This window comes from Canis lupus, chromosome 32 (assembly GCF_003254725.2).
Source record: "Canis lupus dingo isolate Sandy chromosome 32, ASM325472v2, whole genome shotgun sequence".
Lineage (NCBI taxonomy): Eukaryota > Metazoa > Chordata > Mammalia > Carnivora > Canidae > Canis > Canis lupus.
Window position 1 is genome coordinate 12,799,947 of NC_064274.1, and position 72,089 is coordinate 12,872,035.

Genomic DNA, 72,089 nt, shown 5'->3' on the forward strand with positions numbered 1-72,089 from the left:
ATGTAATATATTTTAATTCTGACTAATTACAAAAATATAGCATATCTAAGATTCTCATAAAAGTCTTGACTTTGGAGATTACATATGTATGGGGCAATTAATTTATAAAGTTATGAAAAAATATTGAAAGCTAGTATCTCCATGGTCAAGCTAGGAGATAAACATGTTGGCCATTGTAATAGATCCTGTATGATCCCATCACTGCAAAATTATTTACCAATTACAGTTCTTGTTGTAAGTTATAAGGTTCTTGAGATTATGCCCATGTTTCATTTGATGGCTCAGAGTAACACATATTAGCCAAGAGTTTCATAATGTCATGTTTAACAGCTCAGGCCCTGGAGCCAGACTGTTTTAGTTCAAATCCCAGCTCATGCTATTAGCTGTATGACCTTGGGGTATTTATTCAAACTCTTCCTGTTTCAGTTTTCTCATCTCTGAAGATAGGTGTAACAATGGTACCTACCTCGCGGTTTGTGGTGAATAAAAACCAAACCAAACCAAACCATAGAAAGCACTTAGAATAGTGTATGTTCTCAAATATTATCCATTATTAGTATTAGTTTTACTTTTATTACCCACAAGACAGTACTTGGAGCAACTAAGTCTTTATCATAAGTATGTTTGTTGATTTCTATCATGTGTCAGCACCTGCTGTTTGCACCATGGAGAAAGAAGAGGGTGAGATGGAGGAAGGAAGGCTGAGAACTGTGGACACGAACATTGTTAAGTCAGGGACAATAAAATGATTCAACGGCACACAGTGATCATTCACCAAGTGTGTTTTACTATGTCTCTATGTTAATTCTCCCAATTATTGACTGATGCCTCACCTAAGTATTGATTTCGTTATATGAGTGATGCCATTTTGCAGCCTTGTCACTGAGTCAGGAGCCTGGGAACATCATGGTCATGCTCACTGCTGTAGTCACGTTGCCTGGACGAGCACCCCAACTGCTTTTACTAAGCGCTTATGAAGACATGTTCAGGTGTTCAGTGATGTATTTTTGAAGAGTCTGTACCATTTTCTCCAAAATCTCCCTCTTTCTCAGCCTGCTTGGAAGCATAAAGACAGAATCATTGTTATTCTCACTCATCATTTACCTCCCCCACTGCTCCACCTTAACAAGTAGGAGTTTGAGGCCTCAGGGAAGAAAAAAGATCTATGTAACTTAGGGAGGAAACTGTCAAGGCACAGAACACAAAATAATCAAAACTATAAATCACCAGTGGATATGCTTAGGACCATAAAGCCTATAACCAAATTACTCAGTCAGCAGGAGCAGCAGGTTTTTATGGGTAACTCATGAACTGCTGTCTTGCCTATGTTGGTTTCTGGGACCTGGGAAGCTTCATATTTCCCTACGCTCTTATCCGCTCACGCTCTGCTCTCCAGACACCTGCAGTTCTTGTTACTTCTGAAAAATGTCAACCCCATTTCTTCTACTTGATATTTCTTCCCTTGTTTAGTGTGGTTCGAGATTAGCCCTTGAGAGGCTGATTTTGTTGTTGAGATTCTAACTCCTCTTTGAAAGCTCTTAGCATTCCATTGGTAAGTTGAGTTCCCCTTACCCTGTGTTTTCTCTACATTGATTGTGAGGATATCACAGCATTTATTTTTTGACACTGTAATTTTCTATTCACATTTGTCTTCCCCGCAAAACTATGTCTTGATAGTGGGGGCTGTGTTTGCTCATCTCTGTATCCTGAGTGCTAGCCCAACGCCTGCAGGCATGACATAGGTGCTTGATAAATGTTTATTTATTTTTTATTTTTTTTTCTGGCTCCAAAGAAGATCTTTTACTGAGACTTATTTAAAATCCAAATAGTCCTTAATCCAAATAAACTTCAACTCAGCTGAATTGCTGATGGCTGATCTAGGCAAAGGCTTCATGGAGACAAAAATAGGCCCCACCTACAAAGACCCTAAAATGAGTTCCTAACAAGAGTGTGAATGTCCTCAGGGTCTCTGTCCCATCTTCTTCAGAGTTCGATTGAACTCCTCAAATTTGTGAATCTGCCGGATGAAGAAATCCCCATAGCGCCTGGCGACCTTGGTGTCTGCAATGTGGATCATGTCCTTATCAATGTAGAAGTCAACTTCGGATGCCGACTGAAATTCACCGTCAAGGGCAGAGACGCCACTGGTCCACACTAGGTTCTTCATCTTATGCTTGAAGACAAGGAGCTGGATCCTGAACTCCTGCTCTGTGAGGTCCAGGAAGCCGGCCAGCTTGGCCACAGGCATGGTAGTGTACAGCTTGAGGAAGCTACGGATGGTGGAGAGCTGGGCCTGCTGCTGCACTTCATCAGAAAACACCTTCAGCTGCTGCAGGAAGGGCTCCTTGTGGTAGTTGGGGTGCACATTATCATAGTTGGGCACCACAGGTGACAGGAATTTGGGGCACGAGTAACTGAAAAGTTCCTCATAGACCTGTGGGTCACCCTTCTGCATGTGTAGCATCTTATCCCCGTATTTTTCCTGCAGCTGCAGGTGAATGCTCTCATCGATTCGCATGGGGTACATGGTGAGGGCGATGGCCAGCAGCGCGTGCATCTGCTCATTTTGCTTGTTAATCATCTCATACTTGTATGTAGTCCTTTGGAACATGCTCTTGGTCCTTTGGATGTAGAGGAGGATATTGGCAAATACCCGGATGGCAGCCTGGTAGCGACGCATCATCAAACATGCAAAACCGACATAGTAGTATGTGGTGACCTGGCACTCAGGCACACGAGAATACATACTCTTCTTATTCAGTTCAATATTCTCCAGCACCTTGATGGCCTGGTAGTAATCCCCTAAAAGGGAGTGCAGACGCAGAAGCCCCACCAGGCTGAAATACCCAAGCATCTTGTAAAGGGAGTGCCGTCCATACTCACCAGCCACACTCTCCGGGTCACCACCATTTGTGTACACCTCCAATTGCCGGTTAATGTTGGATTTGTCGACCAGGGAGTGGAGGACATTGAGGACACTGTGAACATTCCAGATTTTGGGATTGGAGCGAAGGAAGTCAATCTCTTCCTCTGACTTCTTGGCAGTCTTACAGCGGTACTGGCTGAATGACTGAAACTGATAGATGAACTCATCAATGATATCCCAAAGCCACTGGTTAGGTAGTTCAAGGGGAGCAGGACCATCAGCATTAAGAATGTAGTTGAAGAGATTGCAGTAGTTGTAGTAGGATTCAAACCTCTGCTCCAAGGAGGGGCCCCCACTGACTTTGGCATATATGTGCCTGTAGTATAATTCTTTGTACAAAATCAGGAAGACGGCATCGTTGCCAACCTGTGGAGCTATGGCTTCAGCCTCAGGCCAAGGTGTATTCTTGAAGAACCTTTCAGTCAACTTGGTCCAGCTGTTCTCATAGATGTCCTGGATCTCATATACTTTCTGATCAATGACATCGCTGGATACACGACTAGCCTGCAGCTCATACACCTTCTGGTCAATCAAATCCGAGACGGTTTTGTGAAAATACTGGATGAAGTTTTTGATCACTTCGAGGATCACCTGATAGGTCTGCTGTTCATACTGACGTTCGTAAGCCAGATCCTGCTTTGGGTCTCCTGTGTGCATATCATAGTCGCCTGGGTAAGCATAGGGATCATAAGCAGCCTCGGACTCGTAATCATCAGCGGGGTAAGACATGGCTTCTGGGCTCATGAGCACCTCCGGAGAGCTTGATAAATGTTTAAAGAGTGAATCTATAGCTGTAGAAAGTTTTCCTTATAAGTTACTCATAATAAGTAATTATTACTTAATAATTAAGGGACTGGCAATTAATTTCTTAGTCAACCAGACCCCAAATTTGAAATCATCTTTGTATTTTCATTTCTCCTTTATCCTTTACATCTAATACATCAGTACTTAAGATATTTCTCAATTTCCTTTCCAGTACCGGGTTTTTGGTCAGATGCCAACTGTCACATGTTTGCAATATTAAAATAATTATTCAATTGATATTGTTAACTCTGGTCTTTGCCCATCCAGTCATATGCATTTCTAAGACTTTAATTTTTCTAAAATACCTACTATTCTATTGGCTAAAGGTCTCTAATATCAAATCTAATTCATTTTTAATAGGGAGATCTATGTGGTAAGTAAGTTTAAAATCTAATGTAAATCACCTTCCCACCTCATCTCTCACTTCATGGAAAATCATAGTTACCAGTTTCTTGGGTGTCTTTCTAGAAAATCTCTCTTTATGTATCTGTGTGCTTGTGTGTGAAGATGTGTGTAGAAAGCCTCTACTTTTTCCTTGAAAGTGGTAGAATAGACTATATACACCATTCTGCATCTTGCTTTTTTTAACCTAATAATATGTCTAGGAGATTGTTCCTTGTCAATAATTTGAACAATCCGAACAATTCTTTTTTATGATGAATATTTTATTGTGTTTATATATACATAAAATTTACTATTTTAACTAATTTTAAGTGTGTAATTCAATGACCCTAAGTACATTTGCAATGTTGTGGAACCGTAAGCACCATCCACACCCACAACTTTTTCATTATTCCAAATGTAAACTTTGTACCTATTAAACAATAATTCCTCATTTCCTCCTTCCCTCAGTTCCTCTTAACTTCTTGTCTAGTTTCTTTCTCTATGAATTTGTCTATTCTAGTAACTCATACAAGTGGAATCATGCAATATTTGCCTGTCTTGTCTGGCTTATTTCACTTAGCATGTTTTCAAGTTCATCTGTGTTATAACATATATCAGAAATTTATTCTTTTTTATGACATATGTACCACATTTTATTTATATATTCATTTGTTCATGAACACTTAGGCTGTTTCTACCTTTGGGCAATTATAAATAATGCTGCTATGAACCTTGGTGTACATCTGTATGAGTCCCTGCTTTCAATTCTTTTAGGTATACATTTGGGAGTAAAATTGCTGAATTATATGGTAATTCTATGTTTAACTTGCTGAGGAACAGTGAAACTAGTTTCCACAGCGGCTGCAACATTTTACATTCTCACCATAATACACGAAGGTTCTAATTTCTCCACATCCTCACCAACGGTGGCTTGCTTTCTTTTCTTCCTTTCTTCCCTCCTTCCTTTTTTCTCTTTTCTTTTCCTTTCCTTTCTTCGTACTTCCTTCCGTTCTTTTCTTCTTCCTTCCTTTTTTCATAATAGCTATCTAAATAGGTGTGAAGTGGTATCCATTTGTGATTTGGGCTTGCATTTCCTTAATAACTGATGACATTGAACATCTTTTTATATACTAATTGATAACGGCATGTATTTCATTCTGTCAAAATTATGAAATATTTTGTATATAAAATTCTATGCATGATAAGTATGATTCAGAGTAGAACAAACATCCAAAAAACCAATACCCAGCCTAAGAAATAGAGGATTCACCATTCTTTTTTGGGGGGTGGTGGATACAGTATACTTTATTGATGGTACATGACAAGGTAGGGCTCCCCAAGCCCCTCCCCCTCCTCGGGGTCTGGGATGTAAATTGGAGGTCAGGAGATTCTCAGTGTGTTGGGGGATTAAGTTGGGGCAGGGACTCCCCAGAAGTTGAGGGCCTCTCTCTTCCTCTTGTTCTTGCTGGGGCTGGTGGTCCAGGAGGCTCTTACTCCTTGGAGGCTATGTGGACCATAAGGTACACCACCCAGTTGCAGTAGCCAAATTCATTGTCGTACCAGGAAATGAGCTTGACGAAGTGGTCATTGAGGGCAATACCAGCCCTGGCGTCGAAGGTGAAAGAGTGGGTGTTACTGTTGAAGTCACAGGAGACAACCTGGTCCTCGGTGTAGCCCAGGATGCCCTTGAGGGGGCCCTCTGATGCCTGCTTCACCACCTTTTTGATGTCATATTTAGCAGCTTTCTCCAGGCGGCAGGTCAGATCCACAACTGACATGTTGGGGGTGGGAACACGGAGGCCATGCCAGTGAGCTTCCTGTTCAGCTCAGGGATGACCTTGCCCACAGCCTTGGTGGTGCCAGTGGAAGCAGGGATGATGTTCTGGGCAGCTCCTTGGCCATCTCGCCACAGCTTCCCAGAGGGGCTGTCCACGGTCTTCTGGGTGGCAGTGATGGCATGGATGGTGGTCATGAGGCCCTCCATGATGCCGAAGTGATCATGGATATGACTTTGGCCAGAGGAGCCAAGCAGTTGGTGGTGCAGGAGGCATTGCTGACAATTTTGTGGGAGTTGTCATACTTCTCGTGGTTCACGCCCATCACAAACATGGAGGCATCAGCAGAAGGAGCAGAGATGATGACCCTCTTGGCCCTGCCCTTCAAGTGAGCCCCAGCCTTCTCCATGGTGGTGAAGACCCCAGTGGACTCCACAACATACTCAGTACCAGCATCACCCCATTTGATGTTGGCGGGATCTCGCTCCTGGAAGATGGAGATGGACTTCCCATTGATGACAAGTTTCCTGTTCTAAGCCTTGACCGTGCTGTGGAATTCGCCGTGGGTAGAATCATGCTGGAACATGTACACCATGTAGTTGAGGACAATGAAGGGGTCATTGATGGCGACAATATCCACTTTACCAGAGTTAAAAGCAGCCCTGGTGACCAGGCGCCCAATACGGCCAAATCCATTCACTCCGACCTTCACCATCGTGTCTCGGGGACTTGGCTGGCCAAGTCCAGAAGATGCTGCTGTCTGTCGAATGGGGAGGAGCAGAGAGCCGAGCATTCACCATTCTGATCAAGGTCCTTATACTTCCTTAATCACAGCCCCTGTGAACCCTCAGATCCAGGAATTTTTTTTAAAGATTTTATTTATTTATTTATTTATTTATTTATTTATTTATGAGAGAGAGAGAGAGAGAGAAGAGAGGCAGAGACACAGGCAGAGGGAGAAGCAGGCTCCACGCAGGAAGCCTGACATGGGACTTGATCCCGGGTCTCCAGGATCAGATCCTGGGCTGAAGGTGGTGCTAAACTGCTGAGCCACCCAGGCTGCCCAGATCCAGGAATTTCTTAACTGGAATTTATACTTGTTAGTTTAATTTTTTCTAGTTCCAGGAATTTCTTAACTGGAATTTATATTTGTTAGTTTAATTTTTTCTAGTTCTACTGCATATATATGTCTCCTTAAACAATATAATGCTTTATTTTGTTTATGAACTTGGTCATACTGCGTGTGTTTTTCTGATATTTCTTTATTCATCCAACATAATGTTTCCAATATTCATACATGTGGATGGCTATAATTATGAGTTATTCATTTCACTACTATATAGTATCCCACTGTATACCTATACCACAATTGATTCTCTCATCAATTGATATTTAGAGTCTTCCTAGTTTTCTTGATTTTACAAATACTGCTACTATAAACATTTCTATACAAGTTTTCTGGTACATATGAATAAAAGTATATGTAGGAGGGGAATTGTTGCATCGTGAGACTTGTTTATTTTCAAGTTTATCAGCTAATGCCAAATTACTTTCAAAGTACTTTTACAAGGTTATACTTCTACCACTCTCACATGATCTGTATTATATATAAAATACAGATTGTAAGAATCCCCCCTCCATGTTTTCTATTATATATATTATTATTTGAAAAAATTTAAGCCTTTTATTGTGGCTGTTGTTGTTCTCATACCTGCTTGGTTTTTATAAATGTTCCAAAAGTAAGTTTGAAATACTGTGGGAATCTATAGTTTTTGTGTACAGGGTTCTATATCTGTCCATATATATCAAGCATGAGGGATAATAAAACATATACCAATGTAGCAATGGATTGGTTGATTTTTCAGTTTTTATTAGTTTATTAGGTGCATAATGATTTTATTGTATTTTATTTATTTTTTGCCTGATGCTAAAACTTCTGTTACAGTGACTTTGGCATTGCTTTCAATCTTAAAGTCTCTTTTCTCTTATATCTTTGTCAGTTTTTTTTTTTAAGATTTTATTTATTTATTCATGAGAGACACACACAGAGAGAGAGAGAGAAGCAGAGACACAGTCAGAGGGAGAGGCACGTTCCATGCAGGGAGCCCGATGTGGGACCTTATCCCAGGTCTTCAGGATCATGCCCTGGGCCGAAGGCAAGTGCTAAAACGCTGAGGCAACAAGGGATCCCCTCTTTGTCAGTTTTTTAACAGTAATTGTAATGGTTAATTTTATGTGTCAACTAGACTGGGATAAAGGATGTTCAGATAGCTGGTAAAATATTATTTCTGACTATGTGTGTGAGTGTGTTTCTGGAAGAGATTAGCATTTGATTCGGTAGCCCGAATAACAAGTTCCACCCTCGCCAATGTGAATGGGTATTATTCAGTCATTCGGAAGCCAGAATGGAACAAAAAGGCAAAGGAAGGATGAAATCTTACTCTCTCTTCTTGAGCTGGGAAGTCCATCTACTGCTTCTCAGAGCTGATTGTCAGGCCTTTGCACTCAGACTGAATTCTGCTACAGGTTTTTCCTGGTTCTCCAACTTGCAGACAGCAGATTGTAGGATTTCTTGACTTCCTTAACTACGAGTCATTCCATAATAAATCTTGTATATCTATGTACCTCTCTATATATCTTATTGGTTCTCTTTCTATGGAGAACCCTGATACAGTAATATAGGTATATCAGTTTTTTTGGGTTGCAACTTTAATTTCAAACTCCCTGTGTTCTTATGTTACAATTTTTTTTAATAAATAACACATAGCTGGATATATTTGCTTTTTGCTTATTTATTTAATTTATATTCAATGAAAAGTCATTGTACTTATATTTTTATGATTATTGACATATGGATTTATATATTGTCTGATTGCATTGTTAATGTTGCAAAATCAATTTTAGTCTAATAGCTATTTCCCTGTAGCTATCGCTAATGTCACTTTTTTCTTTGAATGGCTTTACTACTTTTTTAAAGATTTATTTACTTATTCATGAGAGACACAGAGAGAGAAAGAGGCAGAGACATAGGCAGAGGGAGAAGCAGGCTCCCCACAGGGAGCCCGATTCAGGACTCGATCCCAGATCCCAGGATCACGCCCTGGGCCGAAGGCAGACAACCGCTGAGACACCCAGGCATCCCAAATGGCTTTAATATTTTATCTTTATTTTTGATATTCTGTGTGGTTGTAGCACAGTGTATCTAGATGTAGATTTTTATTTTTTTTATCCTGCTTGGGATTTTATATTTCCTCTATACAATGATTTTTTTAATGACATTTTTTTCAGCATTATTTCTTCCATATTGCTCCTTTTACATTGTTTCCAATATCTTCTTTTGAAATTCCATTTAAAGGTTGATTGGGCCTTCTACCATGATTATCTGTGTCTCAGTGTATCTCACTATTTTCCATCTCTTTGTTTCTCTGTGACTTTATTTCTTGATTTATTAGTTCTGAGCCTTTTGAGCTTTCTGCAGCATAGGTAGAATTATTTCTAAGCTTTCAACCAATAATGCCAAAATTCATAAGTTAAGCTGGAGAGTAGATTCAATATCTACTTTTCTTTCTTCTAATGGTTTTAATTTTTTTAAAAATTGCTTCTCACATAATAAACATACTTATTTTGTATTCAATATCAAAACAAAACAATATCCTATGACTTTGTGGTTTCAGGTTTGTTGTCTGTTTTTTTTTATAAATTTATTTTTTATTGGTGTTCAATTTGCCAACATATAGAATAATAACCAGTGCTCATCCCATCAAGTGCCCCTATCAGTGCCTGTCACCCAGTGACCCCCACCCCCCGCCCATCTCCCCTTCCACCACCCCTACTTCATTTCCCAGAGTTAGGAGTCTCTCATGTTCTGTCTTCCTTTCTGATATTTCCCACTCATTTTTTTCTCCTTTCCCCTTTATTCCCTTTCACTATTTTTTATATTCCCCAAATGAATGAGACCATATAATGTTTGTCCTTCTCCGATTGACTTATTTCACTCAGCTTATTTTCTGCTGACTCTTATACTTGGTGGCTTATTTCCTTTGTGTTCTGTGATTTTCTTTTTTAAAATGTGATCTCTTATTTGTTGCAACTCCATCTGTGTGGGTTCTCTAAGACTGGCATTGAAGGGGAATTCTAGAAGGCAGTAGTTTCTCTTTCTACCAATGGCCTAAGGGCTCTACTAACAAGGGTCTTCCTATAACAAGTTGTGTCCTAACCTGTTAAAATTAATGGGATTATTGAAAATTAACTTTAAATGAAATTCAGATTATTATTGTTTTGTCTACATGGTAACAATTCTCTTTAAGCTAAATTATTGCAAATTTTTTAGCATAATATGATTTAAATGTCACAGAGCTAGTTTTAGATGAGGTATAGTAGCTTCTGAAAATTTTTAAAGAATGCTTTTGTAAGTGCTGCACAAGTACTATTTTATTCTATTTTTTTTTTAATTTTTTATTTATTTATGATAGTTACAGAGAGAGAGAGAGAGAGGCAGAGACACAGGCAGAGGAAGAAGCAGGCTCCATGCCGGGAGCCTGACGCGGGACTCGACCCCGGGTCTCCAGGATCGTGCCCTGGGCCAAAGGCAGGCGCCAAACCGCTGCGCCACCCAGGATCCCTATATTTTATTCTATTTTTTTAAGAAAAAAATATAACTTTTTCCCTGATGAAATTTTAGAATGAAACAAAGGAATTTCTAGACACCTTGAAGGCTACTCCTTAATAACTCCTGCTGTATATCTGTGTACCCAGTAATTTTTGATATTCCAACTAAAAGTAAGTTTTGATATCTTTTCAAAACAGGCAGCCAATCCTTTATATAATTAGGCTAATTTTATTATTTTGATGGTTTAAAGAGAACTCCAGTCTATTGTGTAAAAAGACTCCAGGTTATTAAAATAAAGACTTTAAGGGAAATTAGGTGATCTTCATGCTAGCATAAAGAAAACGAGAGAAGAGACATGTGATGGCATCTTAGAAAGAAAACGGATTATAGTATCTAGTTTCCCTCATATTATGGCTGTGAGGAGTTAAGGGTAGATAAACTAGTAAACTGTTTACTACTGACCCATAACATAGATGGCAGATTTGTTTGTGGATTTCAAAATTCAGGATGGTGGCCACAATTAAGCCTCAGGGGGAAAACCAGAAAGCTTTGAACGAGAAAGTGATCAATGGCTGCCAGTAAGAGACATGACCTGAGAAGAGATCCAGCTTCTTTAGTCATCATGAAGTGAGAGATCTCAAAAAACCAGGGTATCTGTAACTATGTTAGTCAGAGCCCTTTTACACTCAGCTCTCTTATCATTTTACTGTTTCCTGCTCCCTCTGTACAGGCCTGCTATAGTTGTAGGTACATTTGATCCTATATTTTGAGATCTGGTAAACCACCTCATCCCTTTGTTTCTCCAATCTAGGAAAGGAAATGGCTTTCTGATGTTAATTACTAATTTCTTCTAAAGTCTAGATTCCAATTGTTAACATGCAAAGTCATCTTTACGCTGATCTTTTTCTCTGGGAATAATGCCAATATATTCTAGAATATAATTTTCTTGTATCAAAGCTTTTAAATTCTCTGTTCCTCCACATTTACTCTGTTCTTAGTGAAAGATACAGATATTGGTTTCATTCTTTTATAGGGTAGAGAATTCAGAACAAGGAGATATCTGAGTCTTAAAAGGAGAATACTATCCAGGGATATCAAAGAAGCCAGTAGGAGTGAGTAGCCAGAGATTAACTAGATTTAGTGAGATGGAACTAGGAATCTGATGCTATGAAAATGATTTCAGTTATTAATTTGGGAATCAGATGTGAGAGAATATCTTGAATGATTACCTAGAAGAGATATTTTATTGTGGCCTATTTTCATTGGTAGCCTAGAGCATGCTGGTGAGAACTCAGCTGAAATGTCCCTCTACTCTTCTGTTGTGAATCTATTCTGGTTCCCACACATGATGGATAAGGCAATTCTCAGATATAAGACCTCATTCCTGATAAGAAACACTGAAGGTCATTGGAAAATGAGGCACTAGCCCCAGGTAGTTTAAACTGGTTTAAGAACAACAGAATTTAACCAAGATCCCATGAACCAGTGGAGCTAAGCCTTCTATGTATGGCTCACCTGCCTGACTTTGGTTGAAGAATAGTCAAAGCAGCACCTGGAGAAGAAAGGTCTGAGAAAGGCAGCAATTAAGACTCAAAGAATTGCCTAATATAGTGCCAAATAATTTTGACATAATTGGAAAACTTAGCTTTCATGAATTTATATACAACCAGTTTAGAGTAACACAAATAAACAAAATAAAAGTGTCAAATGCGAACAACTGTTCCAGTCCAAGATGTTTCTTTGTTCAATTGTTGAATATTACAGCAATTCTTAACACTGCTGGGTATGTAAAAAGACTAAGCCTCAGAGAGCTGGGCTAATTTTTCCCTAAGAAAAAACCCTCTGGTTTGTTCATAATTAATTGTAATCTTTGACTCTATAGAGGAAAGCTTATCTCACTTTTGAATTATACTCTTCTCCTCCCCAGATGAGTAGGCTGATCAATGATCTCTAAGCATTATGGGAAAAGCGCCTAAGTTATGTGAGCCCACTTTTTCAATTGTCATCTAAATGCCTGTAATTGATAATTGCATGTTTATCTTTATACCATTTCTCAATAATTACTGTAGTTGAGTAAGATCCCTTCTATTTGTTATATTGTACACATATATTATTTCTTACTTTTATTGGGCATAATCTTTGCGTCCTTCTTGGTGACCACAAAACTGAAACTAATCTCTCTTGATCATCTTATATTTCTATTTATGTTTTCTTTTGCTAAGTATAGATGCATCACCAAATAACACCCATTTTCATCAAATTACATTTTTCTGAGGAATCAGGAATTCTAAAAGCAAGTGTTCGAGTAAGATAAATTTTCATAAGTTATTCCAGTGCTTAAGGACTCTTGAGTACTGATAATTTTATGCTCAATTCATTCATCCACTTACCCTGTCCCCCCCAAAATTTAAGTGACCATGTAACTTTATGAATGACTTAGTGCTTTATGCCCTGTTGGGAGGTTTACCACCATCTGGCAAAAATTTAGCATTTTAGGGGACACTGAATTTTGGCCTGATGGAATTAGGGATCCCTTACTCATTGTGGAGTTGTTAACATTCCATGTGGCTAACATTCAAAGGGCCAATCGATATTTATAAGAGGTGTACAGATGTGTATACAGATGTGTTAACAAGACAGACATAACTCCTATTACAGAGAAGGGGCACCAATTCAAGGCACAGAGGTTTTTATTTTCACCATTTATAGTGATAAGAAGTGAATTATTATATCACATATGGATAACCTTAGAGCATAAATGTTTTAAATGTCCTAAATCTTATAATTAGTGTAGATAATGAGATACACAAAACCCCTTAAACATGGATACATAAATGAATTAAGTATGCTAATCTAGAGTAAAAGGCCATCCAGCTTGGCAGAGGTTTGAGTTTATGCAGCAAGGCAGCTGCAGAATTAGAAACCTCTGGCAAATCTATTTCTAGGTATACTCATTCATAAATAACTGGAAAGGATTTGATGAATCATTTTAATTATTGTCCTTCATGCTTATTGTAACATCTTTTTAAGTATGCGGTTTTAACTGAACCGTCTGTGGTAGACATATCTTTATTTTGAAGAAAGGGATTAAATGATTATTTTAAATACACTTTTTTATTTTAGAATTGTTTTAGATTTACAAAAAAATTTCAAAGGTAGTACAGATTTCCCACATACTTCATACTCAGTTTCCTGTATTATTAACATCTTACATTAGTCTGAGTCATTTGTCATAATTAAAAAGCCACTATTGATTCATTATTATTAACTAAAGTCCATACTTTATTTAGATTTCTTTAATTTTTATTTAATGACTTTTTGTCTATTCTAGAATCCCATCCAGGATACCACATGTCTCCTTAGGCTCCTTTTGGCTAGGATAGTTTATGACTAGCCCTGTTTTTGACCTTGACAGTTGTCAGGATTACTGATCTGGTATTTTGCGGAACATTCTTCAGATGGAATTTGTTTTACTATTAAACTGGGGTTGAGGCTTTTTGTGAGGAAGACAGCAGAGATCAAATGCAATTCTCATCATATTTTATCAAGGATAACTTATATCCACATGACTTGTCATGATTGATGTTAACTTTATTCAAATGTGGCTGAGGTAATGTTTATTAGTCTTCTCCACTGTAAAATTATTCTTCCACTCTTTTCATACTGCAGCCTTTGGAAAGAAGTATTCAGCACACATGTAAAGAGTGAATAATTATACTCCCCTTCTTGAGAGTGAAGCATCTGGTAAAGTACCTATATAAATTATTTCTAATTACTCTGCCTGGATGATTTGTCTGTTCTCCCCCATTTATGTATCTAGTCATTTATTTATACCTATATGAATTTATGGATATTTACTTTATATTTTGGGTAATAATCCAATACAATTTTACTTCTCTGTTGCTCAAGGGCTCATTTTATGTATTTTCTGCTCTAGTCTAACAAGGAAAGCATTTCTCAAAAAAAAACACTCCATTTCTCCAAGGAACTCTCATTTTCACTTTTTGAGAAGAATACCAGAAACCAACATCTGAATACCAGGTTAGTGCATTGCTAGTGGGACGCCATTTCTTTTATGTCCTCTCAGCTGACAGAGCAGAATACGTGTGCATATACTAACCTGTGTCTATACAGTTAAGAGAAATTCAACTGAGTAAGTGTGAGAATCTAATTGGTTTTATTCAGTGATTTATGAATTGGACAGAATTCTATCTAGTAAATAGATGGAGCTCAGAGGAGTTGTACAAAGTGGAAGGCGTTTATAGACAGGAGGGTGAGACAAGGAAGTTAAAGGGCAGATTATTTGAAACAAGGTTATCTTCCTTTCAGGGAAAACAGGGTTTTATGGCATAGATTCCCTCACTAGTGTTGACCAGGAAATTCCAGACTGATTGGGTTAAAATTTCACTCTTGAAAGAGGCTAAACCTGAAGTTAGGTTATGTATTAAGTATTGGTAGGGCTTAGCAAAAGTGACTCCATTTTAGACCTGCTGTTTCTTTTTAACCAGATGCATTCATGAATATTGCTATATTTAAGAATTTGTATCTATATTAAGCTAAATATGAATTTATACTGATGTTGAGAACTCTAATTCATTGCCATGTGAATCAATATAGACTCCCATTGCTTGGCTGTGACCTCCTACTCCAACCATGAGAAACCTGGCTCCCTCCATTGCCAATCATTTACTTAATCATTCAGTTCCATTATACATATGGTTTCAGAATTATTAACATATACCCCTGTGGGAAAAATGTTACCTCAAGTACAGTGCTTATGTACAATTCCTTTGTCTTTAGCCTTATGACTAGTTTTTTTAAAAAAGATTTTATTTATTTATTCATGAGAGACACAGAGAGAGAGAAGCAGAGACACAGGCAGAGGGAGAAGCAGGCTCCATGCAGGGAGCCCGGTGTGGGACTCGATCCCGGGACTCCAGGATGATGCCCTGAGCTGAAGGCAGATGCTAAACCACTGAGCCACCCAGGGATCCCCTTATGACTAGTTTTGTAAGCAAATTGTTGAACTTATGGCATAGTTTCTCTTTAATGCTTGTAGTGAAGTATGAGAAGAGAGAGAGAAATTGAAGGAACTCTTAAATACAAAGTAACCCGTGAAGATTTGGAAAATTCTCAGTCTATGCATATTACAAAAAATGAGAAAATATGTTCTGGAGAGAACACCAAGGGTGTGGCTGGACAATAACTTCTTAAAGAGATTGTGCATAATTTTAATCAACAGTCTGCAGAAGCCAGAACTAGAAAAGAGATTACACCAGTAGAGACACTGCTAGTTTGAATTGAAAGGGACAGAGATCATCTGAAATAAAGGAAGGCTTTTGGATTTTAGGGGTTCCACAGGATGGGGCAATAGAGTTTTCCATCTGTGAGTGTACTACACATCCTGCAGGAAAAGGGAAGAATGACTGTAAAGGCAATTCAGAGATCAGGAGGACGACCACTCACACCACACGCCCATGTGTAAGGCTGTTTCTTCCTTCGTTTCACAGAGTGGGCCTCTTTCCTTGGTGTCAAGAGATGAGATGAGGTGGGGTCACTGCCTCAGAAACGTGGAGTGAGACTGCTGCTCCCCTGGGCCTCAGAGAACAAACCAGCGAGCCAGAGATGATTATTCTCAAGCTTTAAGGTCTGGAATTTGGCTTGCTATGTTTTGGGCTTTCTTGAGACACATCCTCCACTCCCTTTTCCTTTCCTATTTCTCTTATTTACAAAGGGAGTGTCTATCCTATGCTTGTCCCAGCATTATATTTTGGAAGTGCATAATTTGTCTGGGTTTATGAGGTAACCGCTAGAGAGGAATTGCGTCTCAGGATAAAGCACACCTTAAGTCTTACATGTACATGACTCAGAGGATATTCAGATGATATTTTAGACATGGGATTGATGCTGGGATGTATTAAGACTTTTTGGAGCTATTAGTTCAGGGTGAATGTATTCTGCATGTGAGAAGTACCTGAATTTGGCAGGGGGTGCTTTAAGGGAAAAATGTTATGGCATGGATTGTAGCCCCCTAAAATATATATGTTAAGGGTTTGTGGGTTTTTTTTTTTTTTTTTTAAGATTTTACCCATTTATTCATGAGAGACACAGAGAGGCAGAAACACAGGCAGAGGGAGAAGCAGGCTCCATGCAGGGAGCCCAACGCGGGACTCAATCCCGGGACTCCAGGATCAGGCCCTGGGCAGAAGGCAGATGCTCAACCGCTGAGCCATCCAGGCTGCCCCTAAGGTTTTAATCTCCTATCTGACTCTATTTGGAAATAGGGCCTTTAGGGAGGTAATTAATGTTGAATGGGGTCAATAAGGGTAGGGCCCTACCTTGTAGAACTGATGTCTTTATAAGAGGAGAAAGAGACATGGAAGAGTTCTTTTTCTGTCTGCACATATACACAGAAGAAGGGCCATGTTACATATATCTGGAAAGTGGCTATTTTCAAGTCAGAGAGACAACTCTTATCAGAAACTAAATTCTGTGGGGTTTTTTGTTTTATTTTGTTTTGTCTTTTGATTTCTACCTTTCTGTTGAACTTCGTTTATATATTGTTTTTCTGGTTTTAATGAATTGTTTGTATTCTCTGGAAGCTCATTAAACTTCTTTAAAATAATAATTTTGAATTATTTGTCAGGCAATTCATAGATCTCCATTTTAGGGGGTCTGTTAGTAGAAGCTTCTTTTCTTCCTTCTGTGTTATCTTTCTTCCTGATTTTCTGTGTTCCTGAGGGCCTTGTATTGGTGTCTGCTCACTAGAAGAAGCAGTTACCTCCTTGTAGACTTTACATACTGGCTTTAGTAGGGAAGGACTTATATCAGTGGGTAGGTATGAGGGTGCCAACCAGGATGGGGTGGGCAGTCACACCCATCCAGGGGGCACACAGGTTCTGTGGGTGTTGGATTTAGGAGAATGTAAGGGCCCCAGTTCTGAGGTGGGGGGGCATGATAGCACCTGGTCCAGAAGCACAAGTAGGCTCTGGGACAGTTAGATGTGTGGGGGTTCCAGGTCTAAGGGTATGTGGTGGTCCTAGTCCTTGGGGTGCAAAACAGTGTCAACAGGAGTGGTACATGGTGGTGGCAGTTGGGAGGGCATACAATATCTCCAACCAGGGGGAGATGTGGCAATTTGAGCTCCTGGTGGCTCCAAAAACTGGGGTTCTTACTGATGAAGACTATGGGGTTCCTCAGCAGTAAATACTGTGAGTTTCTGGCAGTGGGAGGACTGCTGGTGTCTTCTTGCTCTCCTTTTCCCCATGGGGGAATCTGACAGCTGAAAGGATTCATCTTACCACTGAGCTGTGCCTGAGGAATGGGGTAATGTGGGTAAAATGAAGCTATTTTTTCTACCTTCTTCTACACAGTTATCCTTGTTCTTTTGCTTCACCAGGTTGCCGCAGCTTCTAAACTGGACTCTCGAACTGTTTCAGAGTTATTTTCACTCTGGAAGCAGTTAAGTGATAGTTTTTGATGAGAAACGAGGCCTGGGACCTCCTAGTCTGCTCTCTTGCTGATGTTACTCTGCTTGTCTTTATCTATAGCAGGTAATCCTATGAGCAAGACACATTGCTAACTTCCTTCACCATAAAATTATTTCCTTGGTCAGAAGTTCTATTATGTGAGAAGCTTCAATGATAAATAAAAATTCCACAGATTGTAATCTTGGCAAAGACATCTTGAGCAAGGAAAGTAAATTTATATGCAGAATATATATCTATTCCTCTGTCAAAAATGGCTGCTCCCTCTGGGATTGAAAGATCCCCATCTCAGCCTTCTGGTCACCTTGGGAAAGGTTCTATATCAGGGGTTCATTTTTAATCTTTGCTGTTGCAGTATGGCCTCTCTTTGATCCATGGTTACTTTGTACATGTGCCCATTGAGCAAGGACCAGGGTGGTTGTCCTATGAAAGAATTTGAGACTCATTAAATTCATGGAAGTGGTGAGTGATTGGAGGGGCTGCTGAGAAGAATTGGCCTCCCTTGTGAAGCAATTGACAAAGAGAAAATCATTTAAAGTTTATAGGCCCTTGGTGGAACATTTGGAAAATACCAGAAAGCATATGGAAGGAAAACATTAAGGATGGTTCTATAAAGGCAAAGCATTCATCTATACATTGTTAGATAGATTTTTTTTAATCTTAAAAAGAATCCCTGGATTTTGAAAATAATTATTTCCCAAAGCTACTATTTTACCTACATTTTAAATCAATGGCCTTGACTGCTAAAAAGATGGTTCACATAATTATATCTATGAATGCAGGCGTGAGCATCTGCTGAGCATGGCTTGGAAATTGACAATTAGCAGTAAATCAAAGGATTCAGACAGCCTAATGTTAACATCATCATTAAAATGAACAAGAAGATTACATTGATCAAATATGAAAAGAGTACTTAAAACATTGAATCTATGGGCTTTCCTGCAAATTATTACCTCAGAAGGCTATGTGATCATCTCTCCTTTTCAACTAATTGCCTGCACTCAAATGATTTTATTGCTGCATTATAATTCAAGATTCAGTTTTAAAGTGCTAAAAGAGCAGCTTGTTTAAAAGGAACTATGCTTTTCCTCTATCCATTTTTGTTCATTTTGATCTTAGACTTTAAGAGTTTGGAATATCTTAGAACCGTTAGGATACTCCCCAGAAAGAACTTGGACAACACATAGTGTGAAACATTGGTGTGCTTCAAATGGCCTTTTACACAGGTTTTTTAAAAACCCAGTGTCCCCTTCTTCCATCATCATTGTTGTTTAACATTGTTCTTTTAGTTCTGGCCAAGGCAATAAAGCTATAAAAAAGAAATAGAACATAATTAATAGAAGGAAGAGATAAAAGAAATTATCCCTCTTTCGCTATGATATTCTGATTTTACAAATGAGGAAATAGAGTACAGAAGGATCAATGGCATTACAAGGTTTAATAGCTCATGAGTGAAAAAGCTGGGTTAATAGAAATAAGGTTTAGAAAAAAATGGCAGAGATAGACTTTCTGTAGCATGGTTTATAATCTGTAGAGATGATGTACAGAAGAAATAATTTTAAGACCTCTCTTCAGACATTGGTCATTTATTTTACATTCAATACATTTTCCTTTGAGTGCCTACTTTACACAGGGAGACCCTGAGCTCTGGGGAGGGAGAGATGGCCTAGGCAGATGCTATGTATCCCTGCTCTTAAACTGCCTTCATTCAGGCAGGGTTGCAGATGTTTCAGATGTTTAACCAAAATTAATTACTATTGTAATAAATACTTCCAGACGGTAAGGTACAGTGCTAACAGCACACAAAAGAGAGGGATCCATCTGATTTTCTCTGGTGAATCAGAGTAAAAAACAAAGCACAATCCCTTAAGTATTTAGGTAATCTGGTTTTCTTTTTTAATTTTTTTTAACTTTTCCTTTTTAAATGTAGGTAATGATACAGTGCTACATCTAGAAAAAATGGTGATAATGAAAAAATTATGCAATAAGTTTTTGAGCTATCACTGGGTAAAATGTGGGATATAAGTAAAGGGTAATTAAAAGTAGATTCCAGATTTATGAGGTTTAGGCAAACAGAGGTTTGTTTTTCTCATTAGGAGCTCTCTCAGGAATGATCTCTCAAAGCACATGCCTTAAGTAACATGCAGGCTGCAGGCCCCACATCACATGCTGAATCCTGGCATCATTTTTTTTAATATATATATTTTTAAGATTTTATTTATTTATTCATGAGAGACACACACACAGAGAGGTAGAGACACGGGGAGAAGCAGTTTCCACACAGGAAGCCTGATGTGGGACTCGATTCTGGGACCCCAGGATCATGCCCTGGGCCGAAGTCAGGTGCTAAACCGCTGAGCTACCCAGGGATCCCCCTTTTTTTAAATATATTTTTTTAAGATTTTATTTATTTGAATCCTGGCATTATTATGTGAGTCATTGACCACACATTGCTCTTAGCATTTCTTAGACAGCACATGGCACAAAACCCCATTCTGTTTCTATGGGCAGTGCTCTTTGTGCAAGAGGCAGACATGTCTGAGAAATCAGAGAGGATGTACAGCAGTTTGTTCAGATTCTAGCTGCTTGATCACTGTCATTGGGCATCAAGACATGCTGGCAACGTTTTAATAAATCCAGAATAATTCTACCTGTGATGGCACCAAAGCATCTCTTCCTTTGCTGAGCAGAAAAAGAAATGCCACTAATATGGATATCAAGATTTAGGTTTCTGCCAGAAATAGTTAGGACAGTGCAAAATTAATAATGAATGCTATGATGCTATAACGCAGCTATGCAACTAGGTATTAGAGGCATGTTATTTAAAAAATTCTTTTCAATAACAGCTTTCACAACACATACAAACACACACACACAAACTTCATGTAAATGAGAAACAAAGGGCACTTTCATAAAATTGAATATTTTGCATTGATTTGTTTAAATATCTGGGTAATTAAATTTTATGGAGTTAGCTGATTGGTTTATGGAAGTCACTAGATGGCAGTACCAACTAGTTAGTGATATTACAGTTCAGATTCAGGTGCTTCTTAAAACACCAAAACCTGAAAGGAAGATAGGAAACTAGGTTTATTCAGTGGTAACTCTGGGTGAGTGTTTATCTTGGCATGGGGAAACAGGCCTCTAAAGGCAATACTCAGGGGCACCTGGTATATCAGTTGGTTAAGTGTCCAACTCTTGATCTCAGCTCAGTCCTGATCTCAGTTCAGGTCTTGATCTCAGAGTCCTGAGTTTAAGCCCCATGTTGGGCTCCATGCTCAGCATGAAGCCTACTTAAGAAAAAAAAAATAAAAATAAAAAATAAAGGCAATACTGAAACTATGACAAGATCTCATAGTCATAGAAGTGCTAGAAATTTTCAACTTTTCTACAAAGTAGGTCTCGGCAGGTAGAATAATACTTTTTATTTGTGTGGTGTATTATAGTTTATAAGGAACTTTCAGGGACATTTTTCTGATTTAATTCTCACATCAGCCTTGGCATTTAGGTAAGATTGTTATCCTCATTTTACCAGAAAGCTAGAGTCTCTTCAGGCCAGTAGTTCTAAAACACTGAGAACTGAATTGTTCTCATTCAAGTGTGTTGCCTCTGTACCTTTATGCCAAAAGTCTCACTGTTCTATCTTTTCCTCCTCTATTGCATTTATTATGTGGTTTGAATTTCATTGTAGAAGGAACTGCTCAAATATGTTTGTGACCTAAAAAATAATTTGTTATTAGCTTTCCAAAATGTAGCCCTCTTTTAATTGAGGTATTTCTATCAAAATAAACTGGCTGCATCTGTTTTTTTTCTGAGCCAGCCCCACTAAACTCAACATAGAGCTAGTGAGTGCCCTACTGTGAACCAGGCAGCATTTTAGGTGCTAGTGGTGATAACGTGAATGGGGGGGGGGTGTCTTTAAGAAGCTCACGATCTTGCCAAGAAAAGAAGCAGGAAAAACCTGACGGTAATACAATGTGATAAGTGTGATATTAACAGTTTGAGCAAAATGTAAGGAGCACAGAGCCCTGAACAATTAATTTGGCTTGGGGTGGAAGCTTCACTGAACCGGCAACAGAAAAGAGAAGGGGAAAAAAATCAGTGTCCCGATTTTAAGCTTTGTATTCTGTTTTCAAGAAATGTGGGAGAAGGCAACATTCAGAAAACAAATACTCGAAGATTTTTAAAAGAGATATCTGAAGTCATAGAGCAAGAATCACCCAATTTGGAAGTTGCCACAAGGTAATTAAACACACATGGGGCACCATAGTAACTATAAATGGATATTTGCGACTTGAAATCCTTAGGGACCTCTCAAAGTGCTGCCTACAGCATATTCATTAGATTGAACCAAACAGTAATTGCTTTTGATGCACTGAGTTCCAGACCTACCAGCCTAGATTAGTTGTATGCTGGTGAATATTTAATAATGGGTCCCCCTATAAACAAAATTCTCGATTTATAGCATTTGTTGATTTTTGTGGTATAAGTACACTGGTCATGGACAATTTTAAATTACCCATATAATGTCAGGGTTGAGAAGTATTGCACACAGTTGTGATATTAACATGTCTGGTCTGAGCAGATAGGAGGTCCAGAACTCAATGCCTAGACTCATACTCGGGGCATGTCAGAAAGTGCTCAATTAGTGATTCTAATTCTGGCATGGTCACTAAAAAGCTGTGAACTCTGGTATTCACTTAAACTCTGACATTTAATTGGCTCAACATTTATTGATGATATGTCAGATACTTTACTGACATGTTTTGGAGACTGTACAGTTCTGAAAGGTAGGCATGATTATGCCCATTTTTCAGAGGAAAAACTGAAGCTCGCAGGCATTAAGTGATTTTCTTCCTGAAGCAATAATGCATACAAGCAATATGAACCACTGTGGAACCTGACATACTATTATGTTGTTATTCATTCTTCCTTAAAATGTAAATACTTAGGGAGATAGCCTTCAGTCTTCCTGGAAACCTGGGGCTTAATATAGGAACCTATTCTAGGCTATCTCAGATCATTTAACTAGACAGATGGCTACAGATTTAATTCTCATGGCCTTTGAGAACTATCAAGAGGCTAGATTTCTTTACGGGAACACTGAGAAATTCAGGAAAGTTTTATCTCACTGTAGAGCTGCTATCTCACTGTAGAGCTGCTATCTCACTGTAGAGCTGCTAGTGAACTATCAAGAGGCTAGATTTCTTTACGGGAACACTGAGAAATTCAGGAAAGTTTTATCTCACTGTAGAGCTGCTAGTGAATACTGGCTTTCAATGACTCTCTTAAAGGTTGTTATTGCACTTCATTGATGATAACCATACTTGAAAATCTTACCCAGGGTACCTAGGAACATGTTAATAATAATTTGTTTCCTGGTCATGTTAAAATTACTATTATTTTATTGCATACATTTAGAACCAGGTCTTTTCTAGAGCAATAATCACAATAATCCTGGAATGTGATCTCTCTAAATGTTGATTACCATCCTGTCATCCACGTTGTGCCACCAATGGGGAACACGGGTAAAAGGACTGTGGATTGAGCAAGAGCTACCTCATTCACACAAGAAATGTTTATCCTTTTTCTGGTATAACTTAAAGCCAATTGGGGAGAGCAAGTGTCACCATAATGATTATAGGCAAGAAAGGATATCAATCGGAAGGTTGATTGGCATTGTAAAGAAAGCCTTTTTGAAAGCCTTCATAGGAGATGGATGCAGCTGAAGAATACCCTGAAGGATACTTGAAGGATAGCCTGACCTAAGGCATGAAGTCTATAGAGAAGATGGGATAACCGCCCTGGATGCCAGGATGAGGGGGCCCTCACGATAAAGGAAATCTGCTATTAACACTGTCTTTGGGTGTTGTAAACCAGAGAAGGAAGCTGCAGTCAACAACAGTTGAAATATAGAAGAGGAGAGCTAATCTATGGGCCTACACATATGGCTCAAGCTCAAAGAGCTGGCCTTTGGTAGCAGTGAGCCCTAATTGTCCAATGTGTGCTATGAGTGAGGCTCACTCAGTATAGGTAATTTAGCCCCATTGTGGTAGCTCATTCTTGTGTGACACCATGAAGAAATCCCATGCTGATGACTAGTAAGAGTTATCCTATCACTAGGTTACCCTTCCAAAATTAAGCCAGGGGTTCCCTGGATGACTATTGTAGTCAACCTCATACTTTGTGATGTTGGTGGTAGAGTTGGACAACACCCTGAAGGAGAGAAATGGACCCACAAGGATCCTGGTCTAAAGTAGGACATCAGGGTACTACTGTCTCTGGTTCATCCTAGGCACTGGAGACTTTTTCAGGTTGAGGAAGTTCCCTTTTATTCCTTGTGGTTTTCATCATGAGAGGGTATTGAATTTTGTCAAATGCTTTAGCCATGTCGATTGAGAGGCCTATGAGGTTTCTGTCCTTTATTCTATTGATACGTTATATTATATTAATTGATTTTTGAATGTTAAGCCAACCTTGGGTACATTCCACTGTTTCATAGTATGTAATACTTTTCATGTGTTGTTGTGCTTAGTTTGCTAACATTTTCTGAAGGATTTTTACTTCTATATTCATAAGAGCTGCAGATTTCTCCCACTTTCTGAAAGTAGAGTATTTCTATGAAATCCTTCATAAGCTGAAATGGCATAAAGCAGACAAGCAATTACCATTAATTTATATGGAAAGTAAAAAGGGTAAAAAAATTTATATGGAAAAATGTTTGAGCATTCTTAGACCTGAAAAATAACCTTTCACAGGCTTTTCTGATACCTTGGGACACATCTTGTTAACTGATGCATAAAAAAAAAAAATTAAGATAAAGCACAGATAGATGCTCACAGATACAGATCAGAACTATAGCAGCTTTATGCTAAGATGCCGAGTGTAGTCCTGAGGTGGGAGCTTGGTGATGGCACTCTTACTTCTCTGGGTGCATGCTGCCTTTATAAGGAATCGTTCCCTGCAAAACAAAAGCCGAATGCTATTTTTGCTTTTCACTGTATTTTCATAAAAGCAAAAATCCTCTTTGGATTCCTTTCTGTTAGCAAAAACAGGCACTAATTTAGGTCTTTTGCAAAAGCAAAGTGACATAATGAGCATTTTCCGAAAACTGGGGATACCTGTATTGGTCTAGAATTTCTTGTGATGGTATTGGCATCAGGGTAATATTAGTATCATGGAATGAGTTGGGAAGTGTTCCCTTTTTTATTGTTTGGAACAGTTTGAAAATAATTTTTCTTTAAATATTTGGTAAAATTTATCAGTCAAGTCATCTGGATTTGAGTTTCTTTTTGTGGAAACATTCATTATTAATTCAATCTTTTTATTCATTATAGATCTTATCAGATTTTTACAATTTATTTTTAAGTCATTTTTGATAGTTCATGCCTTTCTAAGATTTTAGAGTGAGGCTACTAGAAACAATTTCTCAGTTTTGTTTACAGGGGAATGACTTTATTTTGCCTTCATTTCTGAATGATAGTTTTGCTAGATGTAAGATGCTTGGATGATAGTTTTTTTTTTTTTTCCTTTCAGCCTTTTCAATGTATTATCCCACTGCTTTCTGGCATCCATTGTGTCTGATGTAAAGCCAGCTCTTAGCTTATGGGGGCTCCCTCATATAGGATGAGTCTTTTTCTTTACTACTTTCAGGACTTTTTCTTTCTCTCTGCTTCTAAACGTTATCACTATGATATGTCTGGATATAAATTTATTGCATTTAGGTCATTGGACTTCTTGGATGTGTAGATTAATGTTTTTCATTAAACTTGTGAATTTTTCAGCCATTATTTCTTCAAATACTGTCTGTTTCTGTCACTCTCTCCTCTGATACTCTTATTGCACTAATGTTTGTGCTCTTGAAATTATACTCTAATTCTCTGAAAATCTGTTAATTTTTCTTCATTCTTTTTTCCTCTGTTCTTGAGATGGTTCTTCAAGTTTGCTGATTCTTTACTGTTAGCTCAAACCTACTATCCAGTTCTGCTAATACATTTTTCATTTTAGTTATATACTTGTCATTATATCTTCTTTTACTTAAGTATTGTTTCCTTTAGTTCTTTGAGCATATTCATGAGAGCTACTTGAAGGCTTTGGTTGCTAAATGGAACATTTGGACACTCTCAAAGGTAGATTCTGTTGCCTTCCTTTTTCCCTACCCCTAGGTCACACTGTCCTGTTCCTTTGCATGTTTAAAATTTTTTTGTTGTTGAAAATTGAACTTTTTAGGTAATATAACAATTCTGGAAACAGATCCCTTTCTTCTGAGGTCTTTTGTTGTTTGCTTGCTTAATATTTTAGTGATTGGCTGAATCATTTTAGTGAAGTCTGTTTCCCCTTCAGTGATCAGCCTGTGATGTCACTCCTCAAAGAATGCAGTCCTGGGTGTGCTCACAGTCATCCTGGGATGACAGTGATTTTAGCAGGGCTCTTTTTATGCTGTCTCTTTTCTGGATATCTTTGTTAAGCTGTTTGTCTCTGTTGGTATCACATCTAGCTGTTAGCTTCCACCAATTTCATACTACCTGCTCTACTGTTTTTAACAATGTGCCTGGCATAAATTACTTAACACTCTGATTGATTGATTGATTGATTGATTGATTTTAGACCACTCTGATCCATTTAAATCCAGTCTCCTTTACAGGGTAGTCTTTGAGGCCAGCCTATGAGGTTTATTCCAACCCCGAGGTGGCGGGGGGCTCTCCTTAGCTGTTTCTATCCTAGTTATATCTGGAAAATTTCCATTGATCTACAGTTTAGCTTGTGGCTCTCACAAAGTTACCAGGCTCCTCATGATTGCTCATCATCAAACTCCCCATTATTTTTGATGATATACTTAGATTTGAATTTCCTCATATTCTATTCCAAATAAACTTAATTACCATGGGGAAAACATCAGAACTGATTGTTTTTATGTTCAGCCTTGCCCCTCAGCAAAATCCCTACACTACTGTTCTGGAACTGGAAGCAGGATAGTGGCCACTTGTCTTAGAGTGGTTTGCCTGCTTTATGAGCAGGATAAAGTAGGAATCTTCTTGTAGTGAAACCTCTGTCCTACATGCTTGCTGGAGCAAGGGCAATGGAGGTCTCAGTATTCTCAGCTTGCTGCATCTATGGTAAAACCTCTGACCTACAAGTGAGAGATGAGTAGCAAAAAGGGACCCTTGACTTCTCATCTGCACTAGCCTGGATTTAGCCTTTGTAACACAGAGCTAGAGGGGATAAGAAATACTGGCAGCCTGACCCTTTCTGGGAGACACTGTAGCCCTTGACTAAGTGGGGGAGAGGAATCTCAATTTCTTGGTCACAGTCATGAAAGTGGAACTTCCATTTTGAAGTGGAAGTCATGGCTCAAGTGCACACAGTTTGGTTGTTTTTACAGAGATATAATACTTTTTTTAATTGAATGTTTCTTCATTTTCTATATGCCCTTAGAATAATTTAGAAACTTTAAAAAGTATTAAAATTTTTTATAGTTGTTTTTGCAATGAAGAGTGTTCATAGAACTCCCCATATTATCATTTTCACATGATACTTAACCAGCAATAGAAGTAAATTTTTTTGAACAGTTAGTATTGCCAGAGAGCAGTTTAGGGATTTTACATGCTTTAACTCATAGAATTTTCACCTCAAATTTATGGTAGCTATCATGGCTACCATCTTATAGATAAAGAAACTGAAGGACACAGAGTTTGAGTAATTTAATACAAGCTGTTAAGAGCAGGATTTGAATCCAGGCAGTCTAGTCCCTCAGTCCACACTCTAAAGCATGCTATTTATCATCATTGCTCAAATGATACAGAATATCAAATTTGCTGACAGCTATGCATAATAACAGCAAAACCCCGTCATGTTATAATAAAATATTCGCTCTCAAAGAATAAAAGTCTTTCAAATTACCTTTACTATTACTGACCTACTCAGAAATTAGAATTTTAAAATATGTACAAAGAATCTTGCTTCCTTCGTTTCCTCTTTTTCTAAGTCTACCCAAATTTAAGTGTGTGGTTTGGTTCCTTGTTTAGCATCTACACTAGAGCACCTTCCACCTGAATTGGCAAAGGGTAAGTCACTTTTAATGGTAGATAAATCTAACTCTAAATCTTTCATTTATTTTAAATTTAAAATTCTACGGGGTCAAAAGGTTACCACACAACCCAGAACCAGATTTTTCTTTTCTTTTTTTAGAACCATATTTTTCTATGTAACTTCTTAACTACCACTTCCTTCAGAAAATAGCATTGTCAAAGCTGAAGTGATATTCTCAAAGTTTAAAACATTTTAATAAAAATTTGTATTAAGTGTTATGAACTGAATTGTGTCCACTCCCTCAAAATTCATATGTTGAACCCTAGCCCTATATATGACTATATTTGAAGATAGAGACTTTAGGGAGGTAATTAAGGTTAATTAAGGTTAATTAAGGTTAATTGAGGTCCTGAGGATGGCCCCAAGTTTAGCAGGACTGGTGTCTTTATAAAGAAAAGGAATGCCACGCCACACAGAAAGAGGCCATGTGAGGACCCAGGGAGAAGGTGGTTTTCTTTGAGTCACAAAATTGTTCTCACAAGAAACCAACTTTGATGACATATTGATCTTGGACTTCCAGCCTCCAGAACTCAGAGAACTTACTGTTTAAGCCACTGAGTCTGTAGCATTTTGTTATGTCAGCCCTAGCAAACATTAAGCTTACCTATATTATCGAGAAAGCAACTGTGCTCACCACTATACCAAATGCTTGCTGCTCATATTAATTGAAGGAAATTGGTAAACAGAAAGATAACTGAGAGAAAAATCAAAGCTTTGTTATTTTAGCTTCATCAGGCTATTATTCAATCTTTGCCAGTTATTTGGAGTCTACCATCCATAAACTCAAACTTTATTTGGCCAAACCTCTCGTTGAGTGGCACATGTATTTAGGGAAGAGATTTAAAAGTTCATTCTCATACAGATGGATTTCTTTATAAAGCAGTATCTTGTGGAAAATTGAAGTATTTATGGTAGTATATACTGCAATATCTAGGTTTTCCTGAGGTTAAATTTTCTCCTGAGGTCTACATATGGAGGCCTTACTTAGGCCATAACCTGTATACTTTAATTACATGTCTTTTTGGTGGGAACAAATACAAAGCCAAATGTTCAGCTTTGCTTTTGTCTTGAAATTGCCATTTCATGTTCTTCTCTTATTATTTTTCTAACCCCAAATGAATTCTAAGGCCTTTTATCCTAGTGTCTATTGACCTGTCTTAAGCCTGAACCCTCAGATGTCATAGGACCTACAATGACTTATGCCATGGGCTCTTATAAAAAACCTTGCCTTTTCTGTTTTCTTTGTCTCCCATGATGTCATCTCACACCTCACTGTGACTACCTGTCTTTTTACATGACCCACCCTCCAATGACCACCACCATCATCACCCTAAAAATCTGCCTGTGACCTTAGAGAGAACTCCCTTTCCTTAACAAACCAGATCCAACTCACTCCATGCAGTTTGTAGCCCATCAAGACCATGACACACTAGCATTCTGAGATGCAAACTCTGTCCAGCTATATCTCTGCCAAGAGTAGTGCGGTAAGGTGATTACTAATACAGTAATTTACATTTTTCTTTCCATATTTCCATAATAATTTCCATAACCTGTCTTCAAAAACTGGCAGGCACCATGCTTCCTTGTTTGAGGGGAGGTCTGTGGCATGAAAGAAAACAGAATTTACATGCAAGAATGCAGGGCACATTGTAAACTGGCTTTTAATTTTTGTACTCTACTTCTTCCAGGGAGATTGTGATAGGCTTTTTTTTTTTTTTAAGATTTTATTTATTCATGAGAGACACACAGAGAGAGGCAGAGGAAGGACCAGGGTCCCTGTGGGAAGCTCAATGTGGGACTCGATTCCAGGACCCTGGGATCATGACCTGAGCCAAAAGCAGATAGATGCTCAACCACTGAGCCACCCTGGTGTCCCTGTGGTAGGCTTCTGAAGGTGAGGAGAGAGGGACGTATTGAAAGGAAACTTGAAGGAAGGAGAATCTCCTTCAGGAAAAGAATGAGTCTCTGAGACTGGGAGATGGTAAGATTTCTGGGCTTCTTGAATGGAAGACATACATATCTTTCTTCTTTTTAGCACCCCCAGGTGGGTAGTAGATCCCAAAAGAAGAATGGCTATATGGTTTCCCAGAGATTCATTGTTCTACACAACCATGAGAGCCACAAGCCTGCAGAGGGTTAGAGACAATGGCATAATGGGAGTTTCTGTGGTAGCTAGCACAGATGCTTTATGGTTGGAGTCTCTGGGATGCCTTGGTAGCAGATAATACCATGGCAGTCATTACAGTAAAGGTTTAATTTTAAACCAGCTTGACCACTTGAGAATTCAGCTTTGAAATCAACATATTGGACTCTTTCTTACTATGATTTTAAGCTAAGATTTCTGTGCACTCTATGGAAATCTTCCCATACATGCAACTATCCCTACAGTTTGGCATTCCTAAACTACCAAGATTCAGACTTGGAAAGGAATCTCAAGCCTCATCAATAAGAGACCCTGACTTCACAGTAAACTGTCAAATCCTTTGCAGTTGCAGGTATCACCACTAAAGGCTCCCTAAAGAAGAAATTTCAGTCTTGGCGATTGGTCTCCTAAAAAAGCCTAGATCACTGAACATATACTTTGGTTAGATGAGGTAGAAAATGTTGTTGATTGGTATTTGGAAAAGTAAAAGGAAAGAAGAAATAAAAAGGGGAGGTGGGGGAAGAAAATGAGAATGTAAATAAAAATCTACATTAAACTTTGAGTTTTAAAAACAGGACATCACAAACTGTTTCTTCCCCATGGTACCAGGCTGTCTTAGCATATCTGCCTTTGTTCCTGGCATCTTTGGGGAGAATTAGAGGAATTCTGAATGCCTTCTGGGATAGTAATACCAAAAGTAATTGACTTTCCTTTAGCAGACTCTAAGCAAATGCAACCTGAAATTAGGCATGGTTTTTTACTCATAGACATATTGGCAGTGTCTATTCCAGAGATATAGTAGATAACAAGAATTTTGTTGAGTGAATGTCTGAACCATATTTTCAATCTCTAGATAGTAACAATGGGAAGGAGGTAGACAAGATGAAGAAGATGAATAATTTAAATGAGAAATGGTAAGAAGTAACCTAATACAGTTTTCTCAACACCAGGAAAATTTCAGTTATGTGTCTTTTCTCCACATTTTCTTAGGGACTTTGGTGGAGACTGTGGATCTCCTGGTTTCAAGCACTGATCTTGCACTTATGAGTTTTGTGACTCTGTGCTTTCTGGACCTGAGTTTCCTCTGTAATAAACTAGTTATAATAGCATTGTTGTGCAAACTAGAAACCAGATAAAACAGTACCTGTAAAAATATGCTGTAAACTGAAAAATATTGTATGGTGCTAGGGCGTTATCACAAATATGACAGTGCTGCTTTCTCTGTGGTTGAAATAAAAGACCTGATAAAACAAATTCCTTTTGTTAGGAGCTAAATATCTATTTGTATTGCACTTAACACACACATACACACACACACACACACACAGACTCCCTCACTCGCACATACATTGGTACAGCACACACATCCCACCCCACACACATACCACACACACATCACAACTCTGGAAACATTAAATTAAATTTCTTTCCATATGGCTCAGAACATCTGGTGATTAACAGTTAAATAAAATTAATGAGGCCTTCCATTTTTATTAGTCACATAGTCATCCATTGGAAGCAATAGCTTTTTCCAAAAGATCTGTTTTCTAGTTCCCTTAAGTTCCAAGTTTCCCTGGCTGACCTGACTTTGAACCTTGCTCCCTTATAGATAAAGGATAAATATTTGGCTTACTCTAAAGGAGCTAAGCTTTCCCTATGCATCTAATTGCAAGCCTCCCATTCATCCCTGCTGTGCTTGCTGTAAATCAGAGGACTTTTAGCTTTGATGTTCACTGCTTTTTATTTCTTTATTTCTTTTTGTGTACAATACCTAATGCCCTAATTGTGTGTATGTGTGTGTGTGTGCGTATGTATGTGTCTGTGTGTATTATGTATGACAAGCTTGTTCTATAGTGCATGCTAATGACTTTTTTAGCCATGGGCATTTTATTGTAGTAGCGTCATGTTCAAACTGAGAAATAATTTATATTCCCCATGCCCTGGCAACATTCATTGCTACTAATATGGAAATAGTGTGGAATTGGACATTTTCTTGTGACATATTGCTTAATAAATTATAAACATTATCCTATCAGAACTGACATTGGTACATAAATGACAACATAAATGACCATTTGCAATATCAGGTGGCTTATGGTTCAGCATGAATATTTATTATGATTTAATATGAATACTCAATATCCTATAAAAGGTTGTATATGTCATTACCAGTAAAATTAAAGGTTCTTTGGTGATTTTAACATTTAGAAGTCATAGAGTTTAATAGCATCACTAGGATCTTCATATTCTAAATGATTGATTTTAAAGCTCCATAGGTTTCAAGAGGTGACTAGCAAACTCATTTCAATTGCATTAAACTACAAAGAAAATGTATCTTTAGAACACCATCTGGCTACTTATCAAAACAGATAAGAACATTTTCACATACTGTTTCAAATGAAATGAATGCAAAGTAAAAATTATTTCCTTAATATAGTAGGTAAAAATATATGCTGATTATTTTTCTGACTTTTAAAATTCTTTCTTCTCCATTTAACCACAAGTGTTATTTTACAATTACTTGCACCTAAAAAGCTATTTTAAAATCCTCTAACTCATTTGCCCATTTTCTAGATGTGGAAACTAGTCTTTGAAGATAAACAACTTGCCCATGGTTTTATTTGCTTGGTGGTAGAACCATGAAATGCAGCTTTCTGGAGTCTCTACACTTCCGTTGTTCTGAAAGAAGAAATGGATTTGGCAATATTACAAGTGTCTTAGACCTACTAATTTAACCAATGTTTAAGTAATTTGTATGTGTTCATGGGTGGCTCAATATAATAAAACAACAATGACTACAATGTGTAAAATACTCTATTGAGGACTTTCCACATTCAGTATATTCCTAACTTCTTATAATCACTATGTAAAACAGATTATCAATGCTCTCATTTTCCTGGTGAGGAAATTTAAGCTTAGAGCAGTTTAACAAATTGTTTGTAGTCAGACAGCAAGTAATAGCAATGCTGTGACTCAATCATAGGACCAGTAGTTACATAGGTGATACTCTTTATACTGCACTATTTTTTGTCTTGTTAATCCAGAGCCATTAATAATTTCAGTGTTTAGGGATCCCAGGGTGGCTCAATGGCTAAGCATCTGCCTTCTGCTCAAGTCATGATCCCAGGGACCCGGGATCAAGTTCCACATCGGGTTCCCTGCATGGGGCCTGCTTCTCCCTCTACCTGTGTCTCTGCCTCTCTCTCTGTGTCTCTCATGAATAAATAAATAAACATTTTAAAAATAATAATAATAATAATTTAAGTGTTTATAATTACCTTGGGAAACTGAAGCTTTCTGTGGTTATGTTACAGAGAGTCCCTGTATCCATGTGAAAAAAAATAAAATAACCTGAGCCTCTTGCCCTATGTTCTGGAATCTTGAGTTATGCCTGCTAATGAGAAGTTGTAGGGGGTGCAATCACCCCTATGTAGTTGATACTGGCTTGACTGAAGCTGCAGAAAATAGGTGACAGAATTTCGAGGAGGCGATGTTCAGTGATTTTCCAAATTTGCTTTCTTAAACTATAAAGACTGAACACACAGTTAAAAGAGCTGTGTAAACTAAAAATGGCAACTAGGGCCTTTTAGCAATAATGCTGTTACACAGAGGAAGGTCTAGAGAGAGAGTATTAAGATTTCCATCTTATGGTGGGGATGGAGGTAGAAAAAATAAATATTCAAGCCTTTAAAGAGAAAAAAATAATTCTGCATCTGTGTTGTTGTCCACTGAGTTTTGAATACCAGAAGTTCTGGGTTTTAGGTCGTGAGCTAAGGAGATGGCTTGAAGGATGGTGTATTAGTAATCTATTTCTAGATTTAGAGGCTTAAAATAGCAATGCTTATTATTTCAGTTTGTGTGGGTTAAGAATTCTGGTGCAGCTTAGGTGGAAGGTTTCTGGTTCAGGGTTGCTAATGCGGTTGTAGTGGAGATGTTGACTGGAGCTGAAGTCATCTCAAGGCTTGCCTGGGGAACAAGGGCTCCCTCTCATGGCTGTTGGCTGGAGGCCTCAATTTCTTAACCATAAAGGGCTTTTTCATAGATCTGGTTGAGTGTTTTTACTAGATGGCAGTTGGCTTCCCCTAGAATGAGTGAACTAAGAAAGAGAGTGCCAGGTGAAAACTACAATGCCTCTTATCTAATCTGGGAGGTCAGACACTCACTCACACCAGATTCTATTCATTAAAAGTGAGGCACTAAGTCACACTCAAAGGGAGGGGAATTAGGCTCCAGCGATTGAGAGACAAACTAAAAAAAAAAGGAATTGTGGACATATTTGATGTCCACAGATGAGCCACTGTGTGTATGTGATTTAATGCTTCAAAATAGAAGGAACTTGAGACAGCGCCATGTCCCAAAGCCTCATTTGACATAAAATCTAATTAAGACTGAGTTGCAATGATTTCATAACACATGACTGTTGGTGGAAGAGCTATGGCAAAAACTCTATTCATCTGGATCCCAGACTCCTGCTTTTTTTCATTTCCAAATATATGAGCTTTAAAATATGTTTTTAAAGTCTGTTCTTCCTATATATTTGGAATACAGTGAAAGTTTGCTAAATTTGTTTTAAAAAGGCCTTGAAAACGTCATGAGAAGTCTCCACAGTCAGACTGTAAGGCTAATGCTGCCAGAGTGAGGAGTGACAATACATCGCTCCTTGCCTGTTCTCTAAGTGAAGAGGCATTCAACAAGGCTGACCAACACAGCACATGGTGCTAAGATAACAAACAAAAATGTGCCTCCTCCGTTGAAGCATTTCCTGACTTCACTTCCCCCAGCCTGTCAAACTAGTGGCCCCTTCCTCTGTGTTCTCACTGTATTTATCCTGTTTCAGGACCTCTAACACTTTGTATCACCTCTCTTTCTACGTATCTGCTGCTTCTGCCTTCCAGGACCTCGGCTATGTCCTCCTACTCATTGTGTAGTTTCATGATAGACATAATGATAGACAATAACAATGACAACATTGTTTTATGGAATTATTAAGTGCACATTATTTTTAAAAATACTTAACATTGATCTAGCCCTTAAAAATGAGGCAAGTTTGCTTTTAATAGAATTATCTACCGTATGATTACAGGTTCCACTTTACCACTTCCCAGCCAGACTCTACATTTTAACAACTTGTTTATTGAGATACAATTGACAAAAAAAAAAAAAAAAAAAAGAGATACAATTGACATTTAACATTGTTTAAACTTAAGGTGGATAATATATTGATTTGAAACTTAAGATGTAATCTCTTAGCAAGTTTATGTTTATAATACAATTTGGTTGTCTATCACACTATACATTTTTAAACAGTTTAGGACAAGTGTATATAGAAATCAAACAGCATTTTAAATTTTATTTCATTAATTGGGTGCTATGTTTGTGGCACCTCTTGCTCAGTTGAAAGTGGCACAGCAGGCACCTGACAATCTCTTATGGTGAAGTTCTCTTGTGGAATTGTGAGGCACAAAAGAGAACATGGCACTACTCTTGACCACCACCAGGTGTCCTCTGTTGGTTATTCTAGTCTATAACTTTTGCTTGATTTCTATCTTGTTTATTTCTGTAAGATTTCAAAAGCTGCTATATCTTAAGGATTTGTATAATAACCATTGGAAAAAACTTATAGAGATACAATTAAACATTGTAAGCTAGTCTGAATTAACTGAAAAGGTACATGAAGTCCAGGAGATTTTCAAACTCTGTAAAGTTTTTAAAATTATTTAAACATTTTTAGTGACATAGTTTTCCCAGTAATTTCCCAAAATTACTTTTTCTTTCTCCCCCTTATAGCTAGTCTCTTTCCTCCCCATATTTATATATTTCTTCATCTATAAAGATGAAGAAAAAAAGGCCACCTCCATTTAAACCAAACTGTGCCTATTTCATGTTCTGGGCTTTGAAAACTGTCTTTCATGCTATGTGCTTTTCCAGATATAGAAATAATTGGATAGCGCTGTAAGTTAAAATAAAAGTATGTCTAAGTATTTCATAAGAGCAAAGGATAAATTGTAGTAAGAACTGGTAGCTCATGGGCAAAAGATGCTCAGTAAGCACCTCAAAGTTATAAGTTCTTCACATTTCATTTTAATTTATGGATTTGGGATAGGATCCCTCCACTTTAACAAAGAAGCTAACTTAGACACATTTACTGTAACCTCATAACCTCATAGACTGTCTTTGGCATAAACTGTTTTATGGCTCCTTATCTTTATTCAAGTTTCAGCCCTAGAATCTAATATAAACATTTTAATTTTTATTAAATCCAGAACTTCCTCAACTTTTTGTCCTATTTCTTCACACCTTACATCTTTCTTTCCTTTCTTTCTCTCTTTCTTTCTTTCTTTCTTTCTTTCTTTCTTTCTTTCTTTCTTTCTTTCTTTCTTCTTTCTTTCTTTTTTCTTTCTTTCTTTCTCTTTCTTTCTTTCTTTCTTTCTTTCTTTCTTTCTTTCTTCTTTCTTTCTTCTTTCTTTCTTTCTTTCTTTCTTTCTTTCTTTCTTTCTTTCTTCTTTCTTTCTTTCTTCTTTTCTTTCATTTATTTTGAAAGAGAGCAAGTTTGAGTGAGGCAGAGAGCAGAGGGAGAGGGAGAATGAGAATCTTAAGCAGGCTTCACTCTCAGCAGGGAACCCCAAGCAGGGCTCTGTCTCTTAACCCTGAGATCATGACCTGAGCCAAAATCGAGAGGTGGAGGCTTAACTGACTAAGCCACTCAAGTGCCCCCACACCTCATGTCTTTAGAATATTCTCTCTCAGGATACGATCTTCCCTTCTGATGGGAAACTTCTGTGTTAAATTCTTCTCTTCTTACTTCTAATTCACCAATTTTCTAATACCTGGAATGTATTCCACTAAGCCACAGCTTATAGAGAAACATAAAGCATAAAATTGTATTTGTCATTACCTGTAAGTGAATTAAATGCGTGTAATGGGCCATTACTAATAATATACATAATAATATTAATCCAAATATTAGAAAATTAAAAGCATGATGATATACAGGAATAAAGGTGATATACCAATATATACCAATAAAGTTGGTACAGAATACTCCAAAGAAGTATTTCATGTATATAACTCGTCAAATAGAGCCACTCTTTATTTAGTAGATAAAAACTATGAAAGAAAAAAAAAAACTATGAAAGTGTTGCTAGAGAACATCATACTCAGATGATTGTAGAGGAAATATTTGGAAATTGCTAAGGAGATTACTATCTAGTTAAGTTGATACATTAAAAAGAAATGAAGAAAGAAAACTCCCATGAAGCAATGGGTCAAATGTCCTACGATATGGTTCCTGTACTTAGATGCAAAATTTCAAAAACCCTTCTTGGAGGATTCAGCCATAAGGAGCCACGGTAGGTAGAGAAATGAGAGAAAGTGAAAAAGAAAAGGGGTATTGTAAGGAAGAGCTTGAGAGAGACACACACATAGGGAGAATGATGATCCATTATAAAAACTTGGGACATCTTAGACAATATTCAAAGGGAAAGATTGATGAGGGTATCGGCAGTCATCTTTTTCTTTTTGGCTTATGCCTTGCCTTCCTCAGGGAAAGACATTACACATTTGGAGGTGTAGAGGGCTGACATTGAAAGGAAAGAAGACAATTTCCGAGAAACTAGTAAGATTTTTTTGGAGGAAATTTTGGGAGACTATGTGTTGCCTAATGGTGTCTTTGCATTAAGAGTTTACTTTGATTCTGGAAAACTAAGTAAGAAAGGGAGGTTTCCAAGAGAGAGTAATCAGGAAGATTAACAGCAGGTTTTACTTCTAAGACTTTGAACTCAGATTTTAGACATAAAAAATAAGAAATGAAGAAAATATTAAGATCTGAAACTCTTTTCATGGTAACAGATATGTATTTCCTGGAATATATACTTCAGCCAGATATTCAGAAGTGACCGTCAGTGGTGTGGGGCAACATAAAAGCCAAAAATAAGGACAGATCCACCAGAAAACGTTTCCTGGCCAACTAGTTTTTGAGCATTTTTTTGAAATATGGGACATCAAAAGGAGGGCCAGAGAGCAGGAGGAGATGTAAGTGCTTTGACTCCAAATGGATCATCTGATCCAAACTCCAGTAGATAGGAGTTCACCCAACCAGCCTTTGAAATAAATAACCACATGTGTAAACCAGTAAGCAGAACTCACAGAATTTTCAAAGTGAAAAGGAAATAGGAGATAATCTGGTCCAATTTTCTTTTGTTTTCTAATGAAATCCTTCTACTGCATTTTTGATAATGAAAACCATGTCTCCATTGGAACTTTTTTTTTTTTTTTTTTTTTTTTTGGCTGAACTTATTTTCCCCCAAATACCAGTGCCTATTTTGGTGCAACTCAGAGTATAAAAAAGTTCCATCTTGGATTATTCTGTTCTTTGTAATTTCTATTTATTCTAGCTCTGTTCTCTGGATGCCATTTCGATTTAAGTACTTATATCCACATATAATGCTCATTCTAAGTTTTCTCTTTCTCAGACTAAGCACTATAAAATCTTGTATTTGTTGCCTATATATTTTCATTCATAGACTCTTCTCATTTCTGGATGCTTCAGATTCACTTACTTGGACACAATGTCTATGTCCAGAGAAATGAAAAATATGAGACTATTGTTGTGGTAGTAAACAGCATTAAAGAGATAAATAATAATATTCATTATGACAAAATTTATCTAGAATTTCAAAGTGGCAGCTAGATGCCAATTGTTATGTAAAATTATAGGTGGTATAAGTCACAAGCCACATTGTAGATGATGAAGCCAGAGTTAGGAAGGTAGGGATTCAATCTGACAGATCTGCAACTAGAACCAGAACATACAGAGAAGGTCAAGGAAATGAGCAAGTGCTATTGTCTGGACAACCAGAGTGAGGAATGGGGGCAATCTACGACATAGTGTATAGGCCATCAATAAGTCAATTTACATTTATCAGTTACTTTTTAACAAAATGATGTAGGAGCTTTACATTTATACAAAATAGCAATAGAAAAATGGTTTTAATAATCACTAACATTTCTTTTTCACAAGGCAAATGTTTTATATATTATATAAATTATACAAGCATTTACAAAGTCAGAATTCAAAAAACTATATGGAGACAGTAAAATTTACCAGAAATCACCCTACCATGAGAAAACCATATTTACTGTTTGATGATCATTTCCTTTAGTGCATTTCTTTATGCCCACACATGTGCACACACAGAAACACATGCGTATAATATTACATATTTGGATCTTATCAAATATATATATTATTCTTTATGAACGCTTATCTTTTCAAGCTTTCTTTTCTTCTAAATTTCTCTCTTCCTTTCCTCTTCTTTTCTGTCCTTTTGTGCCACATCTAGGTGATCCACATTATAAAGTTCATAATCAGTTTCATAGGCACCTTCATGCTCAAAATCATACATACATACATACATGTGAGGGTTTTATGTAGTCAGTTTGTTTTATGAATGTGGAATTATATTATATATGTTTCTGCAACTTGATGTTTTTCTCAAAATATTTCTAATCTATTTGGTGGAGCTCTAGTGCACTTTTCTTATGGTTGTATAATACCCTATGGTAGAAATGTGTCACAATCTATTTTCTTACTGAATGGCATTCTCTTTGTTTCAGGCTTTTACCATGATAAATGTGTAATAATCATCCTTGTGCATATAGTCTTACTCACTGATGCTTTTATTTCTATGGAGTAATTTCCCAGGAGTGGGATTGCAGGGTTTATAGATATGTACATTTTAAATTTTTAATTGACATTGCCAGACGGCTTTCCAAAAAGCCTGCAACAATTCACATTTCCACCTTTTTTCCTATATCCCTGCCAGTAGTGAGATTATTACCATTACATTTCTCACAGTCTTATGGGCGAGCTGTGATAGCTGTTATTATTGTAATCTGCATTTTTTTCAACTACTAGTAACTGCCTATTCATACGTTTGGTCATTTTTTTATTATATGCCTAAGCATTAGAATTTAAATAAAAATGTAATACATTTTTTGCATCATTAGGAATAAATATAATATGTGAAAGAAGATAAAGCTGTTAAATATACTTTTTATAATAGCAAGCATTCCATGAACCTCTCTGATATCACTTAATCCTGAGGCAATTAAAGAGTCTGTCAACATCCCATGAATATGGGTGGGCAGCCTTAAGAAAAATTCGTTCACTGGTAGAAAGCTGAAGCTCAAATAGTATCTGTTTAATGGGATATACATAATTTTTAAATTAATAAGTGCTTGGATTAGAGGATTTAAAGATAGAAGGAAGCAATCACATGGACCATAAGTGAATGTGGCCAGACTCAGCATACCAACACAAAATGCCCAAGTCCTGAAAAGGAGAATGGAAAAGGGAGAGATGCATTGAACATTCCAGAGAACTACTTGGCATGAAAGGCCATAACACAGAAGCTAAGGCAAAGAATGCACAGGTTCTGATGTAGACGTTGTGTATTTGTGCTAGAGGCTCTGTTTGAAGGCCTGCTCCTGGTTATCCCTAATTCTGTTTCAGCTAACACCTCTCAGTATGGCTTTTTGACAGCATGAGACCTGGGTAACCATCTGACTTCTCAACTCCAAGGCCAGTGGTTTTTTCCATTACCTTGCAGATAGTTATTTGTAAAATAACTAGGATTTATTTTAGGTCAAAAATTAAGCTGGATTATTTTTTATTCTGAAACCTTTATCACTTTATATGTTTGCTTTAAATTCTTACAGATTACTACATTCATATATTTTGAGTCAATCCAAAGGTGAATTTTTCAAAGTCAGTTTGGCCATCTGTCTTCCACAACAGTGATAAAACATCTATGACATGATTGATTAGAGCATGCAGGATTCCTTGAATTTTGATAATTCAAATATTTCTAAAGGTATTGATTTAATGCTCAGTATGACAGAATTTCAAGTAGGGAGATAAAAATAAAGCAACTAAAAATAAGTTGAGTGGATTATTAAAAAAGCAAACAAAAAATCAGGTTTTGAATGAAGTTCCATACAGATTCTCTTGGCAAGAGTGGGAAACATGGTAGCAAGGCATTTAAGGAAATTTTCTGATTGGTCATTCGTTGATCACGGAGTTACACTGATACAGGGAGGCCTCTAGAAATATGAGCTTAAAAAAACACAATATGCCAGACATGCTGAAAGATTTCATTATGTAAAATGGGTTCTCCCAGCATTCATTTATACAAGAGTAGAAATGGACCAGTTGAAAGAGAAGGTTCTCTCAACAATAATATATAAGGGATATGAGGAAGACATTTTTCTTTATCTTAAGTCAAGTTAGGACTTTACCCAGAAAGGTCATCTAGAGGGGAAAAATCATAAACCATCCCAAAGACTAAGTCAATATTTGTGAACCAGAGAGTTATCAAAAAAAGAAAAAAATCGCTGAGAATCCTAGTACCAGATGACAATATGCAAAACAGACTTGAATGCATTCTTCCTCTTGGGCAACTGAGTTGGAAACAGTGGCTAATAAATGGGGCTAGAGCTGGCAGGGTAAAGAGAGAAGCTTTTCCTGTAGGAAGTCCTCATTTTCCCACTTCCTCCTGTAACCCTGGAGGAGTATTAAGCTGGGAACAAAAAATTAAATGGAGTAAGAGCTTTGTGTCACCAGAGTGAGGTCAAACTGGAGGTTAAAGAGGTTAAGGAGTTTTTTGGATGGCCACGTCTACCCAAGACTCTCAGAGCAACTGTAAGGAGTTTACTTAACTGTAAAGTCAGAGGGAACTCCCCACAAGACGTTTTTACTTCAAATACCACCTGCAATTTCAGGGGTCCCCAGGGCCAAGCTCACATCCAACCAGCTGGCTACAAATGTGGGGGTTCCCATGGACTCCCTCAGATTTAATATTTCATTAGAACAATTCAGGGATCCCTGGGTGGCGCAGTGGTTTGGCGCCTGTCTTTGGCCCAGGGGCGATCCTGGAGACCCGGGATGGAGTCCCACGTTGGGCTCCTGGTGCATGGGGCCTGCTTCTCCCTCTGCCTATGTCTCTGTCTCTCTCTCTCTCTCTGCGTGTGACTATCATAAATAATAATAAAAAAAAGAACAATTCAAAAAACTCAGGAAAGTACCATACATGAGATCACAGTTTTATTATAACAAATTAGAACCAGCCAAAGGAAGAAATGCAAAGGGCAGACTATGGAACTGGGAGTTAAAATTGAAGCTGTCATGTCTTCAGGGACATGTTATTCTTCTGGCACTGATGATTCGAGGCAATGAGCATACAGAGTATTGTAATCCAGGAGGCTCACCTACCTTTGGTGTCCAGAGCCATTACTGAAGCTTCATTGTGTAACCAGAACTGATTGCATCAAGGCCCACATGAACTGGACCTCCAGCCCCAACCCTGCTGGAAGTCACACTGATATCAAATGGCTAAAAGTTCTTACTTTTTCATCACATGGTTATTTTTCTGGTGTGGCCAGATCACATTTTAAGACTATTGAATTTGCCTTACCCACACTGAGTCATCACATTAACATGGTCTAGGAGCCCATCATGAATGTCAGAGACATCCTACCATCTGAGAAATTCCATGGGTTTAGAATTTATCTCCCAGGAACCAGGAGCAAAGGAAAAATTTCTCTTTGGGTAAGATTAATTCTTCACTACACAAGTAGTGTAGTTTAAGGGATTGCATGTTCGTATTAAAATGACATTGCTTTTGTGAAATGTGACTAAAGGGGAGTAAAATCCAAGGACAGGGAAAAAACTAGCCCAAGGACGGATTTGAAGGATCAGTGGGAGAATGGATAGTTGCTTATGATTACATATTCTTGAGTTCACTCCTCAATATATCTGTCACTTGAGACTGGCATGTTTTGAAATTGCGCTTGTAAGAAAATCAAAGCCAAGCTCTTTCCATCATGCCATGAGATGTTACTTTACATTTCTCTATAGAAATGAAGTTACAGTTTTAATTTGAAGATTGAATAAAATTCTGTGTGCTTAATTTTTCTTATCCAGAACTGGAAGCTTTTACCCGTATTATCAAAATGTTTCATTGTATATAATCTTTAACTCATTATAGGACAACACTACTATGAAAACTTTATAGATTATGCATAGGACTTTCTCATGTTGAAAATTCGACTAGTGAGAAAAGTTGGATTAACAGTATGTTTCAACCCCCCCCCCAAAAAAACAGCATATCTCAATATAAACTACTTTAAAAGCTATTTTACAAAAATAAGCTTTAAAAAAGAAAATTGTATTAATACTGCACTAGAGATGTTATCCAGCTTATGTCACTCTGCTTCACATAGTCTGAATATCAACATTAGTGTAAAAAAGTTGAGTTGGTTAGAAGGCTAATTCATAAAACAGTGCTAATGAGGTATAAGTAAATTTATTTCATTGTGTAATAAAATGATCATAGACTGTCCCATATGAAATGAATACATTGTCTTCATGTGAGTAAAAGCAATTGAGAATGGGAAAGATTGCTTTCATTTGCCATTTTCATATTTTGTTTTAGGAAAACCTATGAGATATCAATTTTCATATAATTTGGAATAATTTGATTTTTGAATTAATCAATTTAATAAGTAATTACCAAATGTCATGCTTTCTCTCTTGGATAAGATTTTAATATATCAAATCAGAAATCATTGCAAGTATGAATTCCATATTACAACAACAACAACAAAAAGGATTGGAATTCTAGAAGTCTTTTTTTTCCCCCAAGAATAGGATACCAAGTGGTGAGGTTATGTCTTTATTTATTTATTAATTTATTTATTTATTAAATTTGTATTTACTTATTTTTTGAGTAGGCTCCATGCCCAGCATGGAGAGGTTATGTCTTTAACTGTTCCACGAAAGGTGTTTATTCGAAAGAAAAACCTGAGGTTGACTTTAACCTTCCATATTCCTGCAGTGTTTCACCTGCTGCTTCCTGGTCTCATTTCCTCTATTCTTAACCTCTACTTTTATTTCAAATCCATGACTTCTGTCTATCAAAGTCTATCCATCCTCTTCTGAATGTCCTGTCTAGGAGCTGACATTCTTAGGACACTTCCTGTCTGTACCTTTTCCTACCTAAAATATTTGCCTCTTCTCAGAGCATAGGTTCGTTGGTACAGATAGATGGATTGAACTATGTATCCATTCCAGGTACCTTGTTTGAATTTTAAGGACTTATTCTGCAAAAATAGTGGACCTAATCTAAATGCTGAATGTTTCAGGTACTGGAGCAGAATTCTTAGAATCACTTTTTCTAGTTGGAATCTACTTGATTTCCTATTTATCTGAGCAGTTTTATGAGGCAGAAGAGGCAAAGTTTGAAAGGTTGGGCATTGAATTTATAACTCCCTCACTTATTAGCTTTGAGATCTAATGAAAATTAGTTAAGCTTAATATGCTTAATGAGGTTACTGACCTCATAGGTTTGTGGTAAGGATGGAATGAGATAATGTATGTAAAGTACTTTCCTCGCGAAATGCCCAAGAAATGTTAGCTATTATTATTCCTATTTATCTATCCATTTGAAACTCTTGGGAATACTAATGAATAGAACAGAATTCATTCTTATTTTCCAAGTTCAAGAAATACCTTGTCTGTATGGTTCAACTAGCAAAGGTTAAATAATTACTAGATTGATACCACCTAAAAAAGCATGTGACTTGTATTTTCTGGTCCGGCAGCTGGCGGTTTGGCTGCAGATTTTACTTATTAGCTGCTGCAAATTGTGCTCTGCATAATTGGATGGGGCCGACTGCTGATTTGAATGTTTGGTGTGTGCTTGCCAATGTGAAGGGAATATAATACTGTTTTCTAGGTGATGAAAGGTAAAATTAGCTTTTGTGTTGGAGTTCACATTGTAAAGAACAAAACCACTGTTCAGTCTGCCTCTTAGTTCTGGCATATGCTAAATGGATGGTTAAATATCTCTGTTTTTAGTCTCAATGCAATTTTTAATGGCTATTCTTTGCCCTGTTCAGATTGATGTGAGAGTCATACATGTACCTTAAAATGTAAACAGTCATTAGTTATTTTCAGGTAAGTGTATGTAATTTAATGGCATGCATACAATAAGTGCAAATACCATGAAATATTTTAGTGCAAAATATTCATTCTATTCCTTATCTCATGGTGGTGAAATGGCCAGCTGAAGGCTCAGCCTTGTTGCTTCTCTTTATGGAATCAATATATAGTATTCCTGGAAAGGTACTTTTAAAGAATTTCTTACCATTTTACTTTCCTATAACTTTGATAGTGGCTCCCTTGAGAAGTCAACTTAGAAATGTAAAAAGAAAAGAGAAAGCCTTCCAAGAAAGTTTCATACTTTTCTGGCAGGGACTTTACAAGTATAAATGAGTTTCAAAATTAGATATTAAGTTATTGAGTCATTTTGTAGCCCTTTTGCCTGTTAGGGTATGCATAGTGTTGCTTATGATGATGCTTTATCATTCAATAGCTATTTTCCAGTTGATTGATTGATATTGCTCTGACACTGATGAACCTCCTTAGCGATAGAGACCAGAGCTTGGTTTCACTTTCTCTAGGGAGTTCTGGTTATTAGGAACAGCAGCTGTCTTCAGATTAGTTGCTAAATATTTCATCTACTTTCAGATAATTGGACGAAAACAATTTACTGTTCAAGTAGTGCAGGCTCTTATAGGCCTTCATGGATGTCCAAATGCTGCTTCTGATGGGACAATAGCATTCCAAAGGGATATTAAAATGTAATGTGTTATTATATGGCAGGGCTGGGAACACTTCTCTTATTTCTGCCTTCAATAAGAAGAATATCAACAAAGGAGAAAATATAAGTAAAACTTTATTTCTATTAGAATATTCCTAATAATATTCAGAATGCCCCACATATAATGAAACAAAAAAGATTAATGTTTTGACACCATGGATCAATGATTTAATTGTGAAAAACCTAACTGCAGCAACCTAATGAGATATATTTATAATCCAAGGTAAACAAAGTCACTGAGATATATGTCAAATTTTCTCACACTTATTCAGCAGGAAAAAAAAAAAAGATTTAACTCTTTCGGGTAACTTTGGTTCCATTCTGTCACTCAGTAGACACTACTGTTTTGTTTGTTTATGATTGCCTTGTTATCCTGATTTATTCTTGAAAATTTATATTTTTCTTTAAATTAGCATCTTGGGCTGAGAACTTAAGCAGTGATTCCATTTTGTGACAAAACCTGTGCTTGCATTTCATTCCCACACTCTCTTCTCTCCACCATCATGTTAAAATTAGGAAATAAATGCAGGTATCTGGCTTCTTTTTCAGGAGTAGAAAGAACTAAAATGGCACTATTGACTTTCATTTGAAGAATTGTACTAGTTAATTTTGGTTGTAAGGAAAATTAAGCCAAGATCTATTCTTAATGTTTGTTTGTTTGTTTGTTTGTTTTTTAAGATTTATTTCTTTATTCATGACAGAGAGAGAGGCAGAGACAGGCCCCATGAAGGGAGCCCGATGTGGGACTTGATCCCGGGTCTCCAGGATCACACCCCGGGCTGAAGGCAGCACTAAACCACTGAGCCACTGAGTCTGCCCTATTCTTAATATTTTGAGACATTTCCATACTGCTTTCCATAGTGGTTGCACCAATTTACATTCCTACCAACTATGGATGGGAGTTCCTATTTCACTACATCCTCACTAACACTTGTTATTTTTGCCTTTTTGATTGTAACGAATGTGACAGGTATGAGGTTCATTGGTTTTGCTTGCGTTTCCCTGATGATTAATGATGTTGAGCATCTTTTAATGAGCCTATTGGCCATCTTTATGTCTTTTTGGAAAAGTCTATTCAAGTCCTCTGCCCATTTTTAAATCCAGTTGTTGGGCAGCCTGGGTGGCTCAGCAGTTTAGTGCCTCTTTTGGCCTGGGGCCTGATCCTGGAGACCCTGGATCGAGTCCCACCTCAGGCTCCCTGCATGGAGCCTGCTTCTCCCTCTGCCTGTGTCTCTGCCTCTCTCTTTGTGTCTCTCATGAATAAATAAATAAAATCTTTTCAAAAAAAATAAATAAATCCAGTTGTTTAGTTTTTTAATATTAAGTTGTGTAAGTTCATTTATATTTTATCTCTATATTGTATTAGCCTCTTATTGGATATATGGTTTGCAGATATCTTCTCCCATTCAGTAGATTGACTGTTTTATTAATGATTTCTTTTGCTGTGAAGAAGCCTTTTTTTTTTTTTTTGGATGTAGTTCTATTTGTTTATTTTAGCTTTTGTTGCTTTTGTCTGAGAAGAGTGGTCCAAAAAGATATTTTGAAGACCAATGTCAAAGAGATTATGGCCTATGTTTTCTTCTAGGGGTTTTATGGTTTTGTGTCATACATTCAAGTCCTTAATCAATCTTGAATGTATTTCTATATGCTGTAGGTTTATATGTTGTAAGAAAGTGGTCCAGTTTAATTCTTTTACATGTTTAGTTTTCCCAACAAAATATTGATTGAAGAGACTGTCTTTTTGGGCACCTGGGTGGCTCAGTGTTTGAGTGTCTGCCTTTGTCTCAGGTTGTGATCCCAGGGTCCTGGGATCAAGTCCTTCATCAGGCTCCCCTAAAAGGAGCTTGCTTCTCCTTCTGCCTATGTCTCTGCCTTTCTCTCTGTGTCTTTCATGAATAAATAAATAAAATCTTAGAAAAAAAGAGAGACTCTTTTATCCATTGTACATTCTTGCCTCCTTTGTCACAGATTAACTGACCATATATGTGTGGATTTATTTTCGGACTCTCTATTCCATTCCATTGATTTATAAGTCTGTTTTTGTGCCAGTACCATATTGTTTCGATCACTATAGATTTGTAATATAGTTTGAAATCCAGCTCTGTTCTTATTTCTCAAAATTGCTTTGGGTACTTAGGGTCTTTTGTGGCTTTATATAAATTCCTTGTTCTAGTTCTTTGAAAATACCATTGGTATTTTGATAAGGATTGCATTGAATCCATAGACTGCTTTGGGTAGTTATAGACATGTTAACAATATTAATTTTTTTTAATCCATGAGTGCAGATATCTTTCTATTTATTTGTATCATCTTCTATTTCTTTCTTCAATGACTTATAGTTTTCATAGTACAGTCTTTCACCTCTGGTTAAATTTATTTCTAGGTACTTTATTCTTTTTAATGTAATTGTAAATGGGATTATTTTCTTAATTTCTCTTTCTGGTAACTCATTATTAGTGTATAGCAATGAAAATGATTTCTGTTGATTTTGTATCCTGCAACTTTACTGAATTTATTTATTTTAATAGTTATTTTGGTGGAGTCTTTAGGGGTTTCTATATATAGTATCATGCCATCAGCAAATGGTGACAGCTTTACTGCATCCTTTCCAATTTCTAAGACTTTATTTTTTTCCCCTGCCTAATTGCTCTGGCTAAGACTCCAGTACTATACTGAATAAAAGTGGTGAGAGTGGGCATCCTTGTCTTGTTCCTGATCTTAGCGGAAAAGGTTATAGCTTTTTACCATTGAATGTGATGTTAAGTATAAGTTTACCATGTATGGCCTTTATCATGTTGAAGTACATTCCTTCTATATCCACTTTGTTGAGAATTTTTATCATAAATGTACGTTGAAATTTGTCAAATGCTTTTCCTTCATCTATTGAGATGATCATATGATTTTGATCCTTTGTTTTGTTAATGTGATATATCACTTTGATGGATTTGCAGATGTTGAGTTATCCTTGCATTGCTCTAAACTCAATTGTGGCATATAATCCTTTTATTGTATTGTTGAATTTGGTTTGTGAATCGTTTGTTGAGAATTTTTGTGTCTACATTCATCGGGGATATAGGTCTGTGATTTTCTCTTTTTTTTTAATTTTTTTTCTTTGTGGTGTCCTTTTCTGGAATGTGAAAGCTTTTCTTCTTCTTCATTTTTTGGAAATAATTTGAGAAGAATGGATTTTCACTATTCTTTAAATGTTCGGTAGAATTCAGCTATGAAGCCATCTGGTCCTAGGCTTTTGTTTTTAGGGAGTTTTTAAATTACTGATTCAATCTAATTATTTGTAATTAGTCTACTTAGATTTATTTGTGGTTCAGTCTTGGAAGGTTGTATATTTCTTAGAATTTATCAATTTTTTTAGGCCGTCCAATTTGTTGGTGCATAATTTTTCATGGTAGTCTCTTAGAATCCTTTATATTTCTGGTATCATTTGTAACTTCTCTTGCAGTTCTGATTTTCTTTGCTCCTTCCTCACTTTTTTTTTTTTGATAAGTCTGACTAGAAGAGAAAAATACATTTAATTATGTACATATGGGGAAGTCACATAAACATGAGAGATTCCAAAGATAGTCTGGCAAAATGAGGTATTCTGTCATCCTGAACTAAGGAAGAGGGGGTGGGAGTGAGGGACTTCAAAGAGAAGAAAATCAATTCACAGGAAGATAAAAATGTAGTAAATGTTTGGTAAACAAATGTTTGCTGGGCCATATAGAAACAATGGGACATAGAAAGGAATTTTAATAAATAGAACTTGCTAAGCTCCTCTCTGTCTAGCACACCTAGTTCAAATTATACTGTAGTTATCTATAGTGATAGCTCCCTTCCTGGAGCAGATTCTCTATCTAAAATTTTTTTGGCACTTAGGGAGGTCAAAAGTTCTTGCACCTTCTGTTTCTTAAAAATAATCAACCTAAAATAACCCACATGCCAAAGAGACACAACTTAGGGTGGCAAATTTTGCTCCTCTACACTGTGTTCAGGGATTTCTGCCTGAACTCACTCTAAACTATTGGTTTTCATTATTTAAAAGGTCATAGAGATGCCTTTTCTCATCACTGCCAGAAAAGCTTTGGTTCTGTTTTCAGAGCTTTCATTTCTTTGAAGCCTCTGCATACTGTTTCCACTTGACCAACACCACAGGGTGTTCAATTATCAAAGAATGACTCCCTTCTGAGAATTCTTAAAGAAAAACACTCCCATTCCGAGATAAGCTAGCAGATACAATAAGTTTCCCATTCGCTCCATAGGATATTAAACAATGTCAGATTGAATTCTCTGTAGTGCAAGGTTTGGAGTGGATTTTTTAGCCAATGGAGGCAATTTTGCAAATTCTTTCTTGTTGTATCTCTGGTCACTTTTGAGTGCCAGACTGACTTCTTTTTCTGTCCAGGACTTTTCTGAGCCTTTCCTCATGGCTCAACATCCACACACTCCAGTGCTTTCTGTCAATAAGACTAACATCTTGTTAAAAAGGACTGGGAAAAGGGTACATCTTGTGATGAATCATATTGTTGTTAAAATCAACATTTATTGGGGTGCTTGGATGGCTCAGTCAGTTGAGCGTCTGCCTGTGGCTCAGGTTATAATCCATGGGTCATGGGATCAAGCCCCAAGTCCAGCTCCCTGCTCAGCAGAGAGTCTGCTTCTCACTCTCCCCCTGCCTGCTGCTCACCCTGCTTGTGCTCTCTGGCTCTCTCTCTCTCTGTGTCAAATACATTTTTAAAAATCTTTTAAAAAATCAACATTTATTGAAATAAATAGGGAAATCTTTGGTAATCGTTTTTTGAAAGAAATTTATATTCTGATAGAATTTTGAAAAACAAAGGGGAAAAATACTCTGATTTGTTTAGGGTGGGCATTATAATTTAGGTGTTTGTTTTCTTATTTAATCATTTCATCACAGTCCTTTACCGAGGAGAAAGGTCTGCAGTGCACTAAAGAATTTGCATGCTGTCACACACTAGAAAGAAAGAATCAGTGTGTGAACCCAGGTTTCCTGGATTCCTTGTTCTGTGCTTATTTAAGTTACTTCTTCACTTATACTACATCATTTCAGTGGCAAGAAGACAAATTTACCTCATAAAATTTACACATTATGAAACTAGCTTCTTTGTTTTTGTCTGCATATTTGAAAAAAGAAGAACAAAAAACCCATAGGTGATATTTGTGTCCATTTTTCTGTGAATAATAGAATTAAAGTTGATATGGATCAAAGAGTAAAGTTGATTTTGACACTAGGATATTTCAATGGAAATTAAGCTAAATAATGAATGAGAATCAGTTCTTTGGTATTTTTTTAGGAAATATGGTTATCTGTTAGATGTTCTAAAGCAGTGATTACAGTTAGAGTACACACACACACTTTAAAAGGATACTTCACATAGAATGTTAAATTCCAATATCTTCAAACTCTATTCATAGGGAGTTATAATTATGAATGTGAAGTCCCAAGTTTGACTCTCTGGATCATGTCTGGGTGGCACCACTTACTTTATGAGTGACTTTGGAAAAATCATGTAGGTATCATAGCATGGTTTTTCCTCTTATATAAAATAGAGATAAGAATATCTAATTCACAGAAAATGTATGTGTGCCAGATTGAATGCATCTGTTTTCAAGCAATAGAAATCCCAACTCAAAAGGGAATTTTATACTCATGGGTTTGAATGTTCCAAGAGCAGATCTGGCTTGAGATTTGACTTCACTTGGAATTCAAACAAGGTCATCAAGATCCATCTTTAGGATCTGGTTTCTTTTTATTTTGTCTCCAAAAATAGGCACAGAGTAGGCTTTTCGCAAATGTGGACTACCTTAGTTTTAAGCCCCAAATCCATATACCCGGTGGAAAACATGTGAATTTATTCACATGAATTCCCAGAACAAGTACTAAGGCTTGTTTGTTGATAGCTTATTTTACATGCTCATCCCTAAATCAATTACTATAGCTTTAGCCATTAAGTTCTTAAGAAAGAACTGAGCTGAAGGTATACATTTTGGAGTTGTTAGCATATGGAGGATATTTAAACTCATAGGATTGTATACAATCACCAAGAGAGTATAGATAGAGAGGAAGCCTAGGATTTGAGCATTAAAGTGCTTTAATATTAAGTGGTTGAGAAAAAAGAATCAAAAAAGGATGCCAGTGTGGAGCAAGCAAATGAGGTAGGGTGAAAATCAAGAGAACGTGTTATTCCAAAAACCAAGTTAATAATCTTTACTTTTTCTAGAAGGAAATAATGATTACCTGAGTCAACTTTTATTGATAAATTAAGCAAGAGCAAGACCAGTAACTGAGAAGCAATGAAAAATTGATTAATGATGTTGATAATGATGATTTTAGTGGTGTGGTGGGAGCAAAAGTTTGATTAGAGTGGGTTTATTGAAAAAAAGGGCTATGAGAAACTGGGAAAAGGTAGAAGAGACAAGTCTTTCAAGGAATTTTCTGCAAAAAGGAATTTCAAAGAAATCAGAGTAGTAGCTGGCAAAGAAAGTGGAGTCATGAAAGGATTTCTCTAATTTTGAAGAAATAACACTATATTTGAATGATGATAAAAATGATTTAGTAAAAATGAAAGCTAATGAGGAGAGATGGGAGAATTGCTTAAGTGATGTCCTAAAGGGAGTGAGAAGAGAAGGGGTCTCCTAGAGGGATTGGCTTTAGATAGGAGCAAGGAAACACTTCTAGTAACTGGATAGAAGAAAGGACAGTAGCAGGTAAGTGGTTTGGTGGAGTTACAGGAATATGGAAGATTCCCACTGTTTCAATTTCTTGTTGAAGTAAGAAGAAAATAGCTCTCATTAGCTGAGAGTGAAAATGGGGAATGAGGTATGGGGAGTTTGAAGAGAGGGGGAAAAAAGAAGGATATTGGCTTTTTAGGACAATGAGAAGGTAAGTGGACATAAAGGATAAAGGATGTGATTCCAAGCAGCATTTTAACAGCCCATTGGAAACTATTTTCATGAATTTAGAGGGAGATCAGTTATCTTAGCTGTATTTATCCCCAGTCACATTTGACATCTTGAGTACAGAAATGGAGTTGGCAAAGAATTAGGTTAAGCCATGGCTGTAGTATTAGCACATTGCTGCAACTATCTCCTAAATAACATCCTTGCCTTAAATCTGCTTCTCTCAAATTCCTTTTCTGCAGTATAACCAGAGTGGTTTTTCTGAAGAGCAAATTTGAGATCACTGTCTTGTTTAAATCTCTTTAATGGATACCTGCTGCCTTAAGGATAAAATCCAAAGTTTTTCACATGATCTATGGATTGATGATCTGGCATTGCTTACTTTCATAGGCCCTGTTTCTTTTCACTCCCTCTTTTCACTTTTAAATCTGACCAGAGTTAATGGATTTCAATTCAAAACTCTTCCTAGGCTTTGGAACAATCTTCTCTCATTTCTAAACTCTTCTCCTGGTTAACTGCCATTTGTCCTTCAGGATTCAGCTCTAACAATGATTCAGCCAACCGATCTTGACAATACAAAGGCTGTTTGTGGTTTTCAACTCTAGTTTAGTTCATAAGATTTCATATGAAGAATGTTTTTGCCCTATTAAAACACACACACACACACACACACACCAATGTCACTAATCTAGGCTAATCCTTTCATTTTATACATGGAGAAAGCTCATTTTCATAAACAGTGAAAGAATTAAAGTCAGGAATCTCAATTTCTTTCCTTTACACTCCAGCATTCTTCCACTGTGTCTATGAATATTTCTCTGACTACTACAGTTCCTTTGTTCTCACTCACTGTGTACAGAGTACATTTCCTATATCTAGACCTCTGATAAGCAGGACCTCATGGCTGCCCTCAAAGAACTTTTAATCTCAAGGGAAGACAGACACCAATAGGTAATTTTTTGATCATAGTGTAACTGAACCCAAATCCACCTGCCTGATGCACAGCAAAGTCAACCTGAGATATCAAGATTCTCAGATATCAAGGATATCAAGATTCCTGCCTCCTTGCAGCCAGGAAGGAGTTTATTTAAGGGGCAACCAAATGAAGAGACTGAAGGACACAGCCTGAAATCTGCTTCCCCAAAGGAAGAAAGAATAAGTTTTTTTTTTTTTAATTATAAGGGGTTGAATTACATGCATATTGATGAAAAGGGCAGGAAAACTTATGATTATTCATGAGGACAGATGGAGCATGCATATTGAGCAAACAAACATATATGTAACATATATCCCATGTTCACTTTGAAGTGAAGACCTACCATCAGAAAGAGGCAAAATCTGGCCCCTGACATGGGGAGTTTATCTTAGGACAAGGAGAAAAGGCTATAGGCATGCTCAAGGAGCTGAACCAGCATAAACTGGATGGCATCTTGGAATGCAGGGCCTTGCTTCTTCATAGGCTGGAGATATATCAGTTGACTTTGAGTTCAAGCTTCTGTAGAGACCGCTAACAGATTTGTTAGTAGGGTCTGAAAAGACACAAGTAGATTAGAAGGAAACAATTTTCTGCAAAACAAGCTTTAAACTTCCTACTAGTTTCAACTTCACTAACCCTATGGGGCATGGTTTCAATAGGAAGGTGAAATATTAGAGGTATAATGTAGTCACAGATTATAATTCTAGTTTATTGCCTATTGTTTTCATGTGTATTCATTGTACTGATCAAGCTATAATGCAAACTCTAGACACATACAGTGCTTATTTGGTTTCCTTTGCGTCTTCTCTCATTTCTGCTTACTGTCAAATACAGAATTTGTCTCATACCAGGACCTTAATAAAATTTACTGATGGAATGGGGCTTATCTATTGCTTCCTATTTCCTGTAAAACAGTAAATGCATGGCCATACCAAGCAGAAAATGAAAAGCACTTTCTTTCTTTTTTTTTTTTATGTATTTATGATAGTCACAGAGAGAGAGAGAAAGAGAGAGAGAGGCAGAGACACATAGGCAGAGGGAGAAGCAGGCTCCATGCACCAGAGCCCGATGTGGGATTTGATCCCGGGTCTCCAGGATCGCGCCCTGGGCCAAAGGCAGGCGCTAAACCGCTGCACCATCCCTGAAAAGCACTTTCTGAATTAAAATATCTCTATTAGAAATTACAAAAACTAAGTTGGAAGGAAATTTTTGGACTTGAAGAGAGATGTGATGCAATAATACTTAACACCGAGTCATGTGTTTTCATCTATATTATCTAATTTAATGATCACTGTCACCCAATTCCATCATTACTGTTTTGCAGAAGAGGAAACTAAAGTGCAGAGATGTTAAAACATCTTTCAAAATCACACATCCCAAAAATTATAGAGCTGGGATTTTAACCCAGGCAGTCTTTCTTAGATGTATACATTTAATCAAATTACTAGAATCTTTCACCAGTCTCCTTCAGGTCCCAGCTAGCAGACCAAGAGATCTTTTCAGGCCCTACTTTTTCCTCCAAATTTACTTTCTTTTGGGCAAGAAGGTTTTCTTTCTTTCTTTCTTTCTTTCTTTCTTTCTTTCTTTCTTTCTTTCTTTCTTTCTTCTTTCTTTCTTTCTTTCTTTCTTTCTTTCTTTCTTTCTCTTTCTTTTTCTTTTTTTATTCTTTTTTTTTTTTTAAGATTTTATTTATTTATTCATGAGAGACACACACAGAGAGAGAGAGAGGCAGAGACACAGGCAGAGGGAGAAGTAGGCTCTATCCCGGGACTCCAGGATCATGCCCCAGATGAATGAAGGCAGGAGCTAAACCACTGAGCCACCCAGGAATCCCCTCTTTCTTTCTTTTTCAAAGATTGTATTTATTTATTTGAGAGAGAGAAAGACATGCAATCCAAACTAGATGTCCTAATGATGAGGGTTAACGAGGTAGAAGAATGAGTGAGTGACATAGCAGACAAGTTGATGGCATAGAGAGAAACTGAGGAAAAAAGAGAAAAACAATTAAAAGATCATGAGGATAGGTTAAGGGAAATAAATGACAGCCTCAGAAAGAAAAATCTTCGTTTAATTGGGGTTCCCAAGGGCACCAAAAGGGACAGAGGTCCAGAATATGTATTTGAACAAATCATAGCTGAAAACTTTCCTGATCTGGGAAGGGAAACAGGCATTCAGATTCAAGAAATAGAGAGATTCCCCCCCCCCCCAAAATCAATAAAAACCACTCAACACCTTGACATTTAATAGTGAAGCTTGCAAATTCCAAAGATAAAGAGAAGATCCTTAAAGCAGCAAGAAACAAGAAATCTCTAACTTTTATGGGGAGAAATATTAGATTAACAGCAGACCTCTCCACAGAGACCTGGCAGGCCAGAAAGGGCTGGCAGGATATATTCAGGGTCCTAAATGAGAAGAACATGCAGCCAAGAATACTTTATCCAGCAAGGCTCTCATTCAGAATAGAAGGAGAGATAAAGAGCTTCCAAGATAGGCAGAAACTGAAAGAATATGTGACCACCAAACCAGTTCTCCAAGAAATATTAAGAAGGACTCTGTAAAAGAAAGAGGAAGTCCAAGGGAACAATCCACAAAAACAGGGACTGAATAGGTATCATGATGACACTAAATTCATATCTTTCAATCAAAATCATAAGTCAAACCATTGTAAGCTGGGGACCATCTGTAATTACAGACCACACAGTCATTCACATTTCTCAAACTTCTAAAAAATCAAAAGATTTGAAAAACAAATTCTTCTAGAAAAGTTGAAAAGAATAATTTAATCATATTTGAAATTTTGATTAATCTGGATGAAATACAATTGTATACTTCCCTCAAATAAAACTACCACTAATTTAAAATCCTTTCTGCATCATGAGGCCAGTCTGTTACGTAGTGATTAACGGCTAGGGCAATTTGTTTTTCATTAGGCAGAAGCTAATATTAGATAACCTCTACTCCTAGGCAGACAGGCTACTTGAAGCTTTCCTTCTAGAACTGGGCCACGTCTCCAGAGAACCCAGGTTTCCTTTTTTGGAGATGGATCTATAAATTGACTGATACTCACACATACCAAAAGGCTTTTGGGAAGACTTTGAGAAGGTTGATCTTCCCACATGCCATTCACTGAAAGATAAAGACAGAAGACAGCTTTTACAAGATATTTACTTTCCTAGATGAAAGTATAAGTTCATACTTGCATATAGGATCTTTCTATACTCACAGGATGCTGTTAAAAAAAAAAAAAAACAGATCAGCCTTGAAAATTCCTTGAGTAGGCAAAACGAGTTTAGTTGTACAAATAAAGCTTAATTTCTAAGACTAGCGTAGCCTAGGTCATTTCTTGCTTATGTCTCTGGAAATTATAAGCAAAACTCAAACTGGTTACCTAAAAACTGATGTGAGATAACTACTAAACAATTTCCTATCATTTAAGAAAATTCTGATATTATAAGCAATCCCTGTGAAGAATAAACAGTCACTGCTATCCCACTATATCATCTGCTTTATAATAGTATACCCCTGAGCTTTATACCCATGTTTTGATTTAAGTAGTTCCCAACTTGCAAACTATCTTTTTAGTGTATGTGATGCAGGCTGGCTGGGTCCAGGGACCCAGAGGGGGTCCCACAGGAGCAGCCATGAAAGCCCTTGGCTGAGTAGAATGGAAATCAAATGTATGCTGCTGAGAGGAGGAATCCCTGGGTGGCTCAGCAGTTTGGCGCTGCCTTTGGCCCAGGGCGCAATCCTGGAGTCCCAGGATTGAGTCCCACGTTGGGCTCCCGACATGGGCCTGCTTCTCCCTCCTCCTGTGTCTCTGCCTCTCTCTCTCTCTCTCTTTCTCTCTCTCTCTCTGTCTATCATAAATAAATAAATTAATCTTTAAAAAAAATAATCCAAATGTATGCTGAGGGGAAGTGAGAGCAGAGTTTATTGAAGAGAGAGAGAAAGCAGATACCGACAGTGTCTGGAAGACTCAGAAAGGGAAGGAGAATGAGTCACATCTTTACTTGAGGTCTGAGGTTTTTGTTGAGGATGGTGGTCTAGTGTACATGTCCCCTCAGGCATCCAGGAACTGATGAAACAAGAATAAATGCTCAGGTGTCCTCCAAAAGTTACATAAGCACTAGATCCCGGGGTCTTGGTGTTAAGGTGTCTGGAGTCAATGGTCTTGGAAAACATACATGAAGGACTCTCCCAGTCACTCCTTAGATGCTATCTCTTGTGCTGGAAGACTCCAAAGAAATCATGAACTCCTTGATCTTACCAACTAACTATAAGCCATAGTTGGGCAAGGGTGCAGGTCTGAGCAAGTACAGAAGCAGAAAAAAAGAGGAAAAAAAAACTCAAGTTTTTTCATGGGATCCCTTTAGTTTCCCTTTCTCATATGTATAACTTTTACTAATTATTACTTTGGTGATTCATTTGTTTTACTTCTTTTTTTTTTTTTTTAAGATTTTATTTATTTATTCATGAGAGACAGAGAGTGTGTGTGTGTGTGGCAGAGACAGAAGCAGGCTCCCTGCAGAGAGCCTGATATGGGACTCAATCCCAGGATCATGCCCTGGGCTGAAGGCAGCGCTAAACAGCTGGGCCACCCAGGCTGCCCTCTTTTACTTCTGTTATTTACGAACTTTTCAACTCACGTGTATGTTCTTCCTATTTTCCTGTACTCACAGTATACTATACTATACTCATGAATTTAGATTTAACAATCCATGATTCTGCTGTTAGGCAGATCTATACTACATATTTTCCTTGTAATATTTATAGTATCTTTGAGACTTTTCAGAATATAGTTTCACATATCCAGCCACCTGGCCTTTCAGTCAGCTAAAGGGCAAATAGAAAGCACCATTGCCTCTGAAAAGGAAAAAGACCAAGAACGTACAAGTGATAAAAATTTTTAAAAAACAAATGGCAACTTAACAAGACAGGGAATGGTCAAATGTGCAAGAAAATCAGTCAGAAGCTATTGCCTTTTGAAACATCAGAGAAGTTTCTGCCTTAAAGTCTTAATCTTGTTAAGATTTGTCAATGAGCTCAGTGAGAAAATTGGATTACACTTTGACCCATGGTTGGATGAGTTGCAGAGTATCTTTCAGGACAGAAATTAAATAAAAATAAATTCAATTCTTCTTTGATGTGGGACATAAATATTCCCTAGCCACCATCTTCTTTCTTTCTACCAAAGAAGATAACATGCTACTTGAATAGAGAGCTCTAGGGAATTATCCAGGAAATTTTTTTACACTCTACCAAATTATTATTTGAAATCTTGCCTCTTCTTCTAGTATTTTCTTTTCTCAGGCATAATCCTTTATATTTTCATGGTCTTTTAGATTTTTTAATTATTCTTCCAGACATTGGTGATTATCTACTTAATTGCTATTTTCCTCTTCTTTCTGGGTGAACTATTTTTTTTTTTAAAAAACCCAGTTGTCCGTATTCCTGCATGTGAACCCATGCTTCAGGGAAGACTGGCTCCTGCCCAGGGCAGAAATCTTGATAAACTTAGACATAGACATAGAAAATGAATTTTCAAGTGGTTTTAAGGATTAAAAGAAACTGCACAATGGCAGAACAAGGCAAGTTGATAAATTTCTTCAACATTTTTGGCATATAATAGGCTCTCAATATTTCAATAATTATTTGGATTCTTGTCCATCCTTTTTGTTTAATATATCACTATACCTGGATTCTTGTAAATGCATGAAGCTCCTGCTCCATCATGATCAGGTTCCTGACTTAAATCTCTACTGCTTGGGATCCCTGGGTGGCGTAGCGGTTTAGTGCCTGCCTTTGGCCCAGGGCGCGATCCTGGAGACCCGGGATTGAATCCCATGTCGGGCTCCTGGTGCATGGAGCCTGCTTCTCTCTCTGCCTCTCTCTCTCTCTGTGTGATTATCATAAAAAATTAAAAAATATTTAAAAAAATCTCTACTGCTTGACTTTAGTAAAAAAAAAAACAAAACAAAACAGTAAGTCAGGCATGTTCCTCAAAGCACCTTTCTATCTCCATCTTCATCTTTCGTGACTCCTGAATCATGCTTATTTTGATCTTCACCTACATATAACCTTTCTTTGACACTGAGGTACTCTCTCACACATCAGTGCCATTGTGTATGTACATGGTATAAGCCTAACTTACCTCTGCTGTCAGTGAATGGAGCATCCAAATGGTGTTCATGAGAACTGTGGAATGCTGAGCAATAGAAAATCTCTTGTCATCTCTGATTGCAAGAATGTAATCATTCTTTCTAAAATAAGAGAAGAAAATCCCTTCTTTCCAGCAACGTGGTAAAGGAGGCAAACAGAATATGGCTCTAGTTCTGAGCAAAACCAAGAAGGCCATTTCAGGGGTTAACAAGGAAAGTATGTAGACAGCAAGCAATTTACAGAACAGATGGATCAGGAGAGAGAGTAAAAGATGGGAGCAAGAAAGTCTTCCATAGAAATCATTTGGTAAGACTTATCTCTTGAAACAAACTGAACGATGCAATTTGCAGGGACTCAATAATAAATTCTCCGTCATGACATGTGACATTCCCTCACAGTGTGCATTTGGCCCTGGGCACACACCAACAGAGAAAGTACCCAGAGGATAAGATTCTCACAGTTTTCTTATGGTGATTTCAGTCATTTTCAAAAAAATTCTTGTTGTGTTTACAAAAAATCCCTCCAGGTATTTTGAGATATAAGTACCTTTATGAGTAGCTTGTTCCTACTGTTTTTAGTAAGTGCCCTAAATTAGGAAAATAAAGCAAGTAGAACTCTTTATTGGTCAGAGTTCTATCAGGAAATGAAACAAACTGCATACTTGAAATTGAGGTTCTGAGGAATGTTTAATAAAGATATTACAAGATTTCTTTTCCTTCAGTGCCCATGGTTCTTGGTCACACCACTTCAAATAATGAAGAGGTAGACCAGACAGAGTGGTGGGCAGCAAAATCTATTGAGTAATAGATTTAATATTTACTATATTGAGTAATATAGTAAAGTTTATTGAACAATAGTACAAAGCTCTTGAAAAGGGAGGGGACCTGAAATGGTTGTTGATTTGGTGTTTAGATCTTGGAGTTTTTATGGCCTTGTTGGTGGACCGTCTTATCTAATTAACCTTCCATATGCCTATCACTCAATGAGCTTTTTGTCACCTATCTCTCACATGGAAAAGGGTAGAGGGTTCCTTCCAGGGTGGTATAAAATCCTTTTAAGGGTGGTTTCCTCTTATGGTGGGGACCCTTGTCCCTACCTGCATTTCTTCCAACTATCCTTCATTAAAGACACCATTTACAGAAGCATTGATGAGAAGCAAGGATGTCACAAGAGTATAAATTCTTTGGGCTAGTAGAAGATATACTGTTACCCCCTCTAAGTTTAAAGGGACATAGGAAACAGAGCAGTCACTAGATCCCAAAGAGAGAGGGCCACCTGACAGGAGCTGTGATAGAGGATCTCAGCCAACCTTGAGTGGGCCTGAAGAAAAGAAAAAAAAAAAAAAAACTGAATAAATATGTTAACCTTACTCTCTTTTCTTTACTCTGATGTTCTGTTGGTGCTTCCCATTGACTAAGCCCAGCCAGAAACCAGAAGGCAGTTTGTTGGTTTGGTTCATGGAGGTCAGCCTTCTGTGACATAGTGCCAGATGGAGAAGCAGGGAGAGGTATCTACCACAACCCCCTTTAAGGTGCATCCTCAGCAAACCTTAATGATTTGAGTCTGAATATACTTGTAGTACATTTAAACATAGTGTTTATTCTGCCTAAAATGCCTCTTTATTCTCCATAGTCACAACAACCTCTCTGCCCCTAACCAAGCTCCATCTGGCCAAAGATCTAGTTCAAGACACAAATCAAGTGTTGCCTCCCTGGGAAGGTAGGGACTATTTGTGTCTGGTCCTGATAACCAGCTGAATCAGACAGGACCAGCTGAATAAAGCAGAATACCCAATAAAAGAGTGGCTTAAAGATTATAAATGTTTATTTGTTACACATATAAATTAGATCTACTAGGAAAACTCACAAATCTCTAGAAACTGCCCAATAGAAAATTAACGAATTTATCCTGTGTACTAGGAGCCTCAGTCCAATGAGAGGTGGTCTACAAAGTTTATAATTACCAGCTCACAATTTTAAGATGGAAAGATACTAACTTCTATAGTTTTGTAGTAATGCCCAAAGAATCATCCAAAACACTGAACTACAGTGCACCATTTTATATTTTAAAATGAAAAGAAAAATAGAATGAGAATGATGATGGGAGAAAAAGACTTGAGACATGGTCTTGAGATATGGTGCAAACATATTTCTTTCAAGATTACACAAGGAATGCAGTGAGAGAGGAATCTAGCCATATGAATTCTTTGAAAATAGTTTTCCTAATAATTTTCTCTCCAGTAAGGGTAATCATTGCCCTTCTATATGGTTCTCCAATTGCAGGTACATTTCAGGAACTAGCACAGAGGACTATGAAGAGTTATGCTAATGATGGTCAATGTCTTTAAACTATGTGAAAGCTGGGATGATAGTTGAATGGAGACCTGTTTACTCAATTCTTCTGGGTAATTGTCCTAGCTGCCAAGTACACAGAGAGGCTGTACACATCTGCAACCAGATATTCATTAGCTCCTGTTCTTCATTCTATTAACATCAGGCTTCATTCTAAAAGAGGTAACATTCAGAGCAACATTCCTGCCATCTACTGTTACTGCTATAGATTTTACCAGCCAATATTGACTGCTTGAGTCTGATGAAGGATAGTTGGAAGACAGGCAGGCAGGGACAAGGGGCCCCTACCCTAAGAGGAAATCACCCTTAAAAGGATTTTACACCACCCTGAAAGGAGCCCTCCACTCCTTCCCACATGATAGATAGGTGACAAAAACCTGATTGCGCGACAGGCACAGGGAGGGTTAATCAGATTAAAACAGCTGGCCAACAAACCCATAAAAACCTCTAGACTTAGAAAGTGGCAGTCCTCTTGGGTCTCTTTCCTTCCAGATGCTTTGTTCTATCACTTTGCCATCACTCAGTTAAACCTTGCTTTGCTCCCCACCACTCTGTCTGGCCTACCTCTTCATTCTTTGAAGTGGTGTGACCAAGAACCATGGGCACTTACAGGAAAGAAATCCTGTAACAATTCCAGCATTAACTTCAAGAAAGTGACTACCCTAGGATTGAGAGAGCGCGAACTATGTCATATGTTTCTTTTCAATTCTTGGAAAGCTGATTTTGAAGCAAGTAAAACTGCTTTTTAAAAATTCAGATTGTTGAAAATCATTTTAGAGACTAATTTTGCTCATTAGTATTTTTGCACGGACTCTCAAGGTGGTAAAGGGCACTTAAACATTGCGGTTGCGCTCTAAAATGTGGTTGGGATTTTGTCAGTGACTTAAAATGTCCCTATTAGAGCTTTCATGATCTCTTTTTCTCAGTCTCTGTCTCTGTCTCAATCTAGTTGCTATTCTCACTTCTGCTCTCATTCTCTTCCTCTCCCCACTTCCCTATTCCATAAATGTTTCTTCACCTCATATTAAATACTGTACAATATTTTTTTGGATAATTTTATTTGAGGGAGAAATCACCTAAATAATATCTCTGGAAGAATATAATTTGAACTATTGAGAGGAAAGGGATTGAATATTTAGACATTGTACACACTTGAACATCAACTTTATACTAGCTCATGAAAAATTTTTTTTTAAAAAAAGGAAAGGAGGCAGGAAAGAAAGAAGGGGGTGAGGAGGGAGATAAGATTAGAGGTAGAGAAGGAAGAAGGGAGTAAGAAAGCAAGGAATGAGGGAGGGAAGGAAGACTAATCCTTCAAATCATAGTGGATGTGTTTGTGATAAACTAAAGGAATGGACTGGTTCTGATGAGTGCTATGGCATTTGAATTCTATAATATGTGTTTAACTTCTTTAAAAGACATTTTAAAACAATGATTTAAAGAGAAGTGTAACACTGCCTCATTACATTTAGAAATTCATTTGGTAAAATTCTGAGGAATTTCACTCAATTGGCAGAGACTCAACACATTAAACCAATCTATTAAGTCTGAAGAGAAGAAATGAGAATAAAATTTTAACTATTATATACATAATTTTTTTTCTGCTTTTGGTGCCAAAATAGGGAAATATGTCTCTTCAATTTGATTTATACATTGTTCCCTGGTTGACTTTATAGAATTGAATTTAAATTGGGCTTGGCTGTACAGGAGTTTACTATAGGTGTTCTGGAAAAAAATTATCTTCCTGGTTTAAATGTTAACACCCAAATAAAAAAGTCCCAGGTTCACTTTTATATGTCATGGTAAAAATCAGCTAGAACAATTATATCCATCCTAAAAAAAAAAAAAAAAAAAAAAAAGTTTTAAAATTGGCTCTAAACTTTCATCTTCCAGATGGGCAGCCTCAAGCAGGTCCTGTTGCGGTGGCATATTAAAGGCCTAAATATGTCTCCAGTCTACACATGGATTCCCCAGGTTGACAATAAATATTTAAGGAGTTGCTGGTGTGTTAAAAAAACAAAACTGCACCTTGTGTCTATGTAGGATGGTTTATAAATAAATCTGTTTTCTATTTTTTTCTTGCCATTTGTATTTAAAGGGGGTGAACCAGCTGCATTTTCAAGGGCTCACCACTATGCTCAGCCACATGGCTGAGTTACATAGTCATCAAAGCTACAAATAGGTGCCATTTGAAACCATCCATATGTTCTATGAATGCTACCAATGTACACATTCACATTTCCAGTAAAAATATTGCTCTCTCTCAAGAAACCCAGATGACACTTCCTGAACAGCAATAAGACTATATACATTCATTCATTTGCAAATATTTTTCTACCAATTTTAAGTACTGTGACTGTAAAAATAATAATAGCAATCATGATAATAATATTGATATCAACAACTAAACAACCAGTGTCATTCATTGAATGACTATTTTATGGCAGGCATAGCATTTGACATCATTTAATTATTCCCAAAATTCTTTGAGATAGATATAATCTCATTTTTATGGATATGAAATTTTTTTAAACATAAGTTATCAATTCCTTTTTTTTAAGATTTTATTTATTTATTCATGAGAGACACAGAGAGAGACAGAGACATAGGCAGAGGGAGAAGCAGGCTTCGCAAGGGGAGCCCGATGTGGGACTTGATCCTGGGTCTCCAGGATCACATCCTGGGCCAAAGGCAGGAGCTAAACCACTGAGCCACCCAGGGATCCCTGGATATGAAATCTTAACCCTGAAGGCAATGTTTTTATTTTCACACAAGGGTAAACCATAGAACTCACACATACTCTTCAAACTGGGACTCACTGTGTTAAATAAGTTACTAAGATTAGCTATACAAAAGGCCACCTGCATCTAAGATGGGTTGACATCATATTGGATGGTGACAAATGGACTCAAAGAGGCCCTATCTTTTAGGGAAGGATGACTGCTAGGTGCAAAAAAATAGAATGCAGAGGAGATAGGGCAAGGTGTGTCAGCTCTAAGTGCATAATGAAGGCTACACAGTAACATGGTCCCAGTTCTCCACATTAGATTTTTTTTTTTGAAAATTTTGAGTTCCAGAATTACAAAAAAAAAAATTTTTTAACCAAAGATATTCAGGAAAACAATGAGAAAATTTGCCGCTCTTTATTGAGTGCTAACTCTGAATTAGAAATTAGAAGTGCTTACATAGTTTATTCAATTCAGTCCTACCTGTGAGGCAAGTACAGAGAGTTACTCCCATCACTTACTGAGGCTTGGTGAGATGGAGTGGTTTCCTTAAATTCATATAGTTCACAAATGCAGGACCAGGATTTGAATCTTGTAACGTTCTCCATTACTACTCTTGCTGTCTCGTATATTGCTACATAATAATACAGGAGAAAATTTAGTTGGTACAGAAATATATTCTACTTTTTCTTTTTATTGAGGTATTATTAATATATAGCATTCCATTAGTTTCAGGTGTACAAAATAATGATTCGTATTTGTATATACATATTGCAAAATGATCAGCACAGTAAATCTAGTTAACATCTGTCATCATACATAGTTATCATTTTTATCTTATTGTGAGGCTTTTTAAAATTTACTCTCAGCAATTTTTGAATATGCAATACAGTATTATTCACTATAGTTATTATGTATCTTTTACATCCATTACTTATTTATTTTATAACTGAAAATTTCTACCTTTTGATGCTATTCACCCATTTGCCTGCCCTCCCCCACTTCTGGTATGAACCAATCTGTTCTCTGTATTTATAAACTTAGTATTTTAGATTCCACATTTAGTGAAATCAAACAGAATTGGTCTTTCTCTGTCTGACTTATTTCACTTAGCATAATGCCCTCAAGCTCCATCTATGTTGATACAAATAGCAGGACTTCCTTCTTTTTTTCTGGCTGAATAGTATTTCTGTATGTGTGTGTGTGTATTTTAATTTCTTTATTTTTCATCCATATATGGACACAGGTTGTTTCCATGTCTTGGCTATTGTAAATAATGCTGCAATGAACATGGGTGTGCATATATCTTTTCGAGTCAGTGTTTTTGTTTTCTTTGTATAAATACCCAGAAATCGAATTGCTGGATCGTGTGGTATTTTTAACTTCTTGAGGAACTTCCATGCTATTTTCCATAGTGGCTGCACTAATTTACATCCCCACCAACAGTGCACATTTTCTCCACATTTTCACCAACACTTGTTATTTCTTGTCTTTTTGATAATAGCTAACCTGCAGGTATGAGGTGATGAGGAGCTTGTGGCCTGTTTTCTTCTATGAATTTCATGGCTTAAATTTTACATTCAAGTCTTTAACCCATTTTGAGTTAATTCTTGTGTATGACGTAAGATAGTGGTCCAGCTTCATTCTTTTGCATGTTGGCTGTCCAATTTTCCTATATCATTTATTGAAGAGACTGTCCCTTCTCTATTGTATATTCTTGGCTCCTTTGTCATAAATTAATTGATCATGCATACATGGGTTCATTTCTAGAATCTCTATTTTATTTTATTCAATTGATCTATTTTTGTGTCAATACTGTTTTGATTGCTATAGCTTTAAAATCAGGGAGTGTGATACCTTTTATTCTACTTTTGGTTTAATCTTCACTCCCCTGAAATGACAGCTCTAGACATTTCAGATAGCAATCAAAACAGAAAAAATGTTACTCACCCTATTATAATAACAAATATTTATTGAGCCCTTGCTACATGACAGACATTCAAATGTTTTATTTAATTCTGACCGAAGTCATAATATAATTATTTTAATTTTGCCTTACTTTACAGATGGGAAAGTGGGGCATGTTAATTTATTTCACAAATGTATTAGTATCTATTGCAGTGTAGCAAATTATCACGAAGTTAGCAGCTTAGAACAGCACACATTTATTATCTCAGTTTCAGAAATCTGGACCTGGGCAGCCCCGGGTGGCTCAGTGGTTTAGCGCCTCCTTCAGCCCGGGGCGTGATCCTGGGGACCCCAGATCGAGTCCCACATTGGGCTCCTTGCGTGGAGCCTGCTTTTCCCTCTGCCTATGTCTCTGCCTCTCTCTCTCTCTCTCTTTGTCTCTGCCTCTCTCTCTCTCTCATGAATAAATAAATAAAATATTTAAAAAAAAAAGAAAGAAATCTGGACCTGACTTAGCTGGGCCTTTGATTTAAAATCTTACAAGGTTTCAATCAAGATGTCACCCAGGGGTAGGGTTTCATACAAAAGCTCTTGGGGAAGGATCTACTTACCAGCTTACATGGATGTTGGCAAGGTTTCTTGTAGGTTGTTGGACTTAGGGCCTCAGTTGTTTTCTAGACATTGCCAAAATGGTTCTTAGTCTCTTGCTATGTGGACTTCTCCATATAGCTCTATCAAAGCCAACAAATGAAACTCTGCTGGCAAGACAGAAGTTATTCTCTTATGTGACTTAATCACACAAATGGTATTCTATTATTTTTCCTGAATTCTATTGGTCATATGCCAGTTGCTAGTTTTGCCCATATCCAAGAGTAAAAGGATACACAGAGGCTTACATATCAGGTGGCAGAGATCATTGAAAAACATCTTAGAGTCAGCCCACCACAACAAATATTTTTGAGCTATGTACTTATGAAACATATCCTAGAGGTGCTTAAAGTAGTTAACATATTTCAAGGTGGAAAATTAAATAATTGGAGGAAGAAATCAGAAAAAGGAAGTCATTTGGGGGGAATTTTAACAGTATCTAAAAGTCCTTTCAGGAAAAAAGTCTTCTCAAAAACAATCCATATAAAAAAAAAAAAAGTCCATATAGAATAAGTTTCTTTTTTGTTTTGTTTTTTTTATTTTAAAGATTTTATTTACTTATGCATGAATGACACACAGAGAGTGGCAGAGACATAAACAGAGGGAGAAGCAGGCTCTTCACAGGAAGCCTGATGTGGTACTCAATCCCAGTATCCTGGGATCATGACCTGAGCCAAAGGCAGGCGTTCAACCACTGAGCCACCCAGGTGCCCTCATATAGAATAAGTTTGGAGCTAGGGGTAAAACAAGCTTCACATGAAAAAAATGAGATACAGTGTCCATGCACAATTAAGCTATAATGACTTACCTGTCTCAAAAAGTAGTCAACCTACATGAATTTGGATATGTCTTGTTCAAGAGAATGAAGTATTTTCCAATATCTAAGGCAGCTGAATATAAAATTATTTATTTGTGGTTATCAATTTATTTTAATCTTCAGTGAGACAAAATATTTCAGCATGGAAATGACTATTTGAAGATGATGCCACTACAAACCTTCTCCTTCTAAAAATCTACTTCTAAAATATTTTTTTTTCTTTTTGTTAAATGAATGCAAAGGAAGGTCATACCTACCTCTCAATTATTTTGTCATCATTTTTGCTATAGTGAAATATTACTAAAGTTGTCAAATGCTTATCTTTTCTGGAGTTTATAAGTCCTTTCAGGGAATATTCAAGAACATAAAGAAAGGGGATGCATAACCAGCAATTTGGATGAACTAACTGTACAATCTGAAGGAAAGTGACTTCACAATATTTTATATTTAATATAAACATCAAATTATATTTATATTATTAATAATTTAATTAATTATTAATAATTTAAATAGTGAATTATATTAATAATAATATTAGTGTTCAAAATATTTAATTCAAGATATTAAAAATATTTTGTATTTATGAAGAAAAAGATAGCAAATCAAAAATTCTGCTATTGAATAACCGCTAAAACATTTTATTACAACTCTCTTTTTTTATCCAAATATATATATATATAAATGCATGCAATAATATTTACTTGTTTCAGTCATCCTTGAATTTTTTCTTTTTCATACACCTCATATTCAACCCTCAAAATATGTCCAGAGTCCAGATACTTCCCTTCACATCCGCTGCTACTGCTCTAGTTCAATCTACCATCACTTCTCCTGACTGGTGTCTTTTCTTCCCCCCTTGATCCTTACGGTCAACTGTCTACACAGCAGGCGGGACCATCCTTTTAAATGCATTTCAGTTTATGTAACCTCTTTGCTCAGAACCTTCAACTGATTTGCCTCTTAGTCAAGATAGTAAAAATCTTTAAATTTTGTCCTAGAAGGCCTTATGATGTATCTAGCTTATTTCATTTTTCCTATCATTCCCTACCACTTGTCCTCTTGCTTATTCTTTTGTACGCTGGCCTCCTTGCCATTTTTGAAGACACCAACACATGCTTTTTTGCAAGCCTTTGTACTTACTCTTTTATCTGCTGAACTACAATATCCTTCCCCCCAAAATCCCCAGGGCTAGTTTTTGTTTGTTTGTTTGTTTTTGTTTGTTTTTTTAAGTAGGCTCCATACTCAATGTGCAGTTTCAGCTCACAGTCCTGAGATCAAGAGTTTCATGCTTTACTGTCTGAGTCAGCCAGGCACCTGTCTGTGTGCCTAGTATTCTAATATATGATGGAATACTTAATCCACCCATTTTTTGGATCTTGGTTTTTTCCCCAAATTTTCCAGATGCTAGACAATATTATAGCAAAAATATTGCACATAAATGTCACATATACACACATATACACTTACCACAATTTTCTAGAAGTGAAATTCTTAATTCACAGAGAATGCTAATTCAGAGTAATACATATCAAAATGTCTACCAGAAAGATGGTACTAAATTACATTACTTTCAACAGAATATGAAAGTATTAGTTTTCTCATATCCTTGCTAAGATCCAATATTATTAGACTTTTAAATTTTCCCAAACTGAGAAGATATAGTGTATTATTCTTTAAAATTTTCATTTCTTCAATTACTAATGAATTTGGACATACTAGTATTTTATGAACTTGCATTTTTTAATATTTTCTCATCATTATTTTTTGTTAAATTATTTGCTGTGCATTTTATAAAGTACACTTTAGTTTGCCATTTATATTTATATTTTATGGTCATTTTATTTCTATTAAAAAGATTTAAATTTGCTTAATCAAATTTATACTTCTAATTAATAAAAAGTCTACCTTAAACTGCTTAAACTAAAAATGAGATACGCATGATCAAATGTGCTTGGGGACTCAAGTTTGAGACTCCTTGAAAAATTTTTCACCTAGAGCTTTAAGAGAGCTTTGCTAGCATTTCTCAATATTTTCCACACACAGTCATTAAGATTACAAAAACAATTTTAGAACACCAAGTTGAAACTTCAGGGGTAAACGAAATAAAATTGATCTAGTTATAAGCACACTGTCTTGTTATATTAACTTGGTGCATTTACTTCACTAGAAGCCTGGCTAATCAGCCCACTCCTTTATACTTGTAATCTTTAGATTCCCTCCTTGCTAGTTGGAATCATATTGTTATACAATATTATGACTCTTACATACTTTGGGGATGATTTACCTCCTTTATTTTTCAAATAACATTAATGGCTTACAGAAGTTGAGTGTCTGAATTAAGATTGGCTGTAGTAAAACTAAAAACCAGGTCTTTTGATTTTCATAGTATATTATGCTTCTCCTTCATGGATCACCACATAGATATTTACTGATTTTAATTTTACCCATTTCTTTGATTTATGAAAAAAACAAATGTAAGATTCCATGGGATATTTGAGACATTAAGGGATAATTCTAAAAGGAACCCATTCTATTGTTGATTAGAGTCCAGAAGAGGGCTTCTCAGTTGCTTTATCTCCACTCCAAGTCCAGGAATCCCTGTTTTAATTAACAGTGCCTAAAAGAAGAGAAACTCTACGTGGAAAAGCAACAAAAGTTTTAAATAAATTCTCATTTATAGGAAATTCTTCATTAAAAATAGGGGTATTATAAGATAATCCAAATTTCCAAAACCCTGGTAACAGCACTAGGACTCAGTATTATAACCCAGGTAACTCATGATATTCCAGAGAAGGAGGAGGGTGCAGCAGAATGTAGCTGATAAGGACAGATGAAAGCATGAGTCAGGAAAGAAGCAGGGGCAGAGGGCAGATTAAACTGGATAGAAATTGGCAATGGAGTAAAAGGTAGACCAGAAAGCCAAACTAAATAAATTCTGTAAGAAAGCACTCTGATTATTTGGATTGGCTGTCTAGCCCTCTCTGCTTTTTTCTTAACGTGGTAGAGGCTGGATGCCTTGAGGAGATGCTTGATTCCTAGCAATCCCAAACCTTTCATTTAGATCTACATTGTTCTCAGCCCAGTACCTCAGATTGCAGTGAGTTAATCCTGCTCTCACTTCATGGCTATCGCATGGGCTTTGGGGTAAGAAAAACTCAAAATCAAACCTCAGATTTACTATCACTATGTGACTTTGAACAATTTGGTTAAACTCTTTGAATGTGTGTGTGTGTGTGATTTAATGTATGTATATCGCTTAGTTTCCTAAATGACACATAGTATCCAATAAATGAAATGTACTAAGACTATGAGCTTTCTTTGGGGATGTAAGTTAAAAATAAAATGACATAAAGTTAATAAAAAGATAAAAGAATTTCTGTTTTGCTTTAAAGTTTCTTGCTGAGTGTTTATTTTGATACGTTGAATGAAAGCAGATAAGGCATTAATTCTAATTTAAAAATGAAGCTAGAAGCTAAAAAAAAAAAAAGAAGGAAAACCTCACAATTTCCTAATAAATTAGAAATCTCAAGAGAAATGAATCAATGACAACATGGTCTTATATCATGCACAGAACTCTTTTTATTATTTCTGGTTATAATTTCTCTAATTTGTACAAATGGCCTTCATTTCCTGAGGTTTGAGTTATCCAG

The 72,089-nt window shown here is 36.9% G+C and overlaps 1 protein-coding gene and 1 long non-coding RNA gene across 3 annotated transcripts; one reads left to right on the top strand and one right to left on the bottom strand.

Annotated features, from left to right (window-relative positions):
- Positions 1 to 1,785: 1,785 nt before the first annotated feature.
- On the bottom strand, positions 1,786 to 3,683 carry LOC112645397 (eukaryotic translation initiation factor 3 subunit L-like). Of its 2 annotated transcripts, XM_025424852.2 has the most exons (2): positions 3,364 to 3,441; positions 1,961 to 3,292 (listed from the first exon to the last, which is right to left on the bottom strand). In XM_025424852.2, exons 1-2 carry the CDS (start codon positions 3,439 to 3,441, stop codon positions 1,961 to 1,963), a joined length of 1,410 nt encoding a protein of 469 aa, XP_025280637.1. The 2 variants fall into 2 exon arrangements, with proteins under 2 accessions (XP_025280630.1, XP_025280637.1); XM_025424845.2 differs by having other exon boundaries at positions 1,786 to 3,683.
- A 10,480-nt stretch (positions 3,684 to 14,163) lies between these two features.
- LOC118353081 (uncharacterized) lies at positions 14,164 to 16,139 on the top strand. The gene is made up of 3 exons (XR_004811287.2): positions 14,164 to 14,242; positions 14,436 to 14,539; positions 16,009 to 16,139. It is a non-coding gene; the product is annotated as an uncharacterized LOC118353081 (long non-coding RNA).
- Positions 16,140 to 72,089: the final 55,950 nt, after the last annotated feature.

What these genes read in the sequence shown, in the direction of transcription:
- LOC112645397 (XM_025424845.2), bottom strand. Translation starts at nt 3,670, where the DNA reads ATGAGCCCAGAAGCCATGTCTTACCCCGCTGATGATTACGAGTCCGAG.